The sequence below is a fragment of the Delphinus delphis genome, chromosome X (assembly GCF_949987515.2).
Source record: "Delphinus delphis chromosome X, mDelDel1.2, whole genome shotgun sequence".
Taxonomy (NCBI): Eukaryota; Metazoa; Chordata; class Mammalia; order Artiodactyla; family Delphinidae; genus Delphinus; species Delphinus delphis.
The window spans coordinates 67,791,120-67,846,921 of NC_082704.1; the positions used below are offsets into that span (position 1 = coordinate 67,791,120).

The window sequence follows — 55,802 nt, forward strand, 5'->3', positions numbered from 1 at the left end:
TGATCAGCAAGTACCCCCTCAACTTTCCCGGATCATCTTGTGATCTTCTTCTTTCTTTTAAAATTTTATTTATTTATTTGGCTGCGCTGGGCCTCTGTGGCTGCGCGCGAGCTTTCTCTAGTTGCGGTGAGCAGGGGCTACTCTTCGTTGTGGTGTGCGGGCTTCTCATTGCAGTGGCTTCTCTTGTTGTGGAGCATGGGCTCTAGGCACGCAGGCTTCAGCAGTTGTGGCACGCAGGCTCTAGAGCACAGGCTCCAGTAGCTGTGCCGCACAGGCTTAGTTGCTCCGTGGCATATGGGATCTTCTGGGACCAGGGATCGAACCCGTGTCCCCTACATTGGCAGGCAGATTCTTAACCTCTGTGCTTCCAGGGAAGTCCCGTGATCTTCTTGTATGGAACTTTTCATAATAAAGTGCTGTGAAAAATTAAAAAGAAGTGCTTTTGTCCGTTAAAAGGTATGATAGGGCTTCCCTGGTGGTGCAGTGGTTGAGAGTCCGCCTGCCGATGCAGGGGACACGGGTTCACGCCCCGGTCCGGGAGGATCCCACATGCCGCGGAGTGGCTGGGCCCGTGAGCCATGGCCACTGAGCCTGCGCGTCCGGAGCCTGTGTCCGCAACGGGAGAGGCCACAACAGTGAGAGGCCAGCGTACTGCAAAAAAAAAAAAAAAAAAAAAAAAAGGTGATAAAAAGAGTGAAGGCAAGCTAAAAACTAGAAGATATTTACATAACATGAAATCATCAAAGAATTAAAGTATAGAATACATAAAGAACTTCCACAAATAAATATGCAAACAACCCAAGGGGAAAATGGGCACAAGACACTAAATGAACACCTCATAGACAAGAAAATCCCCAAGGCCAAGCATATGAAAAGCTGCTCAATATTATTACTAATATTATTACTAATCAAGAAATTGCAGATTAAATCTACAATGAGACACCATTTCACTATCACAAGATTGACAACAATTTTGTACTTTGTTAATATCAAATGTTGATGAGGATGTGGAACAGTTAAACACTGTTGATAGGAGTAGAAATTAGCATGACCGCATTGTAAAAACTCTGGCATGATCTAGTAATGTTGGAAATCTTCTTTCCCTATGAGATGACAATTTCAGTCCTAAGTATGAGCACTGGAACACAGCTTCCCAGCCATTTGATTCTATGGCTCACACAGAAAATGATGATTGTATGGCATACAGGAGTAAGATGACAAAATTGTTCAGGGCCAGAACCAAGCGGTCCAGGGGCTGCTGTCTGGCTGTCTCTGGAGATGAAGGCCTCAAAGTCCCAGGTCCAAAAGTTGGAAAGCTCTGCCCTGGAAGGCTCTTGTACGTGGGCACCAGGAAACATGCGCCAGAATGTTTATAGTAGCGCTATGAATAATATCTGCCCAAATGGAAACAACCCAAATTACCCATTGACAGTAGAATGGATACATAGGTTGAGATACAGTTGATTCTTGTTATTTGTAGATTCCATACTTGCAAATTCCCCTATTTGCTAAAATTCATTTTTAACCACAAATCAGTACCAGAGTGCTTTCCTCCTCGTTCGAGAGAGCTGTGAAGAATTTGAGTTGGTGGAATATGTTCCCAACTGAGGTCAAACAAGGTGACGCTCTGCCTTCTGGTTTCAGTCTCATACTGCAAGCAAGTGTCCTTTTCATGATTTATTTGGTGCCACATAGTTTGCATTTTTGTGCTTCTTTGTTGGTGATTTCATAATTAAAGATGGCCTCCAAGCTTAGTGCTGAAGTACTGTCTAGTGTCCTTGAGTGCAAAATGACTATGATGTGCACTCAAGAAAATATGTGTGTTACATAAACCTTGCTCAGGCATGATTTATAATGCTGTTGGCTGTGAGGTCAGTGTTAATGAATCAATAATATTTGTATTAAATAGAGTGCCTTTAAACAGAAACACACATGAAACATGATTACGCAGCGATCAGTCGATGAAAATGTTGTGACCAGCGGATGGTAGGAACTTGAAATTATATTTCCCTTAGGAGCAATGTTTCAGGATTGCCTAATTCAGTGTTCATGGCAACTTTATAGACTGCAAATAACTATCATGATAATGAGAGTCTACTGTATATTCATTTGGTGGAACAGTGTACAGCAATGAAAATGAACAAGTGCCTGCCACATGCGACAACAGGGATGAATCTCAGTTACACAGTATCACACGGGAGAAGTCAGAAACAACACAAATGATTCCATTTACATAAAGACCAAAGGATGCAGCAAAACCAACGTTGTTAGGAATATGAACCTATGTAGAGAATAACTAAAGAAAAGGAAGGGAATGATGAAGACAAAGGATAGAGGTTACTTCTGAGGAGGGTGAAGGGAAAGGAATTGGAGCTTCCATGCAAGGAACTTCTAAGGTTATGGTGACGTTTGAAAAAACACTGCTATAAAAGTGTACTGAGGGAATGAATGACTCCCAAGTCTGTATCTCTCTCTAGCTTTGACCCCTCACTGGTGTTCCAGAACCAAATTTCTAAGTGCATCCTGGCTAATTCCACCTGCATGTCCTATAAGAAACACAACCTTAATGTATCCAAAATCCCATCATTTCCCTCCCAATCTTTCTTTACTTCCTGTGTCCTTATGCTCCCCACCACAAAGTCACTCAAAACGGAAATGACTTCTGCTTCCTTGTGGTGGCCATAGAAACATGCCCCTCCGATCCACTGCAGGGAACATAGTAGATTGGCAAGTGCCAGCTGCCACTTCTCTGGCACCACCATTGTTTGTGCCAAGATCCCACATCCTCTGGGTAGCTCCCAGCCAGTGACTGAGCATGGCAGGGGCATACTGCTTCAGGACAGGGACTCCTCTAAATGGCAGCTGTAGGGTGGGGACTCCACATGAGCCTGAACAAACTAAACTAAACGGAACTAAAGTTTACTGTTAGAACGAAACTGCATCTGAGATTCTTCTTATCTGATCCTCCTTTCCCCCGCGTCTCTCTTACAGACGTCAGACCCGCATCGCACCCTGAAGAAGAAGACTCATTCCTGCTCCTTCTCCTTTATCCTTCACATGCCATTCTCCCATCATGTTCGTTCATGTCCAATCATGCCTTGCTGTCCGTATTTTTGGAGGACCCAAACTAACAAAAGTGGTACCAGGAGTGGTCTGAGAAGTTAGCTATAAGATGGGGTTTATGGACCAGCTCACTCACTGCCCAAATGACAAAGAGTGTACCATTTTGAGTGTTATGTGGGGCATGGATAATCTCTAGCACAAGGTTACCTCCTGATTCCTTAAGGTTTTATCCATACGTACCTTGAAAAATATCCCAGTGGAGGGTCTTACTTGTGGCCTGTGAGATGATTCAGGCCTTTGAATGGTAGAGAGGGCACTATGTCTATAGGGACGGCAGAGGCGGCTGTTCATCACTGTTATACTGGCGCCCTGCAAAGACATAATGAGAAACTAAGGGACATTACCAAACAGTTAAGGGCCAAGTGTAAGATTCATGGGGTTTTCTTGGTGGCTTACAAAATGCCCTTGCCTCCTGCAGAGACAGCTGAGTAGCTCACAGATTATGTGATAACAGTAAGTGCAGAACTCCAGAGATGTATACATCCTTGACAAACACAGGCCTGTCATAGGAAGGTCAGGGCCCTTTTTGGAAAAACTTCAGACTCTGAAATGTAGGCCGGGTATATTGGCATGGATGTCTCCAAACGTTGGCTTATCAGATCCAAACGTCCTGAGGCCTCAAAGCTTGCAGGGTGGCCCTTCCTTCCCTAGCAAGAGCTAACACATGCCCTGTGCTGGTAGATGCTACAGAGTCTGCTCCCCCACAAAGTGACAGACGCCTCTCCCAGGGAAACCCTCATCTCTTCTCCATAAACTCACTGGGATATGCCAAGCCTGATAAGGGGAAAAAGAAATTATACACCAAGAAATAACAAGCCTGTACTGGCAGGAGCAGGGAAATATCCCTGGGATTGGATTTTCAGGGTGCTGGATCAAGTGGACAGGAATATAAGAGTGGATAAGCAAGTTTTGCTGAACGGAGGCGCTTTCTCATGCCATGGGATTTAACACACGGGCAAGGACTCCAGGAGATGGAGGAAATTCACTGCCAGACTGGCCCTTTGAAACTTTGAGAAAGTGATGGCCCATAAGGAGAGAAGTGGAAATGCCTGCCTTGGATTGGCAGATGACAGAGGAAGGAACAAAAAGGTTGAGTGATGCAGACATGCTAGAACGGACAGAAAAGGTGAGGCCAGTCACATGGCCTCATGGTTATGTCCCACTGTAGGGCTGAGAGGACACATCCCACTGTAGGACACATGTCCCACTGTAGGGCTGAGAGGACACCAAAGCCATCAGGAGTGTTCTGGTGAGAGGGGCCCCAGCATCACTAGAAGTTTGGTGGTTGCTCCCCTCTGGAGGCCAATGCCAATGATGGAAGGAAAGTGGTCCCGACCTGGGCTCATTACCACCCATGGGAGCCAACGAATTCTGACATAATAGAGGGCAGAGGGCAGCTCTTAACCAAGAGATGCCAGCAGACCACATTTCCAGTAACGACCAGCAAGGTCAGAGGGGCAGTCAAGAGTGCCTGCTTGACCGGCAGAAAGCTGAGAAGATGGCTCAGACAGCATGGCTCCCTAGGGGCAACGACAGCCAGCAAAAGGCAAGAATGCAAGAGAAGGAGGGCCATCATCCCGCTAAAAAGCCACAGTCTCCTGCTCAGTTCCTGGTCCTCAGCCAATTCAGAGACTGGCCCCACTGAAGAGGTGGATGAGTCCTGAGGAGGAAGGATCCAGAAACAAGGCAGTGGGTTATGACCGTCCCTAAAGAGAATGACTGCCAGTTCTCAGGTGACTGTACCCGGAGGCTAGAAAAAGACCCAGACACTTCTACTACTACTGGACACAGGATCTGAGCTGACATTGATCCAGGAGGCCCAAAGTGTCATGATGGGGCCCCATTAGAATGCGGCTTATGAGGCCCTGACATTAAAAGGAGTTGGGAATAGAGACCGGTTCACAGTGAGCTGAATGGGTCCCTGGACCAAAATAGCGGTCATTTCTCCAGTCCCCAAGCTGATAATGATAAGTGATACACTTGGCAGTTGGAGCAATGACTTCCACATTGGGTCACTGCTCTGTGGGGTAAGAGCTATCCCGGTGGGGAAAGCCAAGAGGAACCTCTGACACTGGCTCCCACCCCAGGCCAAGAGAGTAAGTCAAAAGCAGTATTGGATCCTGGTGAGCATAGGGGGCTAAAGCAGAGATTAGTGACATCATTGGAGACGTATGGGATGCAGGGGAAGAGGAGGTAGGAGAGCCACAGGGACGAAGAGAGTGGAGAAGGTGAGAAGAAGTTCTGGGAGTCTCACTCTGGGGGAGGGAGGAAGGGAATGGAAATGGTGAGAGGGAAGACGGAGGCTTCCACTGAATCCACTGGTAATGTTTCCTAGGGTGCTGGTGGATGCAGGAGATTTTGCTATATCCTTCCTTATCCATTTTAACATATTTGAAATAGCACACCATGACTTAAAAAGTCACTGGGAGAAGTGGAAGCGGGCGGTATCCACAAATGGGCAGGCACCATCGGGGGCAGGCTCGAGGAGGAGGATTGCAGATTTACAGTGCACCCTATCTCCCCTGCTCTGAAACTTCTCCAGCACGGCCAGCTTCTCAGGTGCAGACCCAGAAAACTGGGCCTTTGAGTTCCACAGGCAAGAGGGGTTCAGACACCCCAGGACTCTCCAGGTGGTCAGCCAGAGCAGGATGCAGGAGAGAGAGGTGACTGAAGACAGAGGAGTATGAACGGGAAGGAGCAGAAGGAAGGTATGGGAGGAATGGAGCGGTGTCAGAGTAGGAGTGGGGTGGCAGACACGGGAAATTCTAACACCCATGGGCCGTATAGAAACCAAGGGAGGCACCACTCCCCAGACATCAGTACTGCTCAGCTCAGGGGAGCTGAGAACTGACAGTTCCAAGAAAAATTGAGAGACACCTGGCTATCCACACCCACCGCCATCACAACTGGTAGGCCTTGGTTGTGCGTCCTTCAAAACTTTAAAACAGGAGAAGGCGGAAGATGGCGGAAGAGTAAGACGCGGAGATCACCTTCCTCCCCACAGATACACCAGAAATACATCTACACTTGGAACAACTCCTACAGAACACCTACTGAAGGCTGGCAGAAGACCTCAGACCTCCCAAAAGGCAAGAAACTCCCCACGTACCTGGGTAGGGCAAAAGAAAAAACAGAGACAAAAGAATAGGGACGGCACCTGCACCAGTGGGAGGGAGCTGTGAAGGAGGAAAAGTTTCCACACTCTAGGAAGCCCCTTCGCGGGCGGAGACTGCGGGAGGTGGAGGGGGGAGCTTCGAAGCTGCGGAGGAGTGCACAGCAACGTGTGCGGAGGGCAAAGCGGGGAGATTCCCGCACAGAGGATCGGTGCCCACCTGCACTCACCAGCCCGAGAGGCTTGTCTGCTCACCCGCCGGGGCGGGCGGGGCTGCGAGCTGAGGCCGGAGCGCAGGGACAGGACTGGGGTTGGCGGCTTGAACATAGCCTGAAGGGGTTAGTGCACCACAGCTAGCCGGGAGGGAGTCCGGGGAAAAGCCTGCACCTGCAGAAGAGACAGGAGACTTTTCCTTCCCTCTTTGTTTCCTGGGGCGTGAGGAGAGGGGTTTAAGAACGCTGCTTAAAGGAACTCCAGAGACGGGCGCGAGCCGCGGCTAAAAGCGCGAACCCCAGAGACGGGCGCGAGCCGCGGCTGAAAGCGCGGAATCCAGAGACGGGCGCGAGCCGCGGCTGAAAGCGCGGAATCCAGAGACGGGCGCGAGCCGCGGCTGAAAGCGCGGAATCCAGAGACGGGCGCAAGCCGCGGCTTAAAGCGCGGACCCCAGAGGCGGGCGGGAGACGTTAAGGCTGCTGCTGCCGCCACCGAGGGGCCTGTGTGCGAGCACAGGTCACTCTCCACACCCCTCTTCCGCGGAGCCTGTGCAGCCCGCCACTGCCGGGTTCCCGGGATCCAGGGACAACTTCCCCGGGAGAGCGCACAGCGCGCCTCAGGCTGGTGCAAAGTCACGCCGGCCTTTGCCACCGCAGGCCCGCCCCGCACTCTGTGCCCCTCCGTCCCCGCCGGCCTGAGTGCGCCAGAGCCCCCAATCAGCGGCTCTTTTAACCCCATCCTGTCTGAGCAAACAACAGACGCCCTCCAGCGATCTACACGCAGTGGCAGGGCCAAATCCAAAGCTTAGCCCTGGGAGCTGTGAGAACAAAGAGAAAGGGAAATCTCTCCCAGCAGCCTCAGAAGCAGCGGATTAAAGCTCCACAATCAACTTGATGTACCCTGCATCTGTGGAATACCTGAATAGACAACCAATCATCCCAAATTAAGGAAGTGGACTTTAGGAGCAAGATCTATGATTTTTTTCCCCTTTCCTCTTTTTGTGAATGTGTATGCTTCTGTGTGAGATCTTGTCTGTATAGTCTTGCTTCCACCATTTGTCCTAGGGTTCTATCCGTCCATGTTTTTTTTTTTATTTTTTTCTCTTAATAATTAATTTTAATAACCTTATTATACTTTACCTTCGTTCTTTCTTTCTTTCTTTCCGTCCTTCCTTCCCTCCTTTAGACAACGAATCATCCCAAATTGAGGAGGTGGTCTCTGACAGCAAGATTTAGGATTTTTCCCCATTTACCTCTTTTAGTGAGGGTGTATGTGTATGCTTCTGTGTAAGATTTTGTCTGTATAGCTTTGCTTCCAACATTTGTCCTAAGGTTCTTTCCGTCCCTTTTTTTTTTTCTAAATAAGTTTTTAATTCAATAACTTTATTATACTTTATTTTATTTTTACTGTATCTTCTTTCTTTCTGTCTTTTTTCCTTCTTTCCCTCCTTCCTTCCTTCCTCCCTCCCTCCCTCCCTCCTTTCTTTCCTTCTTGCCTTCTTTCCTTCTTTGCTTCTTTCTTTCTTTCTTCCTTCCTTCCTACCCTCCTTTCCTTCTTTCTTTCCTCATACTTCTACTAATTCCCTCTACTTTTTCTCCCTTTTATCCTGAGCCTGTGGATGAAAAGCTTTTGGTGCTCCAGCCAGGAGGCAGGGCTCTGCCTCTGAGGTAGGACAGCCAACTTCAGGACACTGATCAACAAGAGACCTCCCAGCTCCACATAATATCAAACGGCGAAAATCTCCCAGAGACCTCCATCTTAACACCAGCACCCAGCTTCACTCAACGACCAGCAAGCCACAGTGCTGGAAAACCTATGCCAAACAACTAGCAAAACAGGAACACAACCCCACAAATTAGCAGAGAGGCTGCCTAAAATCATAATAAGGCCACAGACACCCCCAAACACACCACCAGACGTGAACCTGCCCACTAGAGAGACAAGATCCAGCCTCATCCACCACAACACAGGCACTAGCCCCCTCCACCAGGAAGCCTACACAACCCACTGAACCAACCTTAGCCACTGGAGACAGACATCAAAAACAGGAGGAACTACAAACCTGCAGCCTGCAAAAAGGAGACCCCAAACACAGTAAGATAAGCAAAATGAGAAGACAGAAAAACACACAGCAGATAAAGGAGCAAGATAAAAATGCACCAGACCTAACAAATGAAGAGGAAATAGGCAGTCTACCTGAAAGAGAATTCAGAATAATGATAGTAAGGTTGATCCGAAATCTTGGAGATAGAATGGACAATAGATTGGACAAAAGGCAAGAATCAGTTAACAAGGACCTAGAAGAACTAAAGATGAAACAAGCAACGATGAACAACACAATAAATGAAATTAAAAGTACTCTAGATGGGATCAATAGCAGAATAACTGAGGCAGAAGAACGGATAAGTGACCTGGAAGATAAAATAGTGGAAATAACTACTGCAGAGCAGAATAAAGAAAAAAGAATGAAAAGAACTGAGGACAGTCTCAGAGACCTCTGGGACAACATTAAACGCACCAACATTCGAATTATAGGGGTTCCAGAAGAAGAAGAGAAAAAGAAAGGGACTGAGAAAATATTTGAAGAGATTATAGTTGAAAACTTCCCTAATATGGGAAAGGAAATAGTTAATCAACTCCAGGAAGCACAGAGAGTCCCATACAAGATAAATACAAGGAGAAACACGCCAAGACACATATTAATCAAACTGTCAAAAATTAAATACAAAGAAAGCATACTAAAAGCAGCAAGGGAAAAACAACAAATAACACATAAGGGAATCCCCATAAGGTTAACAGCTGATCTCTCAGCAGAAACCCTACAAGCCAGAAGGGAGTGGCAGGACATACTGAAAGTGATGAAGGAGAAAAACATGCAGCCAAGACTACTCTACCCAGCAAGGATCTCATTCAGATTTGATGGAGAAATTAAAACCTTTACAGACAAGCAAAAGCTGAGAGAGTTCAGCACCACCAAACGAGCTTTACAACAAATGCTAAAGGATCTTCTCTAGGCAAGAAACACAAGAGAAGGAAAAGACCTATAATAAGGAACCCAAAACAATTTAGAAAATGGGAATAGGAACATACATATCGATAATTACCTTAAATGTAAATGGACTAAATGCTCCCACCAAAATACACAGATTAGCTGAATGGATACAAAAACAAGACCCTTATATATGCTGTCTACAAGAGACCCACTTCAGACCTAGAGACACATACAGACTGAAAGTAAGGGGATGGAAAAAGATATTCCATGCAAATGGAAGCCAAAAGAAAGCTGGAGTAGCAATTCTCATATCAGACAAATAGACTTTAAAATAAGGACTATTAAAAGAGACAAAGAAGGACACTACATAATGATCAAGGGATCGATCCAAGAAGAAGATATAACAATTGTAAATATTTATGCACCCAACATAGGAGCACCTCAATACATAAGGCAAATACTAACAGCCATAAAAGGGGAAATCGACAGTAACACATTCATAGTAGGGAACTTAAACACCCCACTTTCACCCATGGACAGATCATCCAAAATGAAAATAAATAAGGAAACACAAGCTTTAAATGATACATTAAACAAGATGGACTTAATTGATATTTATAGGACACTCCATCCAAAAACAACGGAATACACATTTTTCTCAAGTGCTCATGGAACATTCTCCAGGATAGATCATATCTTGGGTAACAAATCAAGCCTTGGTAAATTTAAGAAAATTGAAATTGTATCAAGTATCTTTTCTGACCACAACGCCATGAGACTAGATATCAATTACAGGAAAAGATCTGTAAAAAATACAAACACATGGAGGCTAAACAATACACTACTTAATAATGAAGAGATCACTGAAGAAATCAAAGAGGAAATCAAAAAATACCTAGAAACAAATGACAATGGAGACACAACGACCCAAAACCTGTGGGATGCAGCAAAAGCAGTTCTAAGGGGGAAGTTTATAGCAATACAAGCCCACCTTAAGAAGCAGGAAACATCTCGAATAAACAACCTAACCTTGAACCTCAAGCAATTAGAGAAACAAGAACAAAAAAACCCCAAAGCTAGCAGAAGGAAAGAAATCATAAAAATCAGATCAGAAATAAATGAAAAAGAAATGAAGGAAACAATAGCAAAGATCAATAAAACTAAAAGCTGGTTCTTTGAGAAGATAAACAAAATAGATAAACCACTAGCCAGACTCATCAAGAAAAAAAGGGAGAAGACTCAAATCAATAGAATTAGAAATGAAAAAGGAGAGGTAACAACTGACACTGCAGAGATAAAAGAGATCATGAGAGATTACTACAAGCAACTCTATGCCAATAAAATGGACAATCTGGAAGAAATGGACAAATTCTTAGAAATGCACAACCTGCCAAGACTGAATCAGGAAGAAATAGAAAATATAAACAGACCAATCACAAGCACTGAAATTGAAACTGTGATTAAAAATCTTCCAACAAAGAAAAGCCCAGGACCAGATGGCTTCACAGGAGAATCCTATCAAACATTTAGAGAAGAGCTAACACCTATCCTTCTCAAACTCTTCCAAGATATAGCAGAGGGAGGACCACTCCCTAACTCCTTCTACGAGGCCACCATCACCTTGATACCAAAACCAGACAAGGATGTCACAAAGAAAGAAAACTACAGGCCAATATCACTGATGAACACAGATGCCAAAATCCTCAACAAAATACTAGCAAACAGAATCCAACAGCACATTAAAAGGATCATACACCATGATCAAGTGGGGTTTATTCCAGGAATGCAAGGATTCTTCAATATACGCAAATCTATCAATGTGATAAACCATATTAACAAACTGAAGGAGAAAAACCATATGATCATCTCAATAGATGCAGAGAAAGCTTTTGACAAAATTCAACACCCATTTATGATAAAAACCCTGCAGAAAGTAGGCATAGAGGGAACTTTCCTCAACATAATAAAGGCCATATATGAAAAGCCCACAGCAAACATCATCCTCAATGGTGAAAAACTGAAAGCATTTCCACTAAGATCAGGAACAAGACAAGGTTGCCCACTCTCACCACTATTATTCAACATTGTTTTGGAAGTTTTAGCCACAGCAATCAGAGAAGAAAAGGAAATAAAAGGAATCCAAATTGGAAAAGAAGAAGTAAAGCTGTCACTGTTTGCAGATGACATGATCCTATACATAGAGAACCCTAAAGATGCTACCAGAAAACTACTAGAGCTAATCAATGAATTTGGTAAAGTGGCAGGATACAAAATTAATGCACAGAAATCTCTGGCATTCCTATATACTAATGATGAAAAATCTGAAAGTGAAATTAAGAAAACACTCCCATTTACCATTGCAACAAAAAGAATAAAATATCTAGGAATAAACCTACCTAAGGAGACAAAAGACCTGTATGCAGAAAATTATAAGACACTGATGAAAGAAATTAAAGATGATATAAATAGATGGAGAGATATACCATGTTCTTGGATTGAAAGAATCAACATTGTGAAAATGACTCTACTACCCAAAGCAATCTATAGATTCAATGCAATCCCTATCAAACTACCACTGGCATTTTTCACAGAACTAGAACAAAAAATTTCACAATTTGTATGGAAACACAAAAGACCCCGAATAGCCAAAGCAATCTTGAGAACGAAAGAAGGAACTGGAGGAATCAGGCTCCCTGACTTCAGACTATACTACAAAGCTACAGTCATCAAGACGGTATGGTACTGGCACAAAAACAGAAAGATAGATCAATGGAACAGGATAGAAAGCCCAGAGATAAACCCATGCACATATGGACACCTTATCTTTGATAAAGGTGGCAGTAATGTACAATGGAGAAAGGACAGCCTCTTCAATAAGTGGTGCTGGGAAAACTGGACAGGTACATGTAAAAGTATGCGATTAGGTCACTCCCTAACACCATACACAAAAATAATCTCAAAATGGATTAAAGACCTAAATGTAAGGCCAGAAACTATCAAACTCTTAGAGGAAAACATAGGCAGAACACTCTATGACATAAATCAAAGCAAGATCCTTTCTGACCCACCTCCTAGAGTAATAGAAATAAAAACAAAAATAAACAAATGGGACCTAATGAAACTTCAAAGCTTTTGCACAGCAAAGGAAACCATAAACAAGACCAAAAGACAACCCTCAGAATGGGAGAAAATATTTGCAAATGAAGCAACCGACAAAGGATTAATCTCCAAAATTTACAAGCAGCTCATGCAGCTCAATAACAAGAAAACAAACAACCCAATCCAAAAATGGGCAGAAGACCTGAATAGACATTTCTCCAAAGAAGATATACAGACTGCCAACAAACACATGAAAGAATGCTCAACATCATTAATCATTAGAGAAATGCAAATCAAAACTACAATGAGATATCATCTCACACCAGTCAGAATGGCCATCATCAAAAAATCTAGAAACAATAAATGCTGGAGAGGGTGTGGAGAAAAGGGAGCACTCTTGCACTGCTGGTGGGAATGTGAATTGGTTCAGCCACTATGGAGAACAGTATGGAGGTTCCTTAAAAAACTACAAATAGAACTACCATATGACCCAGCAATCCCACTACTGGGCATATACCCTGAGAAAACCAAAATTCAAAAAGAGTCATGTACCAAAATGTTCATTGCAGCTCTATTTACAATAGCCCGGAGATGGAAACAACCTAAGTGCCCGTCATCGGATGAATGGATAAAGAAGATGTGGCACATATATACAATGGAATATTACTCAGCCATAAAAGGAAACGAAATTGAGCTATTTGTAATGAGCTGGATAGACCTAGAGTCTGTCATACAGAGTGAAGTAAGTCAGAAAGAAAAAGACAAATACCGTATGCTAACACATATATATGGAATTTAAGAAAAAAATGTCATGAAGAACCTAGGGGTAAAGCAGGAATAAAGACGCAGACCTCTTAGAGAACGGACTTGAGGTTATCGGGAGGGGGAAGGGTGAGCTGTGACAGGGCGAGAGAGAGTCATGGGCATATACACACTAACAAATGCAGTAGGGTAGATAGCTAGTGGGAAGCAGCCGCATGGCACAGGGATATTGGCTCGGTGCTTTGTGACAGCCTGGAGGGGTGGGATGGGGAGGGTGGGAGGGAGGGAGACGCAACAGGGAAGACATATGGGAACATATGTTTATGTATGACTGATTCACTTTGTTATAAAGCAGAAACTAACACACCATTGTAAAGCAATTATACCCCAATAAAGATGTTAAAAAAAAAAACTTTAAAACATACTTGTACATGTACTTAAATGAATTCTCATATATTACATAGGATTGACTGGTGTGTGTGCGTGTGCCCACGCACGCAAGTGATTTAACTTACAAATGTGAATCCAAAGCCATCGTTCTGCAACTTGCAGTTGGAAGTCAGGCGGATGCTTTCAAAAGCTGTGAGAATGGCCTGATGCATTCCGTTGGACTGCCACGCTTTATGCTACTGGATGCTAAGCCACGTTGCATTCATCCATTTCCTTACTAACGGGAATTTGGAGTGTTCCCAGTTTTTCCCGTCACCAACACCCTTGTGCATGTGTTCTTGTACACTACAGGTACCAGCGTGTCTCCGGAAGAAGTACCAGGCAGCGGACTTGCAGGAGCATAGAGGAAATAGATTCTTTCTTCCTTCCTTTTAAAGATCTTGGGCTAAAAGCAAGGACTCTGGAGTCAGATTGATTGGTTTCAATCCTGCCGCTGATCCCCACGAGCCGAATGACCTTGGGCCAGTGGCCGAATCTCTCAGTGCCTGTTTCCTCACCGGGAAGAGGCCAGTAATAGTTGGTACTATAGTTAAAGGCGTGTCACGCGGATGCATTATTATTTATGCCCAGCGCTTAGAAGAGTGCCAGGCACAGAGTGCGTGCCGGCACTAAGTTGCTTTCAATGGATTCTGCCAAATTACCTCCCCAATGCGTCTCTTGCACCACCGCCACAGGGGTTTGCTCCTAACCTCTCCCACCCTCGGAATGGTTAAGCTCTTTGAAGGTTGTCAACCTAGTGTGTGAAACCCGATTCGTGGTTTTAGTTCACATCTCCAGGATCAGCGGTGGGGAGCACCTTTTGGGGTGTAACTGGCCACTGCGATTTCCTCTTCTTTGAATTTGCCTCAGAGAGGGGGAAGGGCTGATGGAGCGAGGCCAACCCCAAGTCTATCCGCCACACCCGCCTGCCAGTAACGTCTGCTGAGCCACATTTGATGGAGCAGTTGAGACAGAGACCTTACAGAACGAAAATACGATCCCTTTGCTCTCTGGCCGACCCCTGATCACTGACTGCGGGACTCCTGTGCCCATTCTCCTGTTGGGTCTTAAGGCTTGCGGTGGAAGGGAGGCTGGCAAATGCTTTCGGCGCGTGCTAGGCATCCAGCGCCTCCATCTTGACGTTCCATCCTCACCACCCCTGGAGCCCGGCGCCCTCACTCCCCGACGCCCTCGACCCCCTGTACACATGGGAAACGGAGGCTCAGAGCTGTGACTCTAACCAGAAAGGGGAGGCGGGACAGGAGGAGGCGGGCCCAGAGGCTTGACAGAGGGAGGCACTCCCACCAACCCCTTCGCCAGCCAACTGCCCGGAACGCCCAGGGGCTTGCTAGCAAACCAGAGACCCTCGACCCCATTGGTTATGTCTCGACGATGGGCGGGCGAACAAGGCGCCCGCTGGTTGGCGGGGGCCAGACCAATGAGGAGGCCGCGGCGCGGGCGTGTGAGGCGCGCTGAAAGCGGCGCGTCCTTTCCTTTGAGGCGAGCTCGTGCGGCGCGTGAGGTGGCTGATGCTCCCTTCTGAGCGCCGGCCGCCTAGCCCGCTGTGACCGCGACCGCGACCCAGGCCATCGACCGTCGCCCCGGTTCCGGGGCCGCCCGGGTCGCGACATGAGCTCCCCGAATAAGATGTCTGTGTGGGGAAGGCTTTTCCGCCCAAAGGGCAGGGAGCGGGCCGGCGTCCGCGAGGCCGGCCCCGCAGTCCAACGGGGACCCGCCCCAGGCCCCGAGACTGGGGAGCCGCGGAGCGGCGAGGGCGCAGGCGGCTTCCCAGACCCCGAGGGCTTCCAGTTGAAACGGGAGATGGTGGAAGCGCGAGGGCCCGTGCTGTGGGGCCGCGAAGGCCGACCTGGCTCCCCTGCTTACCACAGGAAGAATCTCCTGGACCTGATCGAGGAGTCTGAGGAGGCCAACCTGCAGCAGCTGACCGACCAGGACGTGCTGGGGGTCCGCAGGTACCCGACCCTGGAGAGCTCCACCGCCTTCAAAGAGTCCACCGTGTGGACACTGCGCCTCGACGCGGGTCCCGGCGGTCGCGGAGCGCCCGGCCAGAGCTGTGGGGAGGGGCCGACGGCTCCAGCCGGCCCTCTCGACCTCGGTAGGCCTGAAGCGGGCCGGGCCTTGGGGAACCCTAAGAGAGGCACTAACCGTAAGTTGAACGTGGCTGCGGACCGCCAGCGGCGCTCCGCGGAAGGCCTGGCCTGGCTGCTGTCCGACTCCGAGTCCTCAGATGAATTCAGTGAGACACAGCTGATGACGGTGAGCACTTACCGCAGAGGAGGAGGCCAGGCCAAGCCCAGCAGACCCGAGGATCCCGGGGACACTCCCAGACACTCGAAGTTCCAAATCAGGGAGAATTTCCTTCACGTGACAGGCTCTTCCCTGTCCTTGGCTCCGCGAGGACTCTCTTCGGTTGTGGAAAGGCAGGGCGTGGGAGAGCAGGGCATCTCTTCCCCTAAGAAAATGCAGAGCGTGCTGTGGGGCAAGGGGGGCAGCAAGCCCAGCTACGCGGGAGCTGCTGCTGCTGCTGCTTCTGTTTCTGCTGCTGCTGCAGGTGGCCTGCCGCGGGTCACTCCTAGGAAGAACGGAGCCCAGGAGAAGAAATCCGTCGGGGGAGCATCCAAACTTGCCCTGGGGGGAACCTTCCGTTCCCGGGGGCAGCGAATCTCGGCAACTCCCGTGGAAGCGGCCACCTTCCCCCCATTCTCTGGTATTCCGCTGCCTGGGAGACCCAAGAGTTATACCTTGGTCCTTTCGGGAACCAAACAGTCCAAGCACAGCGGCGCTGGGAAGAAATCCGTGGTCAGCTGGGCAAGGGAGTCTGAGGCGGTGGCGGGAGAAGATAAGGACCCAAATAGAGACCCAGCCCCAAAGGGCCAAGTGAGTAGGCCATGCTCCTCCTCTCTCCCCACTCTTCCCCCCCCCACAGCACCCAGGGCACACGTCTTCATCCATGCTGCCTCTGTCCACCCCTCACGGGTCAGCATTGGGTGCCCCTCGGTCACTGGGTCATTACGATGCCAGATCGGGCTCCTTTTCCTAGGGACAAACATTAAGGTAGCACTTCGGGTGTCCTGGGCCCGGTTCTCCACCCTTGGCCTCTTTCCAGCCTCCTCTGAGAGACTTGGGCTGGGATGGAAGGGAGGGCTGGTAGCTGAATTGGGTCGGGGGATCCCTTAAAAGCTTCCCCGGAAAGCCTCAGTATTTAGACTCACCAGCTTCCTGAATCCTCCTTCCTAGCTGTTCCCCAGACCTTCCTTGCAGGGGGCCTGGGCTTTCTCAGTGTCCCACTGTTGTGCCTAGATCAGCTCTGCCTGCTGGCCTGGGGCTGACTGAGGGAGAAAGTGCTAATGAGATCAGCCTTTCAATTCCCTTCCCAATTCCCTGCCTCACCCTGGCCTGAATCACACAACTCTCTCTCTCTCTTTCTCTCTCTCTCTCTCTCTCTCTCACACACACACACACACACACACACACACACACACACTTCCTTAGTCCAAATCGGTGAGAAATTTTTGTTTCAGCTGCTAACTCACAGGCCAGGGACATCTTGTCTGCGCATGCATCGTAGAAAAGCCAGCAGTGGCGACGTCAACACCAGAGGCCCCCAAGATCCAGGAAACTCAGAACCCTTGGCCCTGAACCAGGGAGAAGTCATGCCCAGGGGGCCTGCCCCCTCAGGTGAGTGTCGTGGGTTTGATATGAGGGGAAGGAAGAGGGGTTGAGGACAGAAACCTCTGCCTCTGTCTCTGCTGGGGGCACAGCCTTGCTCCCAGGCAGCTTCTCCCACAGGAGACGGGGTGCTGGCAGGGCTGGCCTTGAGCCACATCATCCTCTGTGTGGGGTTTGTGCGGCCGGGGTGATCGGTGGCAGTGCTCCGGGTGTAGACTTGCAGGGGAACAGCCTTTTCTGTTAAGTCCTGTTCGGCCACATTGCTCTCCCACGTGCTGGCTGTGGCTGCAGCTCTGGGAGGGTCGAATCCAGAGCCACATTGTTTGGGGACCACAGTGGCGAAATGGCTGTCCCCGGGGAACAGGGGAAGCAGGCCCAGAGACAAGGTTCCGGCTGCTGGGCAGAGCAGGGCGGCTGGTTGCCAGCAGAGGGTGGTGCTGCCTCACCTCACTTTAGAGCCCGCTTGGCCCTTTCCACCTCACTGGGAGCCTGGGAAGCTGGATTGTGTGTCCTTTCCCTCTCAGGTGACCAGGGGCCACTTGACCATCCCCCAAGACCGGAAACGCAGCAGCAGCCACTGGGAACGCCCTGCTGTCCTTGGGTAATGCTTCCTCTGCATCCTGGAAATGCAGGCCCAAACTCGAGGGTGGGATCTGGGTCCAAGTTCAGCTGACATGTGTGGGCTCCCCCTCCCCTGCCCCCATCACGTACCCCACGGAGGGAGCCCACCTCCTTTCCACTGAGGAGCCCTTGCCAGTCTAACCACCCGGCTTTGGGGTGGAGGGCCCGGGGGAGAGGAGAAGGTGGAGGGGAGAGGAGAAGGTGGAGGAGAGAGGAGGCCAGAGTATACTAATCATTTCTCTTCCTCCTCTGTCTGCTGGCCTAGTGTCTCGAGCTAAAGAGAGAAGTAGACGAACTTAAGGAGCAACTTGGTATGAGGAACCAGGGCCGGAGAGCGGTGTCTTAGTGAAGAACCCGGGTGGGCACCTGGGGTGGGGGTGGGCTGCAGGTGCGGTGGGCCTGGCAGGGACGATCATCCCTGTGGGGAGGAGAACCTCTCAGGCCTGGCCCTGGAGCTGGCTGTGCATGTACAACTGGGCGTGTGTACAAACAGCAAAGTACTGTCTGGACTGCATGCACACTTTGACAACCAGACCAGTCCTAGGGAATGTCCTTCTGATAGGACTTTTAGAGATGCCTCGTTGATTTTTCCCTTGAACTGCTGCTTGGTGTGGCTTCTAAGGTTCTTGTTGGATTGTTTGTTTGTGTGTGTGACAAGTTCTGAGTGGTTGTGGCACGGCCCACAGCATGAGAGCTGCTGGCACATTTTGTTTCCCTTTAGGAACCAGTTCCACATTCAATTTGGGTGGTGGGGAGTGATCAGGCCCAGAGCTCTTTGCATCGGGTCTGGAGGGGTTTCAGGTATCAGGGCTAGGCGGTTCCTCACGGGGATAGGGGGACGGGCTTCTGTATCCCTCTGTCTGGAGCGCCTGCTAATGCCTGTCCCTGCTGAAGCCGCCATGCAGTACCTGGCTGGCAAGTTGCAGACCCTTTGAAGTGAGTGTTACACACACCGTACCCCTTCCCACAGTCCTGGCTGTTGAGCAGGGCTGGGGGCTGGCCCTAGCTTGAGGCTCTTCCCTGACTCTGCTGTTTCACAGGTTGAGCCCAGCATCTTCCTGCAAGAGGAGCAGCTGGTACCTTTGGGGCCCAGGAGCTGTGGCCACGCTCATTCCCTCCTGTTCTGCCTCAGCTAGGGCTTCCTCTCCCCCTTGTTTTGCCCCCGCCCCGCCCCAGTTTCACAGCAGTTTCCAATTAAAGTACCTCTCATATTCTGTGTTCTGCCTTCTCTCTGGAGGGGTAGGGGTCGGGGTCAGGGTAGGGGGCCGGGGCGGGGCACTACTCCACTTCAGAGCCTTTTCCAGAGTGGTATCTCTGGCATCCTGTGGTGGGGACTCTGGGCCAGCCTCTGTTACCATCCCTGCAGTCAAGCCAGCGGAGTGTCCCAGGTCTGGGTCCTGTGTTTGCTCTGCCTGGCCACATTGGCACGTCTTCCCTCTCCCCTGAAGGCCCTCTTCTAGTTCTCTCCAAACTCCCCTCCTCCTTTGGGGTCTGGCGGTTCCCATTCATCTCTGCCCTTCACCCTTCCCATCAGCAGGAACTCATGACCCCCTTCCAGAGCTCCAATCTGGAAGCATTCACATCCTCCCTGCCCTAGCCAGCTGACCACCCTCCTCCAGCCATGTCGCCTATATACCCTTGAGTTGAAATTGGCCCGTCAGGTTCTATGGCAAGTGTGGTTAGTCGGTCTGTGTTGTTGCATGGTCCCCATCAAATACTCTTCCACCAGCCCCATGACACAGATTTTCCTGGAAATGATATTTCCGTGTCCCAGCTCAATCTCCCAGACTGCCTCTTTAGGGCACACGAGATTGAGTCTGAACTCCATGTTCGATTTCCCCCTCACTCGAGGTTGGGGAGCACTTCCTTCCCTCAGCCAGGACCCAGGGCTGTACCAGCCTGAGACTCAGAGGGACAGACTTGTGTTTGAGTGAGGCAAGGGTGGTTGTGCCTGACACCCTTCCCGAAAGACCGGTGTTTTACTACACAAAAGGGGGTATGATGGTAGATTGGCCATTCAAGGTTGGTGACGGTGTTTCCCTGTGTGTGAATAAATGTAATCAGGGGTAATCTCCCTTGAGGGAGAAAGATGTGCTTCAGGGAGTAAAGGGAGTAGAGGCTGGTCCAGGTTCTGTAAGGCATTGAATGAGCAAAAGCAAGGGTCGGATCTGTTTTGTTCAAGGGTTGTCCTTAAATTCCCAAAACATAGGAGGGGGATGATGCAGAAGTCACCAAACCCCACGACAGGCTGTCGGGATGCTCGAAATGTTGGATTCGCTGGAGGTGGCTCTCGATCCTACTCTGTGATCCTATGATGTCTGACAACTACTGTGGGTGTGGATGGAATGAGATTGGGAAGGGTGGCTCCTCAGAGTAGCTCATCTTAGAATCAGGGGACCCATATATGAGGCCACCCAACATGAGCTACCCGGGACAGGGGCAGGATGGGTGCAGTGAGGATGGGAATTAAGGAGTGACTGCACCTGGGCAATGGGGAGCACTTGGGTCCACCCTTCCCCCATATTCTCACCCTGACTCCCTTCCAGAGTCCATGGAATGAGCTCAGGTGGACAGACCACATGTGGGATGGGACAGTCAGAGATCGCAGGGTCAGAAAATAACGTTCCTGTGACTCTATCCTTACACTCACACCCCTCTCTGGAGAAGGTGGGCTTGACTGCTTAGTTTACAGCTTTGAGCCTGAATCTGATCCAGTGGTTATTGCTTGGTGGTGTAGGACATCTCGCTGCTGTCTGAGTGACAAAGTTTGGCAGAGACCTTCCAGCTGAGGTTTCTGCCCACCGAGATGTGCAGGCAACTTGTTCGCCGGGAGAAGTCCAGCACCAGCACCAGCGCCACCTGTCAGCAGAGGGGGTCACGGGGACGTGGTCACCAGGGTGAGGAAATAGAGAAGCTTGTTGAAAGGGAGGTGACATGGGAGGGCGTGACCTCAACCCTTGGTTTTCCCTGCCTCCCTTCCCTCCACTGAGCACACAATCTCCCTGTTCCGTGTTCTGACCAACTACCACAGAAAAATGTTGCTGGAAACATGTATATCACAGACTGTGGCTTGGCCCTGAGCTTTCCAGTTCCAGAGGGAATAGTGGCAGGTCATACATCTGGGCCCCCGTGGGTAGGAGGAGGTCAAAACCCCGCCCTCATTCAGTTCACCCCATTTTCCTTTCCCCTCAAGCCCCTTCTCCAGCCTGGGAGACAGTGGCAGCTGGCCTGGAGAGCCTTAGGCCCCATCCTGCCTGATTCTGCTCCCTGCCCAATTACTGGGAAAATGCCCCCTCCCCACCCCACCCACTCCACACCAGCGCCATCCCAACCAGAGTCCCACTGCTCTTTCTGGACTCTTGGGGGAAACTGACACAAACAAAGAAGGTAGGTGGGGGCTTCCCTGGTGGTGCAGTGGTTGAGAGTCCGCCTGCCGATGCAGGGGACACGGGTTCGTGCCCCAGTCCGGGAAGATCCCACATTCCGTGGAGCGGGTGGGCCCGTGAGCCATGGCTGCTGAGCCTGCATGTCTGGAGCCTGTGCTCCGCAACAGGAGAGGCCACGACAGTGAGAAGCCCACGTACTGCAAAAAAAAAGCAAACAAAACAACAAAAAAACCCAAAGAAGGTAGGTGTAGGTGTGCCCTGGAGAAGGAGCTGGATGTGGTGGGCAGAGTAATCATGCCCAAAGGTGTCCAAATCCTAATTTCTGCTGTTGGCTTATATGTTACCTTGCATGGCAACAGGGGGTAAAGGCTGATACTCAGCTGAATTAAGGTGGGAAGACTCTCACCTGCATTGGCCGGGTCCGGCCAGGCACATTGGGGCTGCCTGGGTTGCCATGTGGGCTGTCCCTGCATGATTCCAGTGCGCGGCATTCAAATGACTGCAGTGTGCTTGGTGCCTCCTGTGCTTGTGCAGTGTTGAAGTCCTGGTAAGTACCGCTCAGATGCAGATGGAGGACAGACCAGTAGTTTTGGACCTCCCTTTGGTTCCAAGCCAATCACTTCCCCCTCCCTAGTCCTCTTGAGGTATCTGCCAGCCTGACTTTTACGACGATCATTCACTTTCTTTTAAAGGATTTACATTTGCTATTTAATAAAATAACCCTTCCAAAGATAAAAGACACTATACATATACACATCATAGAGAGCATAGGCTGTCAATCTGACAAATAATTATGAACGGAACAACCCATGTAATTATACCCAGGTGACAGAAAATTACATTGCACATCCAAAAGTCCCCTATATGTCCTTTTCTGTGTAGGAATCCAAATGGATAAGTCCACATACTGCCCGATCCCATTTACTTCACATTCTTGAGAAGGCCAAACTACAGGGACAGAAAACAGATTGGTGGTTGCCTGGGTCTGGGGGTTTAGACAAGGGGTTAAACTACCAAAGAGCATGAAGCAATTCTGAGGCTGGTGAAAATGTTTTTTATTTTGGTTGTATTGGTGGTTCCATGGTTAAGTTTATTTTTAGGTATGTTATGCTTTCTGATGCGATTGTAAATGGGATTGTTTTCTTGCTTTCTCTCTCTGATAGTTCATTATTATGTATAGAAAAGCAGCAGATTTCTGTATATTAATCTTGTATCCTGTAACTTTACTGAATTCATTTATTACTTCTAATAGTTTTTTTTCCCTTTGGTGCAGACTTTAGGGTATTCCATATATAGTATTATGTCACCTGCAAATAGTGACAGTTTTACTTCTTCCCTTCAAAATTTGATGCCATTAATTTATTTTTCTTGTTGATTGCTGTGTCTAGGACAATACTATATTAAATAGAAATTTGAGAGCGGGCATCATTGTCTTGTTCCTGACTTTAGAGGAAAAGCTTTCAGTTTTTCTCCATTGTATACAATGTCAGCTGTGGGCTTGTCATAAATGGCCCTTATTGTGCTGAGATATGTTCCATCTACACCAACTTTGTTGAGAGTTTTTATCACAAGTGGGTGTTGAATTTTGTCAAATTTTTTTTCTGCATCGATTGAGATGATGTGACTTTATCTTTCATTTTGTTAATGTGGTGTACTACACTGATTGATTTGTGAGTATTGAACCATCCTTGCATTCCTGGAATAAATCGTACTTGATCATATAGTGTATGATCCTTTTTATATATTGTGAATTCGGCTTGCTAATATTTTGTTGAGGATTTTGGCATCTGTATTCATCATATTGGCCTAAAATTTTCTTTTCTTGTAGAGTCCTTGTCTAGTTTTCGTGTCAGGGTAATCTTGGTCTTGTAGAATGAATTTGGGAGTGTTCCCTCCTCTTCAATTATTTGGAGTAGTTGGAGAAGGATAGTTATTAACTCTTTTTTTAAATAGATTTTTATTGGAGTATAAGTAGTTCACAATACTGCACTAGCCTTTGTCACACAACAAAGTGAATCAGCCACATGCACACATACATCCCCATATCTGCTCCCTCTTAAGCATCCCTCCAATCATCCTTATCCCACCCCTCTAGGTGGTCACAAAGCACCGAGCTGATCTCACTGTGCTATGATACTGCTTCCCACTAGCTAAGTATCTTATATTTGGTAGTGTATATATGTTGATGCTACTCTCACTTTGCCCCAGATTCTCCCTCCCGCTGTGTCCTCAAGTCCATTCTCTATGTCTACGTCTTTATTCCTGCCCTGTCACTAGGTTCATCAGTACTATATGTATATGTATATATATATATATATATATATATATTTAGATTCCATATACATGTGTTAGCATACGGTATTTATTTTTCTCTTTCTGACTTACTTCACTCTGTATGACAGACTCTAGGTCTATCTACCTCACTACAAAAAACTCAATTTTGTTTCCTTTTATGGCTGAGTAATATTCCATTGTATATATGTGCCACATCTTCTTTATCCATTCATCTGTCAATGGACATTTAGGTTGCTTCTATGTCCTGGCTATTGTAAATAGTGCTGCAATGAACATTGTGGTATGTGTCTCTTTTTGAACTATGGTTTTCTCAGGGTGTATGCCCAATAGTGGGATGGCTGGGTCATACAGTAGTTCTCTTTTTAGTTTCTTAAGGAACCTCCATACTGTTCTCCATAGTGGCTGTATCAATTTACATTCCCACCAACAGTGCAGGAGGGTTCCCTTTTTGTATGCTTGGTAAAATTTCCCTGTGCATCCGTCTGGTCCTCGAATTTTGTTTGCTGCGTGCTTTTTGATTACTGATTCAATTTCAGTAGTAGTAATCAGTTTGTTCAGATTATCTATTTTTTTCCTGATTAAGTCTTGGAAGATTGTATGTTTCTAGGAATTTATCCATTTCTTCTAGGTTGTCCAATTTTGTGGCATATAAGTTTTCATACTGTTCTCTTATGATCATTTGTATTTCTGTGATGTTGGTTGCAATTTCTCCTATTTCATTTCTTATTTTCTTTATTTGAGTCCTCTCTCTTTTTTTCTTAAGGAGCCTGGCTAAAGTCCTTTCAATTTTGTTTATCTTAAAAAAAGACCCCAACTCTTGGTTTCATTGATCGTTTCTTTCTTTTTTTTTTGGTATCTATTTTATTTATTTCTGCTCTGAAATTTATTATTTCCTTCCTTCTGCTGATGTTGGGCTTCGTTTGTTCTTTTTCTAATTCCTTTAGATGGAAGTTAGGTTGTTTATTTGAGATTTTTTTTGTTTCTTGAGGCATGTATGTATCTCTATAAACTTCCCTCTTAGAACTGCTTTTGCTGCATCCCGTGGATTTTGGAAAGGTTTTTTTAATTTTCATTTTTCTCAAGGTATTTTCTGATTTCCTCTTTGAGTTTTTCATTGACCAATTGGGTTTTTTTAGCAGTATATTGTTTAGTCTCTATGTGTTTGTGTTTTTCCAATTTTTCTTCCTGTAATTGATTTCTAGTTTTATACCATCGTGATCAGAAAAAGTGCTAGATATAATTTCTATCTTCTTAAATTTGTTGAGACTTCTTTTGTGGCCTAGTATGTGCTCTATCCTGGAGAATAATCCATGTACACTTGAAAGGAATGTGTATTCTGCTGTTTTTGGATGGGATGTCCTATAGATATTTATTAAGTTCACTGATCAAATGTGTCATTTAAGGCCACTGTTTCTTTAATGATTTTCTGTGTGGATGATCTGTCCACTGATGTATGTGTGTTGTTTACGTCCGCTGTTATTATTGTATTATTGTCAATTTCTCCCTTTATTTCTGTTAATATTTGCTTTATATATATATGTGTGTGTGTATATATATATGTATATATATATATATATATATATATATTATTTTATTTATTTATTTATTTTTTTTGCGGTACGTGGGCCTCTCACTGCTGTGGCCCCTCCCGTTGCGGAGCACAGGCTCCGGACGCGCAGGCTCAGCCGCCATGGCTCATGGGCCCAGCCGCTCTGCGGCATGTGGGATTCTCCCGGACCGGGGCACGAACCCGTGTCCCCTGCATCGGCAGGTGGACTGTCAACCACTGTGCCACCAGGGAAGCCCTGCTTTATATATTTATGTGCTCTTATATTAGGTGCATATGTGTTTATGAATGTTGTAACCTCTTCTTCTATTGACACCTTTATCATTATATGATGCCTTTCTTTGTCTTTTATTATAGACATTGTTTTAAAGTCTACTTTGATATGTGTATTTCTACCACAGCTTTCTTGTTGTGGCCATTTGCATGGAATATTTTTTTCGATCCCCTCACATTTAGTCTGTGTGTGTCTCTCATTCTGAGTTGAGTCTCTTATAGGCAGCATAAAGATGGGTCTTGTTTCTATTTACTTATTTTTAAAATCCAATCCAACCTGATGTCTTTTGATTGGAGGATTTTGTCCACTGACATTTTTTTGTGGTTTTCACTGCTTCTTTATTTTTTCTTTCTTATTTTTTTATTGGGGTATAGTTGTTTTACAATGTTGTGTTAGTTTCTACTGTACAGTGAAGTGGAGTTCCCTGTGCTATACAGCAGGTTCTTGTTAGGTATCTATTTTATACATACTAGTGTATATATGTCAATCCCAATCTCCCAATTCATCCCACCCCCCACCCCCACCCCCATTTTCCCCCCTTGCTGTCCATACATTTGTTCCCTACATCTCTGTCTCTATTTCTGCCTTGTAAACTGGTTCATCTATACCATTTTTCTAGATTCCACATATATGCCTTAATATACGATATCTTTTTTCTCTTTCTGACTTACTCCACTCTGTGTGACAGTCTCTATGGCCATCTAACTCTCTACAAATGACCCAATTCATTCCTTTTTATGGTTGAGTAATATTCCATTGTATATATGTACCACAACTTCTTTATCCATTCATCTGTCAATGGACATTTAGGTTGTTTCCATTACCTGGCTATTGTAAATAGTGCTGCAATGAACATTGGGGTGCATGTGTCTTTTTGAATTATGGTTTTCTTTGGGTATATGCCCAGTGGTGGGATTGCTGGGTCATATGGTAATTCTATTTTTAGTTTTTTAAGGAACCTCCATACTGTTCTCCATAGTGGTTGTATCAATTTATATTCCCACCAACAGTGCAAGAGGGTTCTCTTTTCCCACACCCTCTCCAGAATTTATTGTTTGTAGATTTTCTGATGATGCCCATTCTAACCACTGTGAGGTGATATCTCATTGTAGTTTTGATTTGCATTTCCCTAATAATTAGTGATGTTGAGCAGCAATTTTTTTTTTTTTTTTGCGGTAGGTGGGCCTCTCACTGTTGTGACCTCTCCTGCCATGGAGCACAGGCTCCGGACACGCAGGCCCAGTGGCCATGGCCCACGGGCCCAGCTACTCCATGGCACATGGGATCTTCCTGGACCAGGGCACGAACCCGTGTCCCCTGCATCGGCAGGCGGAGCCTCAACCACTGCACCACCAGGGAAGCCCCTGAGCAGCTTTTATGTGCTTCTTGGCCATCTGTATGTCTTCTTTGGAGAAATGTCTATTTGGGTCTTCTGCCCATTTTTTGACTGGATTTTATTTTTTTTTATTTTTTTATTTTTTTATTTTTTTGCGGTACGTGGGCCTCTCACTTTTGTGGCTTCTCCCGTTGCAGAGCACAGGCTCCGGATGCGCAGGCCCAGCGGCCATGGCTCACAGGCCCAGCCACTCCACGGCATGTGGGATCCTCCCGGACCGGGGCACGAACCCGTGTCCCCTGCATCGGCAGGCGGACTCTCAACCACTGCGCCACCAGGGAAGCCCAGATTTTATTTTTTATATTGAGCTGCATGAGCTGTTTATATTTTGGAGATTAATCGTTTGTCTGTTGATTCCTTTGCAAATATTTTCTCCCATTCTGAGGGTTGTCTTTTGGTCTTGTTTATAGTTTCCTTTGCTGTGCAAAAGACTTTACGTTTCATTAGGTCCCATTTGTTCATTTATTTATTATTATTTTTTGTGGTACACAGGCCTCTCACTGTTGTGGCCTCTCCCATTGCAGAGCACAGGCTCCAGACACGCAGGCCCAGCAGCCATGGCTCACGGGCCCAGCCCCTCAGCGGAATGTGGGATCTTCCCGGACTGGGGCATGAACCTGTGTCCCCTGCATTGGCAGGTGGACTCTCAACCACTGCGCCACCAGGAAAGCCCCCATTTGTTTATTTTTGTTTTTCTTTCCATTACTCTAGGAAGTGGGTCAAAAAAGATGTTGCTGTGACTTATGTCAAAGAACGTTCTTCCTATATTTTCCTCTAAGAGTTTTATAAAGCCCGGTCTTACATTTAGGTGTTTAATCCATTTTGAGTTTATTTCTGTGTATGGTGTTAAGGAGTATTCTAATTTCATTCTCTTACATGTGGCTGTCCAGTTTTCCCAGCACCACTTATTGAAGAGAATGTCTTTTCTCCATTGTATATCCTTGCCTCCTTTGTGATAGATTAGTTGACCATAGGTGCGTGGGTTTATCTCTGGGCTTTCTATCCTGTTCCATTCATTTATATTTCTGTTTTTGTGCCAGTACCATATTGTCTTGATTACTGTAGCTTTGCAATATAGTCTGAAGTCAGGGAGTCCAATTCCTCTGGCTACTTTTTTATTTTTTTCCCTGAAGATTGCTTTGGCTATTTGCAATTTTTTTTTGTCTCCATACAAATTTTAAAGTTTTTGGTTCTAGTTCTGTAAAAAATTGTCACTGGTAATTTGACAGGGATTGCATTGAATCTGTAGATTGCTTTGATTAGAATAGTCGTTTTCACAATATTGATTCTTCCAATTCAGGAACATGGTATGTCACTCCATCTGTTTGTGTCATCTGTGATTTCTTTCAACAGTGTCTTATAGTTTTCTGAGTATATGTCTTGTTTGTTTTGTTAAATAAATTTATTTATTTATTCATTTATTAAATTTTTGGTTGCATTGGGTCTTCGGTGCTGCATGTGGGTTTTCTCTAGTTGCTGAGAGCGGGGCTTCTCTTCTTGTGGTTCATGGGCTGTAGGCGCGCGGGCTTCAGTAGTGTGGCATGCAGGCTCAAGAGTGCAGGCTCAGTAGTTGTGGTGCACAGGCTTAGTTGCTCCGTGGCATGTGGGATCTTCCCGTATCAGGGCTCGAACCCATGTCCCCTGCATTAGCAGGTGGATTCTTAACCACTGCACCACCAGGGATGCCCTGAGTATATGTCTTATACCTCCTAAGGTAGGTTTATTCCTCGGTATTTTGTTCTTTTTGTTGCAGTGATGAATGGGATTGTTTCATTCATTTCTCTTTCTGACCTATTATTGTTAGTGTATAGGAATGCAAAAGATTTCTGTGCATTAATTTTATATCCTGCAACTTTACCAAATTCATTGATTAGCTCTAGTAGTTTTCTGGTGGCATCTTTAGGATTTCCTATGCATAGTATTATGTCATCTGCAAACAGTGACAGTTTTACCTCTTCATTTCCAATTTGGATTCCTTTTATTTCTTTTTCTTCTCTGATTGCTGTGGCTAAGACTTCCAAAACTATGTTGAATAATAGTGGTGAGAGTGGACATCCTTGTCTTCACCCTGATCTTAGAAGAAATGCTTTCATTTTTATTTCCCACCATTTAGATTGATGTTTGCTGTGGGTTTGTCATATATGGCCTTTATTTTGTTGAGGTAGGTTCCCTCAATGCCCACTTTCTGGAGAGTTTTTACCATAAATTGGTGTTGAAATTTGTCAAAAGCTTTTTCTGCATCTATTGAGATGATCATATGGCTTTTATTCTTCAATTTGTTAATATGGTGTATCACATTGATTTGTGTATATTGAAGAAGCCTTGCAACCCTGGGATAAATCCCACTTGATCATGGTGTATGCTCCTTTTAATGTGCTGTTGAATTCTGTTTGCTAGTGTGTTGTTGAGAATTTTTGCATCTATATTCATCAGTGATATTTGTCTGTAATTTTCTTTTTCTGTAGTATCTTTGTCTGGTTTTGGTATCAGGGTGATGGTGGCCTCGTAGAATGAGTTTGGGAGTTTTCCTTCTTCTGCAATTTTTTGGAAGAGTTTGAGAAGGCTGGGTGTTAGCTCATCTTTAAATGTTTGATAGAATTCACCTGTGAAGCCATCTGGTCCTGGACTTTTGTTTGTTGGAAGATTTTTAATCACTCTTTCCATTTCATTACTTGTGATTTGTCTGTTCATATTTTCTATTTCTTTCTGATTCAGTCTTGGCAGGTTATACCTTTCTAAGAATTTGTCCATTTCTTCCAGGTTGTCCATTTTACTGGCATACAGTTGCTTGTAGTACTCTCTTATGATCCCTTGTATTTCTGCAATGTATGGTGTAACTTCTTTTTCATTTCTGATTTTATTTATGTGATTGCTCTCCCTATTTTTCTTGATGAGTCTGGCTAAAAGTTTATCAATTTTGTTTATCTTCTCAAAGAACCAGTTTTAGTTTTATTGATCTTTGCTACTGTTTTCTTTGTTTCTATTTCATTTATTTCTGCTCTGATCTTTATGATTTCTTTCCTTCTACTAACTTTGGGTTATTTTTTTCTTCTGTTCTTCTGTCTCTAGTTCCTTTAGGTGTAAAGTTAGATTGTTTATTTGAAATTTTTCTTGTTTCTTGAGGTAGGATTGTATTGCTATAAACTTCCCCCTTAGAACTGCTTTTGCTGCATCCCATAGGTTTGGGGTCGTCGTGTTTTCATTGACATTTATCTCTAGGTATTTTTTGATTTCCTCTTTGATTTCTTCAGTGATCTCTCGGCTATTTAGTAACGTATTGTTTAGCCTCCATGTGTTTGTGTTTTTTACGTTTTATTCACTGTAGTTTATTTCTAATCTCACAGTGTTTTCGTCAGGGAGATGTTTGATATGATTTCAATTTTCCTAAATTTACCAAGGCTTGATTTGTGACACAAGATGTGATCTATCCTGGAGAATATTCCGTGTGCACTTGAGAAGAAAGTGTAATCTGCTGTTTTCAGATGGAACGTCCTATAAATACCAATTAAATCTATCTGGTCTACTGTGTCATTTAAAGCTTGTCTTTCCTTATTAATTTTCTGTCTGGATGATCTGTCCATTGGTATAAGTGAGTTGTTAAAGTCCCCCACTATTATTGTGTTACTGTCAATTTCTTCTTTTATAGCTGTTAACATTTGCCTTATGTACTGAGTTACTCCTATGTGAAGTGCATATATATATATATATATATATATATATATATATATATATATTTAACATCTTTATTGGAGTATAATTGCTTTACAATGGTGTGTTAGATTCTGCTTTATAACAAAGTGAAACAGCTATACATATACATATATCCCCATATCTCCTCCCTCTTGCATCTCCTTCCCACCCTCCCTATCCCACCCCTCTAAGTGGTCACAAAGCACTGAGCTGATGTCCCTGTGCTATGCGGCTGCTTCCCAGTAGCTGTCTATTTTACATTTCATTGTATATATAGGTCCATGCTACTCTCTCATTTCGTCCCAGCTTACCCTTCTCCTTCCCCCTATCCTCAAGTCCATTCTCTACATCTGCATCTTTATTCCTCTCCTGCCCCTAGGGTTCTTCAGAACCTTTTTTTTTTTTTTAAGATTCCATATATATGTGTTAGCATACGGTATTTATTTTTCTCTTTCTGACTTACTTCACTCTGTATGACAGTCTCTAGGTCCATCCACCTTACTACAAATAATTCAATTTTGTTTCTTTTTATGGCTGAGTAATATTCCATTGTATACATATGCCACATCTTCTTTATCCATTCATCTGTTGATGGACACTTAGGTTGCTTCCATGTTCTGGCTATTGTAAATAGAGCTGCAATGAACATTTTGGTACATGACTTTTTTTGAATTATGGTCTTCTCAGGGTATATGCCCAGTAGTGGGATTGCTGGGTCACACGGTAGTTCTATTTTCAGTTTTTTAAAGGAACCTCCATACTGTTCTCCATAGTGGCTGTATCAATTTGCATTCTCACCAAGAGTGCAGAGTGTTCCCTTTTCTCCACACCCTTTCCAGCATTTATTGTTTCCAGATTTTTAAAACATCTTTATTGAAGTATAATTGCTTTACAATGGTCTGTTAGTTTCTCCTTTATAACAAAGTGAATCAGTTATATATATATATATATATATATATTCCCATATCTCTTCCCTCTTGTGTCTCTCTCCCTACCACCGTCCCTATCCCACCCCTCTACGTGGTCACAAACCACCTAGCTGATCTCCCTGTGCTATGAGGCTGCTTCCCAGTAGCTACCTATTTTACGTTTGGTAGTGTATATATGTCCATGCCACTCTTTCACTTTGTCACAGCTTACCCTTCCTCCTTTCCATATCCTCAGATCCGTGCTCTAGTAGGTCTGTGTCTTTATTCCCGTTTTACCCCTAGCTACTTCATGACCTTTTTTTTTCTTGGATTCCATATATATGTGTTAGCATACAGTATTTGTTTTTCTCTTTCTGACTTACTTCACTCTGTATGACAGACTCTAGGTCCACCCACCTCACTACAAATAACTATTTCGTTTCTTTTTATGGCTGAGTAATATTCCATTGTATATATGTGCCACATCTTCTTTACCCATCATCTGTTGATGGACACTTAGGTGGCTTGCATGTCCTGGCTATTGTAAATAGAGCTGCAATGAACATTTTGGTACATGACTCTTTTTGAATTATGTTTTTCTCAGGGTATATGCCCAGTAGTGGGATTTCTGGGTCTTATGGTAGTTCTGTTTGTACTTTTTTAGGGAACCTCCGTACTGTTCTCCATAGTGGTAGTATCAATTTACATTTGCACCAACATTGCAAGAGTGTTCCCTTTTCTCCACACCCTCACCAGCATTTATTGTTTCTAGATTTTTTGATGATGGCCATTCTGACCGGTGTGAGATGATATCTAATTGTAGTTTAGATTTGCATTTCTCTAATGATTAATGATGTTGAGCATTGTTTCATGTGTTTGTTGGCAATCTGTATATCTCCTTTGGAGAAATGTCTATTTAGGTCGTCTGCCCATTTTTGGACTGGGTTGTTTGTTTTTTTGTTATTGATCTGCTTGTAAATTTTGGAAATTAATCCTTTGTCAGTTGCTTCATTTGCAAATATTTTCTCCCATTCTGAGGTTTGTCTTTTGGTTTATTGTTTCCTTCACTGTGCAAAAGCTTTTAAGTATCATTAGGTCCCATTTGTTTATTTTTGTTTTTATTTCCATTTCTGTAGGAGGTGGGTCAAAAGGATCTTGCTGTGATTTATGTCATAGAGTGTTCTGCCTATGTTTTCCTCTAAGAGTTTGATAGTGTCTGGCCTTACATTTAGGTCTTTAATCAATTTTGACTTTATTTTTGTGTATAGTGTTAGGGAGTGTTCTAATTTCATACTTCTACATGTACCTGTCCAGTTTTCCCAACACCACTTATTGAAGCGGCTGTCTTTTCTCCACTGTATATTCTTGCCTCCTTTATCAAAGATAAGGTGACCATATGTGTGTGGGTTTATCTCTGGGCTTTCTATCCTGTTCCATTGATCTATATTTCTGTTTTTGTGCCAGTACCATACTGTCTTGATTACAGTAGCTTTGTAGTATTGTCTGAAGTCAGTGAGCCTGATTCCTCCAGGTCCGTTTTTCTTTTTCCTGATTGCTTTGGGTATTCGGGGTCTTTTGTGTTTCCATACAAATTGTGAATTTTTTTTTCTATTCCTGTGAAAAATGCCAGTGGTAGTTTCATAGGGATTGCATTGAATCTGTAGATTGCTTTTGGTAGTAGAGTCATTTTCACAATGTTGATTCTTCCAATCCAAGAACATGGTGTATCTCTCCATCTATTTGTATCATCTTTAATTTCTTTCATCAATGCCTTGTAATTTTCTGCATACAGGTATTTTGTCTCCTTAGGTAGGTTTATTCCTAGATATTTTATTCTTTTTGTTGTAATGGTAAATGGGAGTGTTTTCTTAATTTCACTTTCAGATTTTTCATCATTAGTGTATAGGAATGCAAGAGATTTCTGTGCATTAATTTTGTATCCTGCTACTTTACCAAATTCATTGATTAGCTCTAGTAGTTTTCTGGTAGCATCTTTAGGATTCTCTATGTATAGTATCATGTCATCTGCAAACAGTGACAGCTTTAATTCTTGTTGTCCTATTTGGATTCTTTTTATTTCTTTTTCTTCTCTGATTGCTGTGGCTAAAACGTCCAAAACTATGTTGAATAATAGTGGTGAGAGTGGGCAACGTTGTCTTGTTCCTGATCTTAGTGAAAATGATTTCAGTTTTTCACCATTGAGGATGATGTTGACTGTGGGTTTGTCATATATGGCCTTTATTATGTTGTGGAAAGTTCCCTCTATGCCTACTTTTGCTGGGTTTTTATCATAAAGGGGTGTTGAATTTTGTCGATAGCTTTCTCTGCATCTATTGAGATGATCATATGGTTTTTCTCCTTCAGTTTCTTAGTATGGTGTATCAAGTTGATTGATTTGTGTATGTTGAAGAATCCTTGCATTCCTGGAATAAACCCCACTTGATCATGGTGTATGATCCTTTTAATGTGCTGTTGGATTCTGTTTGCTAGTATTTTGTTGAGGATTTTGGCATCTATGTTCATCAGTGATATTGGCCTGTAGTTTTCTTTCTTTGTGACATCCGTGTCTGGTTTCAGTGTCAGGGTGATGTTGGCCTCCTAGAATGAGTTTGGGAGTGTTCCTCCGTCTGCTATATTTTGGAAGAGTTTGAGAAGGATAGGTGTTAGCTCTTCTCTAAATGTTTGACAGAATTCGCCTGTGAAGCCATCTGGTCCTGGGCTTTTGTTTGTTGGAAGATTTTAAATCACAGTTTCAATTTCAGTGCTTGCAATTGGTCTGTTCATATATTCTGTTTCTTCCTGGTTCAGTCTCGGCAGGTTGTGCATTTCTAAGAATTTGTCCATTTCTTCCAGGTTGTCCATTTTATTGGCATATAGTTGCTTGTAGTAATCTCTCATGATCCTTTGTATTTCTTCGTTGTTTGTTGTAACTTCTTTTTCATTTCTAATTTTATTGATTTGAGTCCTCTCCCTCTTTTTCTTGATGAGTCTGGCTAATGGTTTATCAATTTTGTTTATCTTCACAAAGAACCAGCTTTTTATTTTATTGATCTTTGCTATCATTTCCTTCATTTTTTTTTTCATTTATTTCTGATCTGATTTTTATGATTTCTTTCCTTCTGCTAACTTTGGGTTTTTTTGTTCTTCTTTCTCTAATTGCTTTAGGTGCAAGGTTAGGTTGTTTATTTGAGATGTTTCCTTTTCTTAAGGTAGGATTGTATTGCTATAAACTTTCCTCTTAGAACTGCTTTTGCTGCATCCCATAGGTTTTGGGTTGTCGTAACCCCACTGTCATTTTCTCTAGGTTTTTTTTTTGGTTTCCTCTTTGATTTCTTCAGTGATCTCTTCATTATTAAGTAGTGTATTGTTTAGCCTCCATGTGCTTGTACTGTATACAGATCTTTTCCTGTAATTGATATCTAGTCTCATAGCGCTGTGGTCGGAAAAGATACTTGATACAATTTCAATTTTCTTAAATTTACCAAGGCTTGATTTGTGACCCAAGATATGATCTATCCTGGAGAATGTTCCATGAGCACTTGAGAAGAATGTGTATTCTGTTGTTTTTGGATGGAATGTCTTATAAATATTAATTAAGTTCATCTTGTTTAATGTATCATTTAAAGCTTGTTTTTCCTTATTTATTTTTATTTTGGATGATCTGTCCATTGGTGAATGTGGGGTGTTAAAGTCCCCTACTATGATTGTGTTACTGTTGATTTTCCCTTTTATGGCTGTTAGTATTTGCCTTATGTATTGAGGTGCTCCTATGTTGGGTGCATAAATATTTACAATTGTTATATCTTCTTCCTGTGTCGATCCCTTGATCATTATGCAGTGCCCTTCTTTGTCTCTTGTAATAGTCTTTATTTTAAAGGCTATTTTGTCTGATATGAGAATTTCTACTGCAGCTTTCTTTTGATTTCCATTTGCATCGAATATCTTTTTCCATCCCCTCACTTTCAGTCTGTATGTGTTTGTAGTTCTGAAGTGGTCTCTTGTAGACAGTATATATACGCATCTTGTTTTTGTATCCATTCAGCAGGTCTATGTCTTATGGTTGGAGCATTTAATCCATTTACATTTTAGGTAATTATCAATATGTATGTTCCTATTATCATTTTTTAAATATTGTTTTGGGTTTGTTATTGTAGGTCTTTACCTTCTCTTGTGTTTCCTGTCTAGAGAAGTTCCTTTAACATTTCTTGTAAAGCCGGTTTGTTTGTGCTGAGTTCTCTTAAGTTTTCCTCGTCTGTAGATGTTTTAATTTCTCTGTTGAATCTGAATGAGATCCTTCCTGGGTAGAGCAATCTTGGTTGTAGTTTTCTCCCTTTTGTCACTTTAAATATGTCTTGCCACTCCCTTCAGGCCTGCAGAGTTTTTGGTGAAAGATCAGCTGTTAACCTTATGGGGATTTGCTTGTATGTTATTTGTTGTTTTTCCCTTGCTGCTTTTAATATTTTGTCTTGGTTTTCAATTTTTGATAGTTTGATTAATATGTGTCTGGGTGTGTTTCTCCTTGGATTTATCCTATATGGGACTCCCTGCGTTTCCTGGACTTGATTGACTATTTCCTTTTCCATATTAGGGAAATTTTCAACTATAATCTCTTCAAATATTTTCTCAGTCCCTTTCTTTATCTCTTGTTCTTCTGGGACCCCTGTAGTTCGAATGTTGATGCGTTTAATGTTGTCCCAGAGGTCTCTAGGACTGTCCTCAGTTCTTTTCATTATTTTTTCTTTATTCTGCTCTGCAGTACTTATTTCCACTATGTTATCTTCCAGATCACTTATCTGTTCTTCTGCCTCAGTTATTCTGCTATTAATTACTTCTACAGAATTTTTCATTTCATTTATTGTGTTGTTCATCATTTGTTTGCTCTTCAGTTCTTCTAGGTCCTTGTTAAACTTTTCTGCGTTTTCTCCATTCTATTTCCAAGATTTTTGATCATCTTTACTATCATTACTCTGAATTCTTTTTCAGGTACACTGCCTATTTACTCTTCATTTGTTTGGTCTGTTGTGTTTTCCTTTCACCTTCATCTGTTGTCTGTTTCTCTGTCTTCTCATTTTGCTTATCTTACTGTGTTTGGGGTCTCCTTTTCTCAGGCTAAAGGATCGTAGTTCCCACTGTTTTTGGTGTCTGCTCCCAGTGGCTAAGTTTGGTTCAGTGGGTTGTGTAGGCTTCCTGGTGGCAGGGACTATTGCCTATGTTCTGGTGTATGAGGCTGGATCTTGTCTTTCTGGTGGGCAGGACCTCGTCCAGTGGTATGTTTTGGGGGTGTCTGTGACCTTATGATTTTAGGTAGCTGTTCTGCTGATGGGTGGGCTTGTGTTCCTGTCTTACTAGTTGTTTGGCATAGAGTGTCCAGCACTGTAGCTTGCTCGTTGTTGAGTGGAGCTGGGTCTTAGCATTGAGATGGATATCTCTGGGAGAGGGTCCCCATTTGATATTACATGGAGCTGGGAGGTCTCTGGTGGACCAATATCCTGAACTCGGCTCTCCCACCTCAGAGGCACAGGCTGATACCAGACCGGAGCACCAAGATCCTGTCAGCCACACGATAATTACTCTTTCCTGTGGTGGGCCAACAGTGGGGCAGGGAGAGTGGTTTGTCCAAGCTAAAATCCAGCTGGAGGAGGTCATGGAGAGGACATAACGGCTGGTTGAACAGAGAGGTGGACTGAGACAATTCCACGACTTGACTATCAGGTTAGCGTATGCACCTTCCCCATATTTTTAATTGCTATATCTTCTTCTTGGATTGATCTCTTGATCATTATGCAGTGCCCTTCCTCTTCTCTTTTAAAATTCTTTATTTTAAAGTCTATTTTATCTAATATGAGTATTGCTACTCCACCTTTCTTTTGATTTTCATTTGCATGGAATCTTCTTTTCCATCCCGTCACTTTCAGTCTGTATGTGTCCCTGTGTCTGAAGTGGGTCTCTTGTAGACAGCCTATAGATGGGTCTTGTTTTTATATCCATTCAGCGAGCCTGTGTCTCATGTTTGCAGCATTTAATCCATTCACATTTAAGGTAATTATCAATATGTATGTTCGTATTACCATTTTCTTAATTGTTCTGTGTTAGTTTTTGTGTGTCTTGTTTTTTCTTGTGTTTCCCGCTAGAGAATTTCCTTTAGCATTTGTTGTAGAACTGGTTTGGTGATGCTGAACTCTCTTAGCTTTTGCTTGTTTGTAAAGCTTTTGATTTCTCCATCAAATCTGAATGAGATCCTTGCTGGGTAGAGTGTTCTTTGCTGTAGGTTCTTCCTTTTCATCACTTTAAATATATCGCACCATTCTCTTCTGGCTTGCAGATTTTCTGCTGAGAAATCAGCTGTAAACCTTATGGGAGTTCCCTTGTATGTTATTTGTCATTTTTCCCTTGCTGCTTTTAATAATTTTTCTGTCTTTAATTTTTGTCAATTTGATTACTATGTGTCTCGGCGTGTTTCTCCTTGGGTTTATCCTGCCTGGGACTCTGTGTACTTTCTGGACTTGGGTGGCTATTTCCTTTCCCATGTTTGGGAAGTTTTTGACTATAATCTCTTCAAATATTCTCTTGGGTCCTTTCTCTCTCTCTTTTCCTTCTGGGACCCTTATAATGCGAATGCTTGTGCGTTTAACATTGTCCCCGAGGTCTCTTAAGCTGTCTTCATTTCTTTTCATTCTTTTTTCTTTATTCTGTTCCATGGCAGTGATTTCCACTGTTCTGTCTTCCAGGTCACGTACTCGGCCTTCTGCCTCAGTTATTCTGCTATTGATTCCTTCTAGTGTAGTTCTCATTTCAGTTATTGTATTGTTCATCTCTGTTTGTTTCTTCTTTAATTCTTGTAGGTCTTTGTTAAACATTTCTTGCATTTTCTCGATCCTTGACTCCACTCTTTTTCCAAGGTCCTGGATCATCTTCACTATCATTTTTTTGAATTCTTTTTCTGGAAAGTTGCCTATCTCCACTTCATTTAGTTGTTTTTCTGGCGTTTTATTTTGTTCCTTCATCTGGGACATAGTCCTCTGCCTTTTCATTTTGTCTGTCTTTCTGTGATTGTGGTTTTTATTCCATGGGCTGCACGGTTGTTTTTCTTGCTTCTGCTGTCTGCCCTCTGGTGGATGAGGCTATCTAAGAGGCTTGTGCAAGCTTCCTGATGGGAGGGAGTGGTGGTGGGTAGAGCTGCGTGTTGCTCTGGTGGGTAGAGCTCAGTAAAATTTTAATCCAGTTGTCTGCTGATGGGTGGGGCCGTGTTCCCTCCTTGTTGGTTGTTTGGCTCAGGCAACCCAGCACTGGAGCCTACAGGCTCTTTGGTGGGGCTAATGGTGGACTCTGGGAGGGCTTATGCCAATGAGTACTTCCCAGAACTTCTGCTGCTAGTGTCCTTATCCCCGCATTGAGACACAGCCACCCCCACCTCTGCAGGTGTCCCTTGGACACTAGCAGGTAGGACTGGTTCAGTCTCCTATGGGGTCACTGCTCCTTCCCCCTGGGTCCTGATGCACAGACTACTTTGTGTGTGCCCTCCAAGCGTGGAGTCTCTGTTTCCCCCAGTCCTGTTGAAGTACTGCAATCAACTCCCGCTGGCCTTCAAAGTCTGGTACTCTGGGGATTCCTCCTCCCGTTACTGGACCCCCACGTTGGGAAGCCTGATGTGGGGCTCAGAACCTTCACTGCAGTGGACAGACTTCTTTTTTTAAAAAATAATTTAATTTATTTATTTTTGGCAGTGTTTTGTCTTTGTTGCTGCGTGTGGGCTTTCTCTAGTTGCAGCGAGCAGGGGCTACTCTTCATTGCCATGCGTGGGTTTCTCAGTGTGGTAGTTTCTCTTGTTGCAGAGCAGGGGCTCTAGGTGCACGGGCTTCAGTAGTTGTGGCTTGCAGGCCCTAGAGTGCAGGCTCAGTAGTTGTGGCACACAGGCTCAGCTGCTCCACAGCATGTGGGATCTTCCCGGACCAGTGCTCGAACCCATGTCCCCTGCATTGGCAGGCAGATTCTTAACCACTGTGCCACCAGGGAAGCCCTGCAGTGGGCAGACTTCTGTGGTATAGTTGTTCTCCAGTTTGTGAGTTGCCCACCCAGCAGTTATGTGATTTGACTTTATCGTGATTGCGCCCCTCTTACTGTCTCATTGCGGCTTCTCCTTTGTCTTTGGATGTGGGATATCTTTTTTGGTGAGTTCCAGTGTCTTTTTGTCAATGATTGTTCAGCAGTTAGTTGTGATTCTGGTGTTCTCACAGGAGGGAGGAGCACACGTCCTTCTACTCCACCATCTTGAACCAATCTCCTCCATTGACATTTAAAGTGGTTTTTTTGTAGGTATGTACTTATTGCTATTTTGTTATTTGTTTTCTGGTTGTTTTTGTAGTTCTTCTCCATTACTTTCTTCTTTCAGTGTCTCTCTTGTGATTTGATGATTTTCTTCAGTGTTAGGTTTGTGTTACTTTCTCTCTAGTTTTGGTATATCTATAGTAGGTCTTTGATTTGTGGTTACCATGGAGCTCACTTATGTTGACCTATATCTATTTGATTTAAACCGATAGTCATTTAAGTTCAAACACATTCTGAAAGCTCTACATTTTTTACTCACCTCCCAACATTTTGTGTTTTTGATGTCATATTTCACATCTTCATGTCTATCATTTAACTATTTATTGTAGTTATAGTTGATTTTACAATTTTTGTCTTTTAACCTTTGTACTAGCTTATTTAACTGGTAAATACCAGCCTTTATGATATAATTGCTTCACCAGTATATTTTCCCCATCCTTTAATTTCTTATTTCCTGTTGTAGCCATTTTTTTTTTTTTTACTTCAAGAAGACTTTTTAAGCCTTCTTGTAAGGTTGGTTTAGTATTGATGAACTCTTTTAATGTTTGCTTTTCTGAGAAGCCTTTATCTCTCCTTCAATTCTGAATGATAACCTTGCTGGGTAAAGTATCCTAGGTTGTAGGGTTTTCCCTCTCATCACTTTAAATATTATCATGCCACTGTCTTCTGACCTGCAAAGTTTATGTAGAAAAATTACCTGATAGGCTTAAGGGACTTCCCTTGTATGTGACTCTTGTTTTTCTCTTGCTACCTTCAGAATTCTCTCTTTAACTTTTGCCCTTTTAATTATATGTCTTGATGTGGGTGTGTATGGGTTCATGTTATGTGGGACTCACTGTGCTTCCTCTGTGTTTCTTTCTTCAGATTAGGGAAGTTTTCAGCCATAATTTCATCAAATACATTTTCAATCCCTTTCTCTCTCTCTTCTCCTCTGGGACCCCTATAATGCAAATGTGAGTATGCTTGATGTTGTCCCACAGGTCCCTTAAACTATTCTCATGTAAAAAAAATTTTTTTGCACTTATGACTGAGTGATTTCCATTATTCTACTTTCCAGACTGCTTATGTGTTCTTCTCTGTCACCTAATCTGCTGTTAATTCCCTCTAGTGTATTTGTAATTTCAGTTATTATATTCGGCTCTAACTGGTCCTTTTTATATTTTCTAGTTCTTTGTTAACAATTCTCACTGTGTTCGTGTATTCTTTTCCCCAGTTCAGTTAGCATTCATATTACTACTGCTTTGAACTTTTCATCAATTAAATTATTTATCAGGTTCCTTTGTGTTTTCTTCAGCATTTTTTCTTGTCCTTAATTTGAAACATGTTCCCTGTCTACTCATTTTTTAAAAGCTTTCTCTGTGTCTATGAAATTAGGTGAGACAGTTATGTATCCCAGTCTTGAGGGTGTGTTCTTGGGTGGGACTATCCCTGTTCAGTCTGCATGTGCCCAGTGAGTCCGGAGGGAGAGCTAGATATGAAGTGAACATGTGCTGCATCCTCCCCTAGGGTGTGGTGGCAGTCACTGCCCAGGTGGGAAACAGGTCCGGAGTTGAAGGGGCTAGAGCCAGAACAAGGTGTCACCTGGTGCTTCTTCTATGCTCCATGGCCCTCACTGCCCTTTCAGGTGTGGGTTTGGGTCCTCAGGGGCTACAGTAAGAGCCCTGAGGAAGTTGGGATTCTCCCGGTTGTGATGGAACTCTCCCCATTGGTCTAGGATATAGCTCGGTCCTGAGGGATTGGGGCAGTATTTCTCTGCCGGTTTCACTTTTTCCTCAGTGTGCACACAGTGGTTAGAGGCTGGAGGGAATGGGCTCTGACACAGAGGGGTTCAGGCCGGAGGGGTTGTTGCCATACAACTGAGCTGGTCCCATACACTACATACTGTGCACTGGGAAGCGAGTTCCTGTGATGGCTGTCTCCAGCCTGTAGTTAGCTTCACTCTCTCCAGAGTGTCTGCAGGGACACATGACCTGGAATGACTGTCTCTACTGGTCAGAGGCAGGTCCAAGGTCTAAGCTAACACTGTTTCCTCGAAGTGCACACACACTCATTGGTAATGGCCTCAGCTCAGTGGGGAGCAGTGCCGGAGCAAGAGGGGCTAGAACATAAGCCTGGTACAGGCTGGGTGGGGCACTGGGTACATTCTAGGAACCCAGCCAGAGGCCTGGGCAGCAATCAAGCCCACCTTCTCCAGGGAGGAGTTTGAGGGGAAGGATTAAGTCCCACGAACGTTCTTTTCTGACCCTGAGGTCTGTGACTGTCCCATCCCACCTGTGGTCTGTCCACCTGAGCTCATGCCATGGACTCTGGAAGGGAGTCAGGGTGAGAATATGGGGGAAGGGTGGACCCAAGTGCTCCCCATTGTCCAGGTGCAGTCACTCCTTACTTCCCATCCTCACTGCGCCCATCCTGCCCCTGTCCCGGGTAGCTCATGTTGGGTGGCCTCATATATGGGTCCCCTGATTCTAAGATGAGCTACTCTGAGGAGCCACCCTTCCCAATCTCATTCCATCCACACCCACAGTAGTTGTCAGACATCATAGGATCACAGAGTAGGATAGAGAGCCACCTCCAGCGAATCCAACATTTCGAGCATCCCGACACCCTGTCGTGGGGTTTGGTGACTTCTGCATCATACCCCTCTTATGTTTTGGGAATTTAAGGACAACCCTTGAACAAAACAGATCCGACCCTTGCTTTTGCTCATTCAATGCCTTACAGAACCTGGACCAGCCTCTACTCCCTTTACTCCCTGAATCACATCTTTCTCCCTCAAGGGAGATTACCCCTGATTACATTTATTCACACACAGGGACACACCGTCACCAAACTTGAATGGCCAATCTACCATCATACCCCCTTTTGTGGAGTAAAACACCGGTCTTTCAGGAAGGGTGTCAGGCAGAACCACCCTTGCCTCACTCAAACACAAGTCTGTCCCTCTGAGTCTCAGGCTGGTACAGCCCTGGGTCCTGGCTGACGGAAGGAAGTGCTCCCCAACCTCGAGTGAGGGGGAAATCGAACATGGAGTTCAGACTCAATCTCGTGTGTCCTAAAGAGGCAGTCTGGGAGATTGAGCTGGGACACGGAAATATCATTTCCAGGAAAATCTGTGTCATGGGGCTGGTGGAAGAGTATTTGACGGGGACCATGCAACAACACAGACCTACTAACCACACTCGCCATAGAACCTAACGGGCCAAATTCCACTCAAGGGTGTACAGACGACCCGGCTGGAGGAGGGTGGTCAGCTGGCTAGGGCAGGGAGGATGTGAATGCTTCCAGATTGGAGCTCTGGAAGGGGGTCATGAGTTCCTGCTGATGGGAAGGGTGAATGGCAGAGATGAATGGGAACCGCCAGACCCCAGAGGAGGAGGGGGGTTTGGAGAGAGCTAGAAGAGGGCCTTCGGGGGAAAGGGAGGACGTGCCAATGTGGCCAGGCAGAGCACACACAGGACCCAGACCTGGGACACTCCGCTGGCTTGACTGCAGGGATGGTAGCAGAGGCTGGCCCAGAGTCCCCACCACAGGATGCCACAGATACCGTTCTGGAAAAGGCTCTGATGTAGAGCAGCGCCCCGCCCCGGCTCCCTACCCCGACCCCGACCCTTACCCCTCCAGAGAGAAGGCAGAACACAGAATATGAGAGGTACTTTAATTGGAAACTGCTGTGAAACTGGGGCGGGGCGGGGGCAAAACAGGGGGGAGAGGAAGCCCTAGCTGAGGCAGAACAGGAGGGAACGAGCTTGGCCACAGCTCCAGGGCCCCAAAGGTACCAGCTGCTCCTCTTGCAGGAAGACGCTGGGCTCAACCTGTGAAACAGCAGAGTCAGGGAAGAGCCTGAAGCCAGGGCCAGCCCCCAGCCCTGCTCAACAGCCAGGACTGTGGGAAGGGGTACGGTGTGTGTAACACTCACTTCAAAGGGTCTGCAACTTGTCAGCCAGGTACTGCATGGCGGCTGCAACAGGGACAGGCATTAGCAGGCGCTCCAGACAGAGGGATACAGAAGCCCGTCCCCCTATCCCCGTGAGGAACCGCCTAGCCCTGATACCTGAAACCCCTCCAGACCCGATGCAAAGAGCTCTGGGCCTGATCACTCCCCACCACCCAAACTGAATGTGGAACCGGTACCTACAGGGAAACAAAATGTGCCAGCAGCTCTCATGCTGTGGGCCGTGCCACAACCACTCAGAACTTGTCACACACACAAACAAACAATCCAACAAGAACCTTAGAAGCCACACCAAGCAGCAGTTCAAGGGAAAAATCAACGAGGCATCTCTAAAAGTCCTATCAGAAGGACATTCCCTAGGACTGGTCTGGTTGTCAAAGTGTGCATGCAGTCCAGACAGTACTTTGCTGTTTGTACACACGCCCAGTTGTACATGCACAGCCAGCTCCAGGGCCAGGCCTGAGAGGTTCTCCTCCCCACAGGGATGATCGTCCCTGCCAGGCCCACCGCACCTGCAGCCCACCCCCACCCCAGGTGCCCACCCGGGTTCTTCACTAAGACACCGCTCTCCGGCCCTGGTTCCTCATACCAAGTTGCTCCTTAAGTTCGTCTACTTCTCTCTTTAGCTCGAGACACTAGGCCAGCAGACAGAGGAGGAAGAGAAATGATTAGTATACTCTGGCCTCCTCTCTCCTCCACCTTCTCCTCTCCCCTCCACCTTCTCCTCTCCCCCGGGCCCTCCACCCCAAAGCCGGGTGGTTAGACTGGCAAGGGCTCCTGAGTGGAAAGGAGGTGGGCTCCCTCCGTGGGGTACGTGATGGGGGCAGGGGAGGGGGAGCCCACACATGTCAGCTGAACTTGGACCCAGATCCCACCCTCGAGTTTGGGCCTGCATTTCCAGGATGCAGTGGAAGCATTACCCAAGGACAGCAGGGCGTTCCCAGTGGCTGCTGCTGCGTTTCCGGTCTTGGGGGATGGTCAAGTGGCTCCCGGTCACCTGAGAGGGAAAGGACACACAATCCAGCTTCCCAGGCTCCCAGTGAGGTGGAAAGGGCCAAGCGGGCTCTAAAGTGAGGTGAGGCAGCACCACCCTCTGCTGGCAACCAGCCGCCCCTGCTCTGCGCAGCAGCCGGAACCTTGTATCTGGGCCTGCTTCCTCTGTTCCCCGGGGACAGCCATTTCGCCACTGTGGTCCCCAAACAATGTGGCTCTGGATTCGACCCTCCCAGAGCTGCAGCCACAGCCAGCACGTGGGAGAGCAATGTGGCCGAACAGGACTTAACAGAAAAGGCTGTTCCCCTGCAAGTCTACACCCAGAGCAGCTGTTTGCGGCACTGCCACCGATCACCCCGGCCGCACAAACCCCACACAGAAGATGATGTGGCTCAAGGGAGCCCTGCCAGCACCCCATCTCCTGTGGGAGAAGCTGCCTGGGAGCAAGGCTGTGCCCCCGGCAGAGACAGAGGCAGAGGTTTCTGTCCTCAACCCCTCTTCCCTCCTCTCGTATCAAACCCACGACCCTCACCTGAGGGGGCAGGCCCCCTGGGCATGACTTCTCCCTGGTTCAGGGCCAAGGGTTCTGAGTTTCCTGGATCTTGGGGGCCTCTGGTGTTGACGTCGCCACTGCTGGCTTTTCTACGATGCATGCGCAGACAAGATGTCCCTGGCCTGTGAGTTAGCAGCTGAAACAAAAATTTCTCACCGATTTGGACTAAGGAAGTGTGTGTGTGTGTGTGTGAGAGAGAGAGAGAGAAAGAGAGAGAGACAGAGAGAGAGAGAGACAGAGAGACAGAGACAGAGAGAGAGACAGAGAGAGAGAGAGACAGAGGGAGAGAGTTGTGTGATTCGGGCCAGGGTGAGGCAGGGAATTGGGAAGGGAATTGAAAGGCTGATCTCATTAGCACTTTCTCCCTCAGTCAGCCCCAGGCCAGCAGGCAGAGCTGATCTAGGCACAACAGTGGGACACTGAGAAAGCCCAGGCCCCCTGCAAGGAAGGTCTGGGGAACAGCTAGGAAGGAGGATTCAGGAAGCTGGTGAGTCTAAATACTGAGGCTTTCCGGGGAAGCTTTTAAGGGATCCCCCGACCCAATTCAGCTACCAGCCCTCCCTTCCATCCCAGCCCAAGTCTCTCAGAGGAGGCTGGAAAGAGGCCAAGGGTGGAGAACCGGGCCCAGGACACCCGAAGTGCTACCTTAATGTTTGTCCCTAGGAAAAGGAGCCCGATCTGGCATCGTAATGACCCAGTGACCGAGGGGCACCCAATGCTGACCCGTGAGGGGTGGACAGAGGCAGCATGGGTGTAGACGTGTGCCCTGGGTGCTGTGGGGGGGGGAAGAGTGGGGAGAGAGGAGGAGCATGGCCTACTCACTTGGCCCTTTGGGCCTGGGTCTCTATTTGGGTCCTTATCTTCTCCCGCCACCGCCTCAGACTCCCTTGCCCACCTGACCACGGATTTCTTCCCAGCGCCACTGTGCTTGGACTGTTTGGTTCCCGAAAGGACCAAGGTATAACTCTTGGGTCTCCCAGGCAGCGGAATACCAGAGATTGGGGGGAAGGTGGCTGGTTCCACGGGAGTTGCCGAGATTCGCTGCCCCCGGGAACGGAAGGTTCCCCCCAGGGCAAGTTTGGACGCTTCCCCGACGGATTTCTTCTCCTGGGCTCCGTTCTTCCTAGGAGTGACCCGCGGCAGGCCACCTGCAGCAGCAGCAGAAACAGAAGCAGCAGCAGCAGCAGCAGCAGCAGCTCCCGGGTAGCTGGGCTTGCTGCCCCCCTTGCCCCACAGCACGCTCTGCATTTTCTTAGGGGAAGAGATGCCCTGCTCTCCCACGCCCTGCCTTTCCACAACCGAAGAGAGTCCTCGCGGAGCCGAGGACAGGGAAGAGCCTGTCACGTGACGGTAATTCTCCCTGACTTGGAACTTCGAGTGTCTGGGAGTGTCCCCGGGATCCTCGGGTCTGCTGGGCTTGGCCTGGCCTCCTCCTCTGCGGTAAGTGCTCACCGTCATCAGCTGTGTCTCACTGAATTCATCTGAGGACTCGGAGTCGGACAGCAGCCAGGCCAGGCCTTCCGCGGAGCGCCGCTGGCGATCCGCAGCCACGTTCAACCTACGCTTAGTGCCTCTCTTAGGGTTCCCCAAGGCCCGGCCCGCTTCAGGCCCACCGAGGTGGAGAGGGCCGGCTGGAGCCGTCGGCGCCTCCCCACAGCTCTGGCCGGGCGCTCCTCGACCGCCGGGACCCACCTCGAGGCGCAGTGTCCACACGGTGGACTCTTTGAAGGTGGTGGAGCTCTCCGGGGACGGGTACCTGCGGACGCCCAGCACGTCCTGGTCGGTCAGCTGCTGCAGGTTGGCCTCCTTGGCCGCCTCAGACTCCTCGATCAGGTCCAGGAGGTCCCTCGTGTGCTCCTCTGGGGAGCCAGGTCGGCCTTCGCGGCCCCACAGCACCGGCCCTCGCGCTTCCAGCATCTCCCGCTCAGACTGGAAGCCCTCGGGGTCCGGGTATCTGCGGACGCCCAGCACGTCCTGGTCGGTCAGCTGCTGCAGGTTGGCCTCCTTGGCCGCCTCAGACTCGTCGATCAGGTCCAGGAGGTCCCTCGTGTGCTCATCTGGGGAGCCAGGTCCGCCTTCGCGGCCCCACAGCACAGGCCCTCGCGCTTCCAGCATCTCCCGCTTCGACTGGAAGCCCTCGGGGTCCGGGAAGCCGCCTCCGCCCTTGCCGCTCCGCGGCTCCCCAGACTCGGGGCCTGGGTCGGGCCCCGGCGGGACTGCGGGGCCGGCTATGCGGACGCCGGCCCGCTCCCTGACCTTTGGGCGGACACGCCTTCCCCACACATACACCTCATCCGGGGAGCTCATGTCGCGACCCGGGCGGCCCCGGTACCGGGGCGACGGTCGATGGCCCGAGTCGCGGTCGCGGTCACGGCGGGCTAGGCGGCCGGCGCTCAGAAGGGAGCGTCAACCACCTCACGCGCCGCACGAGCTCGCCTCAAAAGAAAGGACGCGCCACTTTCAGCGCGCCTCTCACTCCCGCGCTGCAGCCTCCTCATTGGTCCGGCCCCCGCCAACCAGCGGGCTCCTTGTTCGCCCGCCCCCGTCGAGACCTAACCAATGGGGCCGAGGGCCTCTGGTTTGCTCGCAAGCCCGTGGGCGGTCCGGGCAGTTGGCTGGTGAAGGAGATGGTGGGAGTGCCTCCCTCTGTCAAGCCTCTGGGCCCGCCTCCTCCTGTCCCGCCTCCCCTTTCTGGTTAGAGTCACAGCTCTGAGCCTCCGTTTCCCATCTATACAGGGGGTCGAGGGCGTCGGGGAGTGAGGGCGCCGGGCTCCAGGGGTGGTGAGGATGGAACGTCAAGATGGAGGCGCTGGATGCCTAGCACGCGCCGAAAGCATTTGCCAGCCTCCCTTCCACCGCAAGCCTTAAGACCCAACAGGAGAATGGGCACAGGAGTCCCGCAGTCAGTGATCAGGGGTCGGCCAGAGAGCAAAGGGATCGTATTTTCGTTCTGTAAGGTCTCTGTCTCAACTGCTCCATCAAATGTGGCTCAGCAGACGTTACTGGCAGGCGGGTGTGGCGGATAGACTTGGGGTTGGCCTCGCTCCATCAGCCCTTCCCCCTCTCTGAGGCAAATTCAAAGAAGAGGAAATCGCAGTGGCCAGTTACACCCCAAAAGGTGCTCCCCACCGCTGATCCTGGAGATGTGAACTAAAACCACGAATCGGGTTTCACACACTAGGTTGACAACCTTCAAAGAGCTTAACCATTCCGAGGGTGGGAGAGGTTAGGAGCGAACCCCTGTGGCGGTGGTGCAAGAGACGCATTGGGGAGGTAATTTGGCAGAATCCATTGAAAGCAACTTAGTGCCGGCACGCACTCTGTGCCTGGCACTCTTCTAAGCGCTGGGCATAAATAATAATGCATCCGCGTGACACGCCTTTAACTATAGTACCAACTATTACTGGCCTCTTCCCGGTGAGGAAACAGGCACTGAGAGGTTCGGCCACTGGCCCAAGGTCATTCGGCTCATGGGGATCAGCAGCAGGATTGAAACCAATCTATCTGACTCCAGAGTCCTTGCTTTTAGCCCAAGATCTTTAAAAGGAAGGAAGAAGGAATCTATTTCCTCTATGCTCCTGCAAGTCCGCTGCCTGGTACTTCTTCCGGAGACACGCTGGTACCTGTAGTGTACAAGAACACATGCACAAGGGTGTTGGTGATGGGAAAAACTGGGAACACTCCAAATTCCCGTCAGTAAGGAAATGGATGAATGCAACGTGGCCTAGCATCCAGTAGCATAAAGCGTGGCAGTCCAACGGAATGCATCAGGCCATTCTCACAGCTTTCAAAAGCATCCGCCTGACTTCCAACTGCAAGTTGCAGAACGATGGCTTTGGATTCACGTTTGTAAGTTAAATCACTTGCGTGCGTGGGCACACGCACACACACCAGTCAATCCTATGTAATATATGAGAATTCATTTAAGTATATGTACAAGTATGTTTTAAAGTTTTGAAGGACGCACAACCAAGGCCTACCAGTTGTGATGGCGGTGGGTGTGGATAGCCAGGTGTCTCTCAGTTTTTCTTGGAGCTGTCACTTCTCAGCTCCCCTGAGCTGAGCAGTACTGATGTCTGGGGAGTGGTGCCTCTTTGGTTCCTATGTGGCCCATGGGTGTTAGAATTTCCCGTGTCTGCCACCCAACTCCTACTATGACACCGCTCCATTCCTCCCATACCTTCCTTCTGCTCCTTCCCGTTCATACTCCTCTGTCTTCAGTCACCTCTGTCTCCTGCAACCTGCTCTGGCTGACCTCCTGGAGAGTCCTGGGGTGTCTGAACCCCTCTTGCCTGTGGAACTCAAAGGCCCAGTTTTCTGGGTCTGCACCTGAGAAGCTGGCCGTGCTGGAGAAGTTTCAGAGCAGGGGAGATTGGGTGCACTGTAAATCTGCAATCCTCCTCCTCGAGCCTGCCCCCGATGGTGCCTGCCCGTTTGTGGATACCGCCCTCTTCCACTTCTCCCAGTGACTTTTTAAGTCGTGGTGTGCTATTTCAAATATGTTAAAATGGATAAGGAAGGATATAGCAAAATCTCCTGCATCCACCAGCACCCTAGGAAACATTACCAGTGGATTCAGTGGAAGCCTCCGTCTTCCCTCTCACCATTTCCATTCCCTTCCTCCCTCCCCCAGAGAGAGACTCCCAGAACTTCTTCTCACCTTCTCCACTCTCTTCGTCCCTGTGGCTCTCCTACCTCCTCTTCCCCTGCATCCCATACGTCTCCAACGATGTCTACTAATCTCTGCTTTAGCCCCCTATGCTCACCAGGATCCAATACTGCTTTTGACTTACTCTCTTGGCCTGGGGTGGGAGCCAGTGTCAGAGGTTCCTGTTGGCTTTCCCCACCGGGATAGCTCTTACCCCACAGAGCAGTGACCCAATGTGGAAGTCATTGCTCCAACTGCCAAGTGCATCACTTATCATTATCAGCTTGGGGAGTGGAGAAATGACTGCTATTTTGGTCCAGGGACCCATTCAGCTCACTGTGAACCGGTCTCTATTCCCAACTCCTTTTAATGTCAGGGCCTCATAAGCCCCATTCTAATGGGGCCCCATCATGACACTTTGGGCCTCCTGGATCAATGTCAGCTCAGATCCTGTGTCCAGTAGTAGTAGAAGTGTCTGGGTCTTTTTCTAGCCTCCGGGTACAGTCACCTGAGAACTGGCAGTCATTCTCTTTAGGGACGGTCATAACCCACTGCCTTGTTTCTGGATCCTTCCTCCTCAGGACTCATCTACCTCTTCAGTGGGGCCAGTCTCTGAATTGGCTGAGGACCAGGAACTGAGCAGGAGACTGTGGCATTTTAGCGGGATGATGGCCCTCCTTCTCTTGCATTCTTGCCTTTTGCTGGCTGTCGTTGCCCCTAGGGAGCCATGCTGTCTGAGCCATCTTCTCAGCTTTCTGCCGGTCAAGCAGGCACTCTTGACTGCCCCTCTGACCTTGCTGGTCGTTACTGGAAATGTGGTCTGCTGGCATCTCTTGGTTAAGAGCTGCCCTCTGCCCTCTATTATGTCAGAATTCGTTGGCTCCCATGGGTGGTAATGAGCCCAGGTCGGGACCACTTTCCTTCCATCATTGGCATTGGCCTCCAGAGGGGAGCAACCACCAAACTTCTAGTGATGCTGGGGCCCCTCTCACCAGAACACTCCTGATGGCTTTGGTGAGTGATGTGTCCTCTCAGCCCTACAGTGGGACATAACCATGAGGCCATGTGACTGGCCTCACCTTTTCTGTCCGTTCTAGCATGTCTGCATCACTCAACCTTATTGTTCCTTCCTCTGCCATCTGCCAATCCAAGGCAGGCATTTCCACTTCTCTCCTTACGCGCCATCACTTTCTCAAAGTTTCAAAGGGCCAGTCTGGCAGTGAATTTCCTCCATCTCCTGGAGTCCTTGCCCGTGTGTTAAATCCCATGGCATGAGAAAGCGCCTCCGCTCAGCAAAACTTGCTTATCCACTCTTATATTCCTGTCCACTTGATCCAGCACCCTCAAAATCCAATCCCAGGGATATTGCCCTGCTCCTGCCAGTACAGGCTTGTTATTTCTTGGTGTATAATTTCTTTTTCCCCTTATCAGGCTCGGCATATCCCAGTGAGTTTATGGAGAAGAGATGAGGGTTTCCCTGGGAGAGGCGTCTGTCACTTTGTGGGGGAGCAGACTCTGTAGCATCTACCAGCACAGGGCATGTGTTAGCTCTTGCTAGGGAAGGAAGGGCCACCCTGCAAGCTTTGAGGCCTCAGGACGTTTGGATCTGATAAGCCAACGTTTGGGGACATCCATGCCAATATACCCGGCCTACATTTCAGAGTCTGAAGTTTTTCCAAAAAGGGCCCTGACCTTCCCATAACAGGCCTGTGTTTGTCAAGGATGTATACATCTCTGGAGTTCTGCACTTACTGTTATCGCATAATCTGTGAGCTACTCAGCTGTCTCTGCAGGAGGCAAGGGCATTTTGTAAGCCACCAAGAAAACCCCATGAATCTTACACTTGGCCCTTAACTGTTTGGTAATGTCCCTTAGTTTCTCATTATGTCTTTGCAGGGCGCCAGTATAACAGTGATGAACAGCCGCCTCTGCCCTCCCTATAGACATAGTGCCCTCCCTACCATTCAAAGGCCTGAATCATCTCACAGGCCACAAGTAAGACCCTCCACTGGGATATTTTTCAAGGTACGTATGGATAAAACCTTAAGGAATCAGGAGGTAACCTTGTGCTAGAGATTATCCATGCCCCACATAACACTCAAAATGGTACGCTCTTTGTCATTTGGGCAGTGAGTGAGCTGGTCCATAAACCCCATCTTATAGCTAACTTCTCAGACCACTCCTGGTACCACTTTTGTTAGTTTGGGTCCTCCAAAAATACGGACAGCAAGGCATGATTGGACATGAACGAACATGATGGGAGAATGGCATGTGAAGGATAAAGGAGAAGGAGCAGGAATGAGTCTTCTTCTTCAGGGTGCGATGCGGGTCTGACGTCTGTAAGAGAGACGTGGGGGAAAGGAGGGTCAGATAAGAAGAATCTCAGATGCAGTTTCGTTCTAACAGTAAACTTTAGTTCCGTTTAGTTTAGTTTGTTCAGGCTCATGTGGAGTCCCCACCCTACAGCTGCCATTTAGAGGAGTCCCTGTCCTGAAGCAGTATGCCCCTGCCATGCTCAGTCACTGGCTGGGAGCTACCCAGAGGATGTGGGATCTTGGCACAAACAATGGTGGTGCCAGAGAAGTGGCAGCTGGCACTTGCCAATCTACTATGTTCCCTGCAGTGGATCGGAGGGGCATGTTTCTATGGCCACCACAAGGAAGCAGAAGTCATTTCCGTTTTGAGTGACTTTGTGGTGGGGAGCATAAGGACACAGGAAGTAAAGAAAGATTGGGAGGGAAATGATGGGATTTTGGATACATTAAGGTTGTGTTTCTTATAGGACATGCAGGTGGAATTAGCCAGGATGCACTTAGAAATTTGGTTCTGGAACACCAGTGAGGGGTCAAAGCTAGAGAGAGATACAGACTTGGGAGTCATTCATTCCCTCAGTACACTTTTATAGCAGTGTTTTTTCAAACGTCACCATAACCTTAGAAGTTCCTTGCATGGAAGCTCCAATTCCTTTCCCTTCACCCTCCTCAGAAGTAACCTCTATCCTTTGTCTTCATCATTCCCTTCCTTTTCTTTAGTTATTCTCTACATAGGTTCATATTCCTAACAACGTTGGTTTTGCTGCATCCTTTGGTCTTTATGTAAATGGAATCATTTGTGTTGTTTCTGACTTCTCCCGTGTGATACTGTGTAACTGAGATTCATCCCTGTTGTCGCATGTGGCAGGCACTTGTTCATTTTCATTGCTGTACACTGTTCCACCAAATGAATATACAGTAGACTCTCATTATCATGATAGTTATTTGCAGTCTATAAAGTTGCCATGAACACTGAATTAGGCAATCCTGAAACATTGCTCCTAAGGGAAATATAATTTCAAGTTCCTACCATCCGCTGGTCACAACATTTTCATCGACTGATCGCTGCGTAATCATGTTTCATGTGTGTTTCTGTTTAAAGGCACTCTATTTAATACAAATATTATTGATTCATTAACACTGACCTCACAGCCAACAGCATTATAAATCATGCCTGAGCAAGGTTTATGTAACACACATATTTTCTTGAGTGCACGTCATAGTCATTTTGCACTCAAGGACACTAGACAGTACTTCAGCACTAAGCTTGGAGGCCATCTTCAATTATGAAATCACCAACAAAGAAGCACAAAAATGCAAACTATGTGGCACCAAATAAATCATGAAAAGGACACTTGCTTGCAGTATGAGACTGAAACCAGAAGGCAGAGCGTCACCTTGTTTGACCTCAGTTGGGAACATATTCCACCAACTCAAATTTTTCACAGCTCTCTCGAATGAGGAGGAAAGCACTCTGGTACTGATTTGTGGTTAAAAATGAATTTTAGCAAATAGGGGAATTTGCAAGTATGGAATCTACAAATAACAAGAATCAACTGTATCTCAACCTATGTATCCATTCTACTGTCAATGGGTAATTTGGGTTGTTTCCATTTGGGCAGATATTATTCATAGCGCTACTATAAACATTCTGGCGCGTGTTTCCTGGTGCCCACGTACAAGAGCCTTCCAGGGCAGAGCTTTCCAACTTTTGGACCTGGGACTTTGAGGCCTTCATCTCCAGAGACAGCCAGGCAGCAGCCCCTGGACCGCTTGGTTCTGGCCCTGAACAACTTTGTCATCTTACTCCTGTATGCCATACAATCATCATTTTCTGTGTGAGCCATAGAATCAAATGGCTGGGAAGCTGCGTTCCAGTGCTCATACTTAGGACTGAAATTGTCATCTCATAGGGAAAGAAGATTTCCAACATTACTAGATCATGCCAGAGTTTTTACAATGGGGTCATGCTAATTTCTACTCCTATCAACAGTGTTTAACTGTTCCACATCCTCATCAACATTTGATATTAACAAAGTACAAAATTGTTGTCAATCTTGTGATAGTGAAATCGTGTCTCATTGTAGATTTAATCTGCAATTTCTTGATTAGTAATAATATTAGTAATAATATTGAGCAGCTTTTCATATGCTTGGCCTTGGGGATTTTCTTGTCTATGAGGTGTTCATTTAGTGTCTTGTGCCCATTTTCCCCTTGGGTTGTTTGCATATTTATTTGTGGAAGTTCTTTATGTATTCTATACTTTAATTCTTTGATGATTTCGTGTTATGTAAATATCTTCTAGTTTTTAGCTTGCCTTCACTCTTTTTATCATACCTTTTAACGAACAAAAGCACTTCTTTTTAATTTTTCACAGCACTTTATTATGAAAAGTTCCATACAAGAAGATCACGGGACTTCCCTGGTGGCACAGTGGTTAAGAATCTGCCTGCCAATGTAGGGGACACGGGTTCGATCCCTGGTCCCAGAAGATCCCCTATGCCACGGAGCAACTAAGCCTGTGCGGCACAGCTACTGGATCCTGTGCTCTAGAGCCTGCGTGCCACAGCTGCTGAAGCCTGCGTGCCTAGAGCCCATGCTCCACAACAAGAGAAGCCACTGCAATGAGAAGCCCGCGCACCACAACGAAGAGTAGCCCCTGCTCACCGCAACTAGAGAAAGCCCGCGCGCAGCCACAGAGGCCCAGCGCAGCCAAATAAATAAATAAATAAATAAAATTTTAAAAGAAAGAAGAAGATCACAAGATGATCCGGGAAAGTTGAGGGGGTACTTGCTGATCATGGACCACCTTCACTCTCACCTGATGACCTTGCTTCCCATTTCATTGAGAGTATACAGGCAATCAGAAACAAACTTCCCTCATTCATAAATAGTTTTCTCTATTTTGGATCATTCCTATCAGCATACAAGTATGTTGTCGTTTCCCCCAATTAAAGAAAACCTTCTTTTGATTCCAATTTCCCTTCAAGCGACACCATTTTTCTCTGCTCACCTTCACATAAAAACTCCTTAAGAGTCGGTGTATACTTGCTGTCTCAAATTCCTCTCTTCTCATTCACTCTTTCTCTCCTTTCCATTTAACAATTCTCTATTGAGGGCTGACAAGGTACTGTTCTAACACATGGTGCTGTTCTAACACATGGTGCTACATCACTGAGAAAAACAGATGACGTTCCTTCCCTCAAGAGCTTACATTTCTGTCATAGGCCTATTGGCAATATTTTCTCAATCTTCAACTATGTCCATTCCTTTGTTGTTGGAAATCACTTTCCTGGACCCAGTTTCAATCTTTTTCGGTTGCCTAGAGTGTTGCTCCTCGAACACTCCTTTACCAAAACCCTAAGTGGGATCTTCTGCTTCCTAGAACTAATGTCTTCATTGTTCTTGGTTTACCACAGTGTTTTGATGGGACTCATTCTCCAGGTACCATGGGTGATAATT

At 46.4% G+C, this 55,802-nt stretch overlaps 2 protein-coding genes and 1 long non-coding RNA gene across 3 annotated transcripts; 1 reads left to right on the forward strand and 2 right to left on the reverse strand.

The window, feature by feature from the left end:
* The first annotated feature begins 15,122 nt into the window (after positions 1-15,122).
* Positions 15,123-19,177, forward strand: LOC132418167 (uncharacterized protein CXorf49 homolog). Its single transcript, XM_060002037.1, has 6 exons — positions 15,123-15,192; positions 15,289-16,628; positions 17,273-17,429; positions 17,945-18,021; positions 18,307-18,378; positions 19,082-19,177. The coding sequence occupies exons 1-6, from the start codon at positions 15,123-15,125 to the stop codon at positions 19,175-19,177; spliced, it is 1,812 nt and encodes a 603-aa protein (XP_059858020.1).
* A 24,469-nt stretch (positions 19,178-43,646) lies between these two features.
* LOC132418839 (uncharacterized) lies at positions 43,647-44,786 on the reverse strand. The gene is made up of 4 exons (XR_009518042.1): positions 44,755-44,786; positions 44,424-44,469; positions 43,799-43,840; positions 43,647-43,694 (listed from the first exon to the last, which is right to left on the reverse strand). It is a non-coding gene; the product is annotated as an uncharacterized lncRNA (long non-coding RNA).
* A 433-nt stretch (positions 44,787-45,219) lies between these two features.
* Positions 45,220-49,585, reverse strand: LOC132418168 (uncharacterized protein CXorf49 homolog). Its single transcript, XM_060002038.1, has 5 exons — positions 49,561-49,585; positions 47,391-47,758; positions 46,203-47,183; positions 45,360-45,516; positions 45,220-45,248 (listed from the first exon to the last, which is right to left on the reverse strand). The coding sequence occupies exons 1-5, from the start codon at positions 49,583-49,585 to the stop codon at positions 45,220-45,222; spliced, it is 1,560 nt and encodes a 519-aa protein (XP_059858021.1).
* Between the last annotated feature and the right edge of the window lie 6,217 nt (positions 49,586-55,802).

Bases quoted from the DNA above. Each gene is read 5' to 3' on its own strand.
- LOC132418167 (XM_060002037.1), top strand. From the start codon at position 15,123: ATGGGCGGGCGAACAAGGCGCCCGCTGGTTGGCGGGGGCCAGACCAAT. The intron at 15,193-15,288 runs GTGAGGCGCGCT...CCGGCCGCCTAG, and splicing joins GGAGGCCGCGGCGCGGGCGT to CCCGCTGTGACCGCGACCGC. The intron at 17,430-17,944 runs GTGAGTGTCGTG...TTTCCCTCTCAG, and splicing joins CAGGGGGCCTGCCCCCTCAG to GTGACCAGGGGCCACTTGAC.
- LOC132418168 (XM_060002038.1), bottom strand. From the start codon at position 49,585: ATGAACGGGAAGGAGCAGAAGGAAG. The intron at 47,184-47,390 runs GCCAAGGAGGCC...GCGGCCAAGGAG, and splicing joins TGATCGACGAGTCTGAGGCG to GCCAACCTGCAGCAGCTGAC. The intron at 45,517-46,202 runs GTGAGTAGGCCA...TTTTTGTTTCAG, and splicing joins ACCCAGGCCCAAAGGGCCAA to CTGCTAACTCACAGGCCAGG.